The sequence below is a fragment of the Pinus tabuliformis genome, chromosome 9, assembly GCF_031772625.1.
Source record: "Pinus tabuliformis cultivar Carrire ecotype Pingquan chromosome 9, CPIR1, whole genome shotgun sequence".
Lineage (NCBI taxonomy): Eukaryota > Viridiplantae > Streptophyta > Pinopsida > Pinales > Pinaceae > Pinus > Pinus tabuliformis.
Window position 1 is genome coordinate 34,353,682 of NC_142307.1, and position 70,724 is coordinate 34,424,405.

A 70,724-nucleotide genomic window follows, 5' to 3' on the forward strand; every position below is an offset into this window, starting at 1 on the left:
TCTAATTTTATTTTGGAAAATTTAAAAATTTTAAATTATTTAAAAATTTCAAGCCAATTTTTATAGTTAAAATAAAAAATATATTTTTAAAGAATTATATAAATATATATATATATATATATATATATATGAAAATGCTTCTCCCACAAGTGCAATTTTATCAAAATGCTTCTCCCCTGGTCCCCTAGGGCTAGGGCCTAGGTAGCCTAGGGTTTCCTGCAAGTTGACACGACGGTACGGCAGGTGCGATGCTGGCAGGCACAGAGGAAGTCGGGAGCATATGCGGTCAAGCGGTCTGGGCACCGCGAGTCAAAGGAGCTTTCATGCAGGCGGGCCGGTTTTGGGTTTTTACAAAGGCGGTTTGAAGGAGTGGATAACGAAACCCCGTGAACTTACCTTGAAGCTGCTCCGACTTTAGTATGGTAGGCGTTTTTTTAGTTTGTGCAGGCGGTTTTTCAGCTGGCATTTTCGGGTGACGGTTGGCAGTTTTTACCATTTTACGGACTTCAAGAATTTTTACAATGGTTATTGCTAGCGAGACGGTGGAACTCGACCCTTCGCCAGAGGATGTGCTCACTGTGTGGGGAAAGGACTTAACCGAACAGAACATTGGATACCTGATCGATAAACTCGAAAGGAATGGAGCTGGAGCGGCTCTGACGGCTGGTTCTAGGGCTGCAGACTTCGCTAAGGGACTGCTGGAGGAAAGCTGGGACATATCGGGCATTCTGGGCGTCGAAGGCAGGAGAAGCGAGAAGGAACCCTCACTAATAGGGTCGAGAGACAAAGGGTTTGTAGCGCCGGCTGGTAAGTCATCATCTCCAGCCAAGAATTTTTGTCCATCAGGGGGATTGGAAGACATTATAAACTCTGTCCAAAACAGAGGGGTGTGGAGATCGGTTGAAGGCTTAAATGTTTCAGGGAAGGAGATCGGGAGGGGTTCCTTTTCCTCTGTTGTAAGAAAGGGGCTTTTCGCTGAAATCCCTCCTCTGGGATCTGAAGGGTCGGCGGGACTGCTCTCCCGAGCAGGCGGCCTAGCCACGCGAGGAAAGGATTCTTTTATTCCGGTGGACGGGACTACTCAGAGGAAGGTTTTTCCGGAGATTGACATATTAGGCAGTCCTGTCGAGGGCTTGGTCGAAACCACCTCATCGGATGGGGACGTGCATGGCACCAAGCAGGATGTGGGGACCCAAAGGGTTGAGGGATTTCATGATCCAGAGTCCGGGGATCAGAATGCCCACCCGGAAGTAACAAGGGTTGGGGAGAAACGAAAGAAAGCAAAACCGTTAAAGACTAAAACCCTTTCTGAACTTGTTCTTGGTATGGATTTGCAAGTGAATGGCATCCTTGAGCTCGCCGAAGTTACCTTGGTGGGCAGAATCAGGGGTCGGCCAGTTTCCGGGAAAGATCTCAGACAGTGGGCCTCGAGTCAGTGGGCAAATACCCCAGCGGCTTCATGCAAGATAAACTCTCTAGTCAAAGGCTGGTTCATGGCACGATTCAGTAATAAAGAAGCGATGGAATGGGTTGAAGGAAAAATATGGGAATATGGGAAGAGACCGGTGTTCTTTAAGCGATGGACGCTGCTTTTCGACGCTGCAAAAGAGAAGGTTGAAGAGTTTCCTGTCTGGGTAAGGGCTCCGAGTCTCCCTCCTTATCTTTGGGCGGATTCTGTTTTTAAGGCTATTGGGAACCATTTGGGAACATATTTGGACGCAGACAGATCTTACCTTGAAAACTTCGAGATGGGGGTGGCAAGGATTCTGGTGAGGTTAAATCCAAAGGAGGGTTTGGCGAAAACCATCCCGCTGCGTTATGGAGAGTATGTGGTTGAGCAGCCTTTGGACTATGAATTACTCCCATTCCGCTGTCATTGTTGCCATGAATATGGGCATCTGGCCCGTGATTGCCCATTGGGCAGGAGGAAGAGGAGGACCTTTAGAGATGATAAGGAATGGGAAAGGAGTCATAGGCGGGTCGGGAGCGAGAAGGAGGAGGTTCTTCCAGAAGGTAAGCCCGAGGATGAGCAATCGAAGCAGACATCGGAAGAAAGAGACAAGGATGCCGGAGACGCGAGGGACATGCTAGCGGACCAAACAATCCTGGATCCCTCTCCTAAACATACCTCTGTCTCTGATTATGAATCTGTAGAAGGGGGGGCCTCAATGAAAGAAAATGCTAAGTATGTCATGCAAAATATTGAATCTATTACGTCTGTTCTTCCCTCCTTAAATCTGAACTGTGAGGACTTTCCCCCGCTGATACCCGATGTTGGAACCTCCTCCGGTGGTTGCCAATATAACCTTAGATCTCATAGCAAAAAGCCGGGGTGCTCCAAGGAACTGCTGGATCCTGTTGGAGGTTTGGGTACTGAAACTCCAAAATCTTACCCAAAAAAGAGCAGAGGAAGAAAATCTAATTTGTCAAAAACACAAGCTAAAGCCGTATTTGATGTAGCAGATGGAAAACAAATGACAATTCCCGGGGCGCTTAGAGCAACAAAACCCCCAGATTCGGTTATAAAATGATTTGCCTTTCTTGGAACTGCAGGGGTTTAGCTAGTAAACCTAAAAAACTAGCCTTAAAAGACCTTATTGCTCGAAACAATCCTGACATAGTTTTCCTTCAAGAAACAATGGGGAAAAGTATGGATGTTGAATCCTCCTTGGCTTCTCTCCTCCCAGGATGGGTCTTCATAGCTGCAGACGCTAGTGGGCATTCAGGAGGTCTAGCCATGGGGTTTAAAAAGGGAAGATTGAAGGTTGTAAGCTCCTGGGGCCTCCCAAATGTGTTGGGATTGGAGGTGCTATCCCCGGATTTTGACATCCCTCTCCTATTTGTAAATGTCTACGGTCCGTGTCAAGGGCGGGCCTCTTTCTGGAACGACCTTCTCACAAAAGATTTATTAAAAGACAGAAATCTTATCATTGGGGGAGACCTAAATTTCTCGTTAGGAATGGCTGAAGCATGGGGGCCTCTTGCGAGGGAGGATCGATTGACTGATTTCTTCTCAAATATTTTGCTCTCGCATCATTTGATTGATGTTAATATCATAAAAGCCAAACCTACTTGGAGAAATAGAAGAACGGGGGAAGACAGAATAGCGAAAAGATTAGATCGTTTCCTTATAAATGAAAGATTGACTTCCAGTATTCCTCTGTTCCGTCAATGAGTGGGGGATGGAGGGAACTCAGATCATTTTCCAATTTTCCTGGAGTTTTCTAAACCCCCACCAAAGCCTGTGGCGCCCTTCAAATTCAATGCTTCCTGGCTTCAGGAGGAATCTTTCACAAAGCTCTTTAACGAGACCTGGAGACATCCAAGCCGGGAGGATTCGATGAATAAAGCTGGCCTTTTCTTGGAGAACCTTAAAAGACTGAAAAAAGCTACTATTGAATGGGCCGCAGATAGAAGGAAAAAGCAAGTGGAAGATTTAGTGAGAATTGATGAGGCATTAGGGTCTCTAGAAGATCCAGAAAATGATTCCTACTCATCTCAGGAGTCGAAAGAAAGTATTCTGGCTTTGGAAAAGAAAAGGGCAAAGATTCTGTTGGATAGAGAAGAGGAGTGGAGATTAAAAAGCAGGGCTATATGGTTGAAAGCAGGGGACGAAAATACCAAGTTTTTCCATAACTATGCAAAAGGAAGGAAGAATGCAAACACGATATGGAAGCTAAGAGATGCTGAAGGCAGAGAGGCTTCCTCATGTGAGGAACTGTCCTCTATGGGGAAATCACACTTCCACTCACTCTTCTCGGACCCAGGGGATATTACATTGCCCGAAATCATCAGAACTGCCCAGGCTTTCCCTAGGTTTGTGGAGGAGGAGGATGCGGACGATCTTTTCAGAGAAGTGACAAAAGAAGAAGTAGAAAATGTAATAAAGGCTATGCCAAGAGACAAAAGTCCAGGCCCCGATGGATGGACAATAGAACTTTTTACACACTTCTTTGAATCAATTGGGGCTGAGCTTACTGAAGTAGTCGAAGAATCAAGGGTTAAAGGGGAAATATATGGTCCTTTCAATGCAACGTTCATAGCTCTTATCCCAAAAACAGAAGATCCTGGTTCTTTTGAAGATTTCAAGCCTATCTCTCTGTGCAACACCATTTATAAGATTATTGCTAAGATCATTGCAGTTCGCCTGAAACCCTTCTTATCTGGCTGCATTTCTAAGGAACAATTTGGTTTCTTAGATGGGAGACAAATTCATGAAGCAATAGGGGTAGCCCAAGAAACTATCCACGGTTTAAGACAAGCAAACAAGAAAGGGGCAGTGCTAAAAATAGATCTATCAAAAGCTTATGACAGAGTCAGCTGGATGTATTTAAAGCTGCTGCTGACACATTTGGGTTTTCAGGTGGGGTTCATAAACTGGATCATGGGATGTGTCACAAATGTAAATTTTGTTGTCTTGATCAATGGAGCTACCTCTAAATTCTTTAGAAGTCAAAGAGGTTTGCGTCAAGGATGTCCACTTTCTCCCTTGCTCTTTCTACTAGCAGCGGAAGGATTGAGCAGGCTTATGACAAAGGCAAAACAAACAGGTTTGGTAAAAGGTTTGGAAGTTGCTGTCAACCTGTTTATTACTCATCTGCTCTTTGTTGATGATATACTACTTTTTACTAATGGGAGCATAAATGAAATTTTAGAAATAAAAAGCATTCTTGATCTGTTTCTAAAGGCAACAGGGCTTCAAATAAAAGAGAGGAAGTCTCAACTTATTTTTGAAGGGTTCAACAGACAGGAGGAGAATCTGATCGCAGGCCAGCTGCCTTTTGGCACCTGTAATATGGAGCAGCCCTTCAAATACCTGGGTTTTTGGTTAAAACCATCTTCTTACAGAAAGCAAGACTGGAATTGGCTTATAGCGAAGATTGAACAAAAAATAACTCATTGGAGTTATAAGTGGCTCTCAAGGGCTGGAAGGCTTACTTTGGTAAAAGCGGTCCTCCAGGCTATTCCGGTATTCTGGGCTGCTCTGACTTGGATTCCAAAAGGAACTCTTCACAAAATCAAGCAGATCTGCAGTAGGTTCTTATGGTCTGGATCAAAGGAAGACTCTGTACTTCCATGGGTGGCATGGGACAAAATAGCAAGACCAAAGGATTGGGGTGGTTGGGGATTGAAAAGCCTCACAGATTTCAGCTTGGCACTAGCTGCAAAATCAGGATGGCGGGTTATCACTATGGAAAACCTCTGGACAAAGGTGGTAAGGCGGAAGTACATCGACCCCACACCCCTGGAAGATTGGATCAGAAAGCCAAATAAAAAAGGAAGGAGCTGCTCAGTGATTTGGAAAGCCACTTCGGAAGCCTTCAAGATAATTGAACAAGGGTTAGCTTGGAGAGTGGGGAATGGAGAAAATGTTAGGATTGGAAGGGATCCTTGGGTTGGGTGTAACGAGGGATTTGCTCTCTCCCCTGGTTTACTAAATCATCTGGATGAGATAGGTATCAGGAACCTAAGGCAGATAGCATCCTTGGATCAGTACTCCATTTGGGGTCAGGTTTGGAGGACTGAGGTCGAGATTGGAATTGATCCTGTTTGGAGGGAGGAATGGCAGGCATTCATACAAGAACTTAGAAGATCAAATATAAGAATTTCGGACAGATCTGATACACTGGTTTGGGCACATGCAGAGACTGGCTCATATTCGCCAAAAGCCGGTTACAGTTTTCTGATGAAGAACAAAGGATGGAACCCGCCAGTTTGGTGGTCAAAACCTTTATTTAAGTTAAAATGCCCCAAAAAAGCAAGAATTTTTTTCTGGTGTGCTTTAAATCAGAAGATCCCTACATGGGAAGTTTTGCAAGCACGTTTCAAACAAGGTCCGGGGAGATGCCCTTTGTGTTTTGCAGAATCTGAATCCATCTCTCACCTGTTTATCTTTTGCCCTTTCACCAAACAGGTATGGACTGAAGTGGAAAGATTGATCAATATAAAAATCAGATGGGAAGGTGACTGTTTACTCACAGCATGGGAATCATGGTGGAATCGCTTTCAAGAGAAGAATTTAAGAAACTTACCACCCATTGTCTGCTGGGGTATCTGGATTACTAGAAACCGAAGCATTTTTCGTGAGCAGTTGACTCCGGGGACAGCCATAGCCATCCAAAGCAGTGCCATCCTTGACAGTATTCCTATCAAGGAGGCTCCCACAAACGCTGCCCCGCGGAAGGAACCAAGCATCAGAGAAGGGATCCCGTGGGCTTTCTTTGATGGGGCCGCTCAAAACGATTACACAGGGGCCGGATTGTGCATTCATCTCAGTAGCACTCATTCTCTCAAAGCCTCAGTGGGAATTGGAAGGGGGACAAATAACTTTGCTGAACTCACTGCCCTTAAACTTCTCCTATGTTGGCTTGTTCAAAAACATATCCTCACAGTTCAGATTTTCGGTGATTCGTTAAATGTCATAAACTGGGTATTGGGGAAGTATAGATGCCAGAATTACTTGTTATTGCCTTTACTTGAAGAGATCCAAACTTTAAAACAGCAGTTTAATGTTTTCACAATTGATCACATATACAGGGAATTCAATGAGGAAGCGGATAGATTTTCTAAAGAAGGCTTGCGGCAGTCTGTGGGTGTTTGGAGCATAACAGAACAGGAAAACGATGAGATCCGTGTGTCGGATCAAGCTCCAAATATTTAATATGACTATGAAGATGCTCCAGCATTTAACTGTTATTATCCCGCTAGCGAAAGAATGTGATATTCTCTCAAACAGACTTCACTCCTATGCTTTTTGTTTTGATTTCAAAAATATGCTCTGGTTTAAAGAGCGAACTATATGATGGACAAACTCCTTTATGGTTTTGATCCTGGGCTGTTTTCCATATGTATGGAAGCCCAGGAAGATCTTCGGTCTTTTATTTTTGCTGTGACTTACACTACAGGTATGGCTGAAAAAGCCGATCTCATTTTGAATTTTGTAGAGTCCTAAAGGGACGTAAAACGCATCAAACAGAGGAGCCTCGGCTCCCAAACAGACAGGTTAAGCAGAATGTTTAACTCAAACGTATTGTAACTTTTTTATATCTTATAAGAAAGTTCGTTTTTTCCTTGGAAAAAAAAAAAAAAAAATATATATATATATATATATATATATATATATATATATATATATAATTAATATTTTTAAAATATAAAATTATCTATTTATTTAAAATAATTTTTAATATTTGATTTTTTTTTTTAATAATTTAAATAAAAACTATCAACCTTCCTAGATAATATAGGCGGGGATGCTAGACTACAAGTAATACATATCCTTACTATTATAGGCCATAATACCCAATTAATTGAATCGTCGGTGTGACTCCTCAAATGTGGGCATTTCCTTAGAGAAGATTATATATATATATATATATATATATATATATATATATATATATATATATATATATATATATATATATATATATATATATATATATATATATAAGGGTTTGTGGTTCTTGGAGTTCACTGGTTTATTGCTGTGGAAGAAAACTTCCTTTCTTGAGGTTCACTGGTTTGTTGCGGCGGAAGGAGAATTTCTTTCTCAGAGTTCACTAGTTTGTTGCTGCCGAATTAGGAGAGTGTTGGAAATGGTAATTTCAAACTGCAGATCTTTTTTCTGCGATGCGATCGCATATCGCACTTTCCCTTGTCACCCTTCGCTACATGGTTGTATTGTCTGCGATGCGATATTTGCGATGCGATCGCAGATCGCATGATTTAAAGGTTATAGAGGCGGTGGCACATCTTTCTCTTCTTGCGATGCGATGGTGTGATAATCATGCATTAAATTCAAATAGGATATTTTGAGCCGTGTAATAAATGATATTTACTAGGGTTGGTAAATGTAGGTGAAATCTTAAATTTTACTATTTTTTTATTTTTACGGAAGTATGGGAAAAACAACACGTATTGAAAAGATATTTTGTGTTGTTCACCATATATAAAAGAAAATGCAAGAGCAGAGACGAGCAGTGTGGAGAGTATTAGCCAAGAAGTTCTTTTTCTTCTTGCAACGCACAGCAGTGCTGAACTATTTAGTTTTCTGAGATATTGGACTCAGGTTCTGGAACTGAAGTTCCTGTTGTAAATCCCTCTGAGTTGAGGAAGACAAATTCTGTAACAGTTTTAATTATTCTTTTATAATAAAGATCTTGTAGAAAACTAGAGCGTTGTTCTCTGTGTTTTTTTTTTTTTTGTGTGTGTTTGAAATGAACAGAAATTTCCATCATGGTATCAGAGCTAGTCTAGGCACTCGGTGATTCAAAAACAAGAGTTTGTTTTTTCACTATAGGAGCTGTAAGAAGCTTACTGAGCAGATTTTCTCCAGCAGAGAAAGTTTTTGCTTTTATTTATACAGTTCAGTATCTCTTCTTTATTTTTTCACAAGTTAAGATGGCAGATGCTGGAACTGGTTTGACGAATCCCCAACTACCACAGTTTAATGGGAAAAACTATAGTTATTGGTCCATAACCATGAAATCATTGTTTGCTTCTCAAGGAATATGGGAGCTGGTTGAAACTGGCTATGCTGAACTAGCAGATGCAACAGCGTTGGCTGCTTTGATAGCAACAGAAAGAGACCAGTTGAAGAGTGACAAGAAGAAGGATGCCAAAGCCCTCTTTTTCCTCTTCCAATCAATGCATGAAAGTGTTTTTCCGCGGATTGCAGCAGCAATAAAATCCAAAGAGGCATGGGATATTCTCCAAACTGCCTATCAAGGCATGGAGGAGGTGAAGACTGCAAAGTTGCAGATGTTGAGGAGAGACTTTGAAAATCTCAGCATGAAGGAATCTGAAACAATAGATTCATTCTTCACTCAGGTTATTGGCTTAATAACCCAGATAAGATCTCATGGTGATATTCTTGAAGAAAGAAGGATTGTAGAGAAAATCTTGAGATGCTTACCCTCAAGGTTTGAATCTATTGTGGTAGCAATAGAAGAAACAAAGGATCTCTCACAGTTCACGGTAGATGAGCTGAGTGCTTCTCTTTTGTCTCATGAACACAGACTGAGTAGAGGAACAGATTCCTCTTTTGAGCAAGCATTTAAGACTCAGATGTCTTTTGGCCAAGGAAAAGGTCGAGGCAGAGCAAATAACAGAGGTCGTGGAAGAAGCCAAAACAGAGGCAGAAATTATCCTGCAAGCACAAGCGGAAGGAGCTGCAATCAGAACCAAGATGAAGGTTCAAGCAAACAACAAGCTCATGGACAAAGGTATGACAAATCCCAAGTCCAATGTCATTATTGTAAGAAATATGGGCACTATGTCAATGAATGTAGGAAAAAGCAAAGTGACATGAATAATAGGCAAAATGCTAATTTTGCAAATGAAGAAGATAAGAATCCAAAGAACGTGCTGTTAACATGTAACATAGCACAAGACAAACAAGAAAATTTTTGGTTCTTAGACTCAGGTTGTAGTAATCACATGACTGGAAATATTGCAATGTTTGCCAATATGGATGAAAATGTGAAATCTGAGGTAACAACAGGGACTGATGATACGATATCTGTCAAGGGTAAGGGCAGAGTCAGTATCCGAGCAAAAAATGGAGAACAGATGATTGTGCCAGATGTATACTATGTACCTGGTCTGAAATGTAATCTTTTGAGCATTGGACAGCTCATAAACAAAGGTTACAACGTGTTCTTCAAAGATGACTTGTGTACTATCAGAGACATACCTCCAAGTAAGAAGATCATTGCACAAGTGCAGATGACCAGCAATAGAATGTTTCCTCTCAAACTCAGGGCAGATTTGAAGGAAGGCAGAACTATTGCGGCTGTAACACAAGAAGTCTTTCAGGAACAAGTGAATGATGTGAATTGGTTGTGGCATTTGAGATTTGGACATCTCAATTTCGGAGGCTTGAATCTGTTGCACAGAAAGGGAATGGTAAAGGGATTACCATTGATCGAAAAACCAGACAGCCTTTGTGAAGGCTGCATCTTGGGCAAGCAACACAGAGAAAGCTTTCCAGCAGGAAAGAGTATAAGGGCAAAAGCACCATTGGAAATTGTTCATTCTGATGTGTGTGGACCGATGCAAACACCATCATTTGCCGGAAATAAATATGTTTTAACCTTTATTGATGATTACACCAGAAAGACATGGGTGTATATGCTGAAACAGAAGAGTGAAGTGTTTGAGAAATTCCGCCACTTCAAAACTCTTGTTGAAAAACAATGTGGGCATTATATCAAAGTGCTCAGAACAGATAGAGGAGGAGAGTACATCTCCCAAGACTTTCTGCGTTTTTGCAGAGAGAATGGCATACGAAAACAGTTCACCGCAAGGTATACACCTCAGCAAAACGGAGTTGCTGAAAGAAAGAATAGGACCATTCTTGACATGGTCAGAAGTATGCTAAAGGCAAAGCACTTGCCGCATGAGTATTGGGCAGAAGCTTTCACTTGCGCAGTTTACATCTTGAATAGATGCCCAACTAAAGTTGTCATGAACAGAATACCAGAAGAGGCATGGAGTGGTCAAAAACAAACTGTCACTCACATGAGAGTATTCGGTTGTGTGGCATATGCACATGTACCGGATCAGCTAAGAAAGAAGCTTGACAGTAAGGGGGAGAAGTGTGTCTTTATTGGCTATTGTGATGAGTCAAAAGCATACAAACTCTATAATCCATCCACCAAGAAACTAATAGTAAGCAGAGATGTGCAGTTCATTGAAGATGAAGCTTGGGATGGAAGCTTAGAGAAGACAGTGAATGTGAAGACAACTGTGTCTCACGAAGAAGAAGAGGAAGGGACAGCAGCAAATAATCCTTCCTTAATGGCTCCTCCTACACCATAGCAAGTACAACAAACCACACCACAAACTGGAATCCGAACAGCCTTAAGAAGTCAAGGAAGTGCTTCTCCAAGCACACCACAGGGATCAGAAATACCCTCAAGTTCGGATGGAACTCCAAGCACACCAAGAAGACCAAGATTCAGAGATCTGAATGAGATTTATGAACAAGGAGAGGTAAGTAACAATACCGATCTGAATTCATTATTCGCTTTATATTGTCATGTTGATGACCCAGTCCATTTTGAAGATGCTTTAAATGAAGATAAATGGATTGAAGCAATGAATGAAGAAATTGGTGCAATTGAGAAAAGTAAAACATGGGAGTTAGTGGACCTCCCTGTAGGCAAAGATGCCATTGGAGTTAAGTGGGTCTACAAGACCAAAAGCAATGTTGAAGGCAAGATTGACAGGCACAAAGCAAGACTTGTTGTGAAAGGCTACAAGCAGCAACAAGGCAAAGACTATGATGAAACCTTTGCACCAGTAGCAAGGATGGAAACAGTCAGAACAGTGTTGTCTATTGCAGCACAACACAAGTGGAAGATTTATCAGATGGATGTTAAATCTGCATTCCTGAATGGAGTATTAAAAGAAGAGGTTTATGTTGAAAAACCTCCAGGCTATGAAGTTGAAGGCCAAGAGCATAAAGTCTGCAAACTGAAAAAGGCTCTTTATGGGCTGAAGCAAGCTCCAAGAGCATGGTACAGCAGAATAGACGCTTACCTGATTGAGAATGGGTTTGAAAAGTGTGATGGTGAACCCACACTCTACATAAAGGATAATGACGGTAAGATACTTATTGTTGTTTTATATGTAGATGATCTGATTTTTACTAGCAATGATGCTTCTCTCATTGCTGATTTTAAAGTAGTCATGAAAAGTGAATTTGAAATGACTGACTTGGGCTTCTTAAGATATTTTCTTGGAATTGAAGTAGACCAAAGTGAAAATGGTGTTTTCATTTCTCAAGATAAATATGTAGAAGCAGTGTTGAAGAGATTCAACATGCAGAACAGCAAGGCAGCTGTGACTCCAACTGTAGTGGGGCTGAAATTGACCAAAGAAGACAACAACAAATATTTTGATCCAAAATTGTACAAGAGCATAGTTGGCAGCCTTGTGTACTTGACTGCAACTAGGCCGGACATTATGCACGCTGTGAGTTTAATTTCCAGATTTATGGAAAGACCGAAAGAGACTCATTTGCAGGCAGCCAAGAGGATTCTAAGGTATGTGAATGGAACGAAGGGGTTTGGTATTTTATACTCCTCTTCTGAAAGTTTCATGTTGACAGGTTACACTGACTGTGATTGGGCTGGAAGTGTTGATGATAGGAAAAGCACATCGGGATATGTGTTTCATATGGGATCAGGAGCCATCTCATGGGCTTCCAAGAAGCAACCAGTTGTGGCTTTGTCAACAACAGAGGCAGAGTATGTGGCAGCAACAGCAACAGCATGCCAAGCAGTATGGCTGAGACGAGTTCTCAGAGATTTGTGTCATGAATAGGAAAATGGCACAACCATTTACTGCGACAATAGCTCGGCAATAGCATTGTCTAAAAATTCTGTTTTTCATAAAAGGACAAAGCACATTGACACCAAATTCCACTTCATACGTGAATTGGTTAACAATGGTGAGATTGTTTTGCAGCACTGCAGAACAGAGGAACAGTTAGCTGACATCCTGACAAAACCATTGGCAAAGAAAAGCTTTGATCATTTCAGGAAATGCCTGGGTATGCAGAAAAAACCCAGCAGTTAAAATTAAAGGGGAGTGTTGGAAATGGTAATTTCAAACTGCAGATCTTTTTTCTGCAATGCGATCGCATATCGCACTTTCCCTTGTCACCCTTCGCTGCATGGTTGTATTGTTTGCGATGCGATATTTGCGATGCGATCGCAGATCACAGATCGCATGATTTAAAGGTTATAGAGGCGGTGGCACATCTTTCTCTTCTTGCGATTCGATGGTGTGATAAGCATGAATTAAATTCAAATGGGATATTTTGAGCCGTGTAATAAATGATATTTACTAGGGTTGGTAAATGTAGGTGAAATCTTAAATTTTACTATTTTTTTATTTTTACGGAAGTATGGGAAAAACAACACGTATTGAAAAGATATTTTGTGTTGTTCACCATATATAAAAGAAAATGCAAGAGCAGAGACGAGCAGTGTGGAGAGTATTAGCCAAGAAGTTCTTTTTCTTCTTGCAACGCACAGCAGTTCTGAACTATTTAGTTTTCTGAGATATTGGACTCAGGTTCTGGAACTGAAGTTCCTGTTGTAAATCCCTCTGAGTTGAGGAAGACAAATTCTGTAACAGTTTTTATTATTGTTTTATAATAAAGATCCTGTAGAAAACCAGAGCATTGTTCTCTTTGTTATTTTTTATTTTTTTTGTGTTTGAAATGAACAGAAATTTCCATCAGAGAGCAGAAGCACTTGTTGCCGTTAACCCGAGGCTAGCTCTTTTCAAGGGGTAGAAGATGAATATGTGGAACTACATTGTAAGTGTCCATAAGCCCACTACTGTGACTCATTGTTGCGTGGGCAACTTTACTGGTCCTCGCGACATTAATCTCATCATTGCAAAAAGCACCTGGATTGAGATCCATTCTCTCTCCTCTCAGGGTTTACAAAAAGTTCTACAAGTACCAATCTATGGCCGAATCGCAGCGCTTGAACTGTTCCGACCTGCTGGGGAGCAGCAGGATTCTCTTGTTATTTCCACAGAAGAATACAAGTTGAGTGTTGTTCAGTGGAATAATAACGGGGGCCGTGAGCTTATTACCAGGGCTGTCGCAAATGTCTGGGATTTTGTCGCAAATGTCTGGGATTTTTATGCGATCCCTGTCAAGAGTGGACATGAGATTGGTATGGTTGATCCGGATTGTCGAGTCATTGGACTCCACCTCTATGATGGCGTATTTACAATTTTAGCATATGATGGTGTTGCAGGAGTTACACACGCTTTCGATATCATGCTAGACAGAACTGTTGAAGTTGTGGATATCAAGTTCTTATATGGTTGTTCAAAGCCCACAATTGCTGTGCTATACCAACAACAACTCAGTTGTATGAATGGAGATGAACTGCAAGTAAGAACATACGAGGTAGATGTAAAAGGCAGGGATTTTAAGGAGATGCCCTGGTCTGTGCCCAATTTAGACCATGGTGCCCGTATGTTAATACCTGTTCCCATGCCTTTTGGAGGTGTTATTATTATTGGTGAGAAGACCATTGCTTATTTCAGTCCCTCTCCCTCTGTAGTATTCAAAGTTGTTCCCACACCCAACTCAATGACTATCATTCAGGATTATGCCAAAGTCCATGATTCTCAATATCTGCTCGGTGACCACATGGGTCACCTTCACTTGCTTTCTCTCATTCATGAAAAGGGAACGGTTACTGGTCTCAATATAGATCTGCTAGGTGACACATCTGTTGCTTCAACAATCTGTTATTTAGAGAATGGATTTGTGTACATTGGGTGTGATGAAGTAGATTCACAACTTGTCAAACTGCATCTTCCCCCGGATTCTATATATGGATCAATGGGATTTTCAGTTGTGGAAACATATGTTAACCTTGGTCCAATCATGGAATTTTGTGTTGTTGATCATGGTGGACAAGAACACGTCGTGACTTGTTCTGGAGGATTCAACCATGGTTGCCTTCGCATTCTCAGGAGTGGCATACGAATCAACGAGCATGCAGCTGCAGAGTTTGCAGATGTAAAGGGAATGTGGCCATTACGAGCTTCTTCGACTCGTGACGATTTCGACACTTATTTGGTGCTGAGCTTTCTTGGTGAGACTCGTGTACTTGCCATTAACTCAAATGATGAGCTAGAAGAAACACATGAAATACAAGGATTTGTCCTTCATGCTCCTTCCTTATTCTGTCAAGATGCTATTCATGACCAGCTTGTTCAGGTAACAACAAGTTTTGTGAGATTAATGAGTGCGTCTTCTGGACAGCTATTGTCTGAATGGAGAGCCCCCACCGCCACAGGATTGTCTATAACAGTAGCCACAGGTAGTGCTACCCAGGTTTTGTTGGCCACTCGAGGGTGTAATATTGTCTACTTGGAAATTGGAGAGGGATCCCTAACACTGAAGGGACATAAAAAGATTGAGTATGATATATCTTGCATGGACATAACTCCTATTGGTCAGGATAGTAAACGGAGTGAATTGGCAGCTGTTGGACTATGGAAAGACCAAAGTATCAGAATTTATTCTCTTCCTGATCTGAAACTCATTCAAAGTCTCCAATTTACTGAGAATGTTGTTACCCGGTCTGTTTTATTTTGTAAATTTGAAGGGATTTCATACTTGCTGTGTGGGCTTGGGGATGGGCACTTATATAACCTAACATTGAATGTGAGCAGTGGGGAGCTTTCTGACGGGGAAAAGAAAAAGATTTCCTTGGGTAGCAAAGGAATAAATCTGAGGACTTTTCGTCATGAGAATGCAACGCATGTGTTAGCGTTAGGTGACAGGGCCACAGTTATTTGCAGTAGTAACCTGAGGTTGGCGTATAGTAATGTGAGTGTGGGAGAAGTTAATCATATGTGTTCTTTCCATTCAAAATCTTTCCCTAACAGCATTGTGGTTGTAAAGGAAGACATGCTTTCTTTTGGTTCAATCGATAATATTCAGAATATTTACATCTCATCAGTTCATCTCGAGGAACACCCATATCGTATTTTCTATCAAGACAAGTCTGGAACATTTGCCATCTGCAGCATGAAGTGTGGTTATGATGAAATGAAAAAACACTTCATTCGTCTCTTAAATGAAAAGACATTTGAAAATATTTCATCATATCCACTGGATATGTATGAAGAAGGTTGTTCAATCCTCAGTTGCTCATTTACAGATGATCATAACACTGTCTATTGTTTTGTTGGGACAGCTTATCGGTATCCTGATCAGGAAAATATATGTAAGAAGGGCCGAATTTCGGTCTTTTTGGTTGGAAACAGACAACTGCGTCTGGTTACAAAGAAGGAGACAAAGGGAGCTGTATACAATCTCAATGCTTTTAATGGAAAATTAGTTGCAGGAATCAACGAAAAGATTGACTTGTACAAATGGATGATCTGTGATGATGTTTCCAGGGAGCTGGAGTTTGAATGTGGACATACCGGGCATGTGCTTGCACTCTGTGTAACAACTCGTGGGGATTTTATCTTAGTTGGTGATTGTGTACAATCTATGTATTTGTTGGTATACAAGAATATTGATGAGAGGGGAGGCATATTAGAAGAGAAGGCTCACGATTATAGTGTAAACTACATGACTGTTGTAGAATTTCTGGATGTTGATACGTACGTTGGTATAGATCAGAACGATTTCAACTTTTTTGTGGTGAAGAAAAAGAACGATGCTGCAATTGATTGGGAAGAGGAAAGAAAATTGAAACATGAAGGTGAATACCATCTTGGAGCTCTTGTTAACCAGTTCAGGCGTGCATCTTTAGCTCAGCCCTTGCCCTTGTATGGAAATACCATTCCTATGGTATGATTGGTCTTATTGCATCACTTCCAGAGGAGCAATATCAAATTCTTCAAAAGCTGCAAATGCATCTTGTGAACGTAATAAGAGGAGTAGGAGGCTTAAACCATGAGCAGTGGAGGTCATTCAACACTGGTCACACAAGAAATGTGAAAAAGTTGCTGGATGGCAATTTGATTGAGTCTTTTCTGGATCTCAACAGCCAAAGGATGAGCGAAATTGCAACTGCCATGACCATTCCTATTGATGAGTTATGCAAAATGGTGGAATACCTTGCCAGGTTACATTGATATCTTTTATTCTATTTTTTAATCCAATGTACTTTTGAAATAGAAAAAATTATTTTGCTTGCGGTTTGTTTGTTGTAGTAATTGGTTAGGAGAACTGGTTTTGGGTTGCATATAATGAATATGTTTTTGGGTTATATTTCAATAATTGAAATATAGAATTACCATTTATTGAATATGTTTTTTGTGTTACATTTCAATTATTTTTATCTGTTGTTGTTATTTGTTGAGTCATCATTTGTCAATATAGGAATATTTTTTATGGGGTTATATTTCAATCATTTTTATCTGTATTTAAAAATCATCTATATTTATGGACGGGTTAAGTAATGGTTTATGGAAATCTTTCACAAAAATATAGAATTATCTTAGGAGAAATGATTTTGAGTTACCATATATTGAATATGTTTTTTAGGTTACCTTTCAATTATTTTTATCTGTTGTTTTAGTTATTTGTTTTGAGTTACCATTTGTCAATATAGGAATATGTTTTCTGGAGTTACATTTCAATTATTTTTATATGTATTTTCAGATCATCTATATTTATGGGCTGGTTAAGTAATGGTTTATGGAATTCTTTCACAAAAATAATTGAAATATAGAATTATGTTAGGAGAAATCTTTTTGAGTTGCCATATATTGAATATGTTTTTTGGGTTACATTTCAATTATTTTTATCTTTTGTTGTTTGTTTGTTGTAGTTATTTGTTTTGAGTTGCCATTTGTCAATATAGGAATATGTTTTTGAAGGAGTTACATTTCAATTATTTTTATATGTATTTTCAGATCATCTATATTTATGGACCGGTTAAGTAATGGTTTATGGAAAGCTTTCACAAAAATATAGAATTATCTTAGGAGAAATGATTTTGAGTTACCATATATTGAATATGTTTTTTGGGTTACCTTTCAATTATTTTTATCTGCTGTTGTTGGTTTGTTGTAGTTATTTGTTTTGAGTTACCAATTGTGAATATAGGAATCTATTTTTCTATTGAACACTCAATACATCTATGCCCCTGCCTTCTGCATTAATTCCAAGTATTTTCCCAAACCAGATAATTGGGCGTAAATAACAACCATATTTTCATTCAATTCCTTGACAATATCCTTTACTACTTGTTTATAGGAGCTCTCCACCAAATTATCAACACTTCCATGCCCCGCGCCATGACCAAACCCAAAGTTGCCAAGCCCTGAACCTCCCCCACTGCCATTTCGTGCATAGGACATATTTGCAGCTATACACCTTTGAACAATGAAAATATTTTGATTAACTGACTGAAGCCAACTAAAATATATAACAGCCTGATCAATCCCAACATTCCTCCCGATCTTGTCCTTCATAAATGCGTGACAATGCAGAGTCTTGTCAATGCCTATTCCTTCCATATTTTCCACCACCAGAACCCATGATCGTAATATGATGGTTCCTTCATCCCCAGGAGAAGTAGTTATATTACAAATTCCGACGAGTAACCGATGCTTCAACACCCACCTGTCAACGTACATGATTTGCCTTCCGACGACACCACACCCGTGCATTAACTCACCACCTACTGACCTTGCAACCAAGACACTGCGAAGGTACCTCAGAGAGTTGGCCTTCTTAACTACCATCTTGCATAGGCACCTCGGGGAGATGGCCTTCTTAACTACCGTCTTAATACTCTGACGACCCGTACCACCACAAAAAAACTTCGTCCCGATGCATCCATTCAAAGGATGTGACATGAAGAATTATGTTGGTTTTCGCAAATTTGACCTTGTTCTAGTAACACCCCCGCGTTGACCTAACCATCTTCCAGATGGTTTTGGCACACAACACGTGGAATAGATGAACTTTTTCAATTTTTTATAACAAATATGTAATCCTTACCATGATTGAGGAGGTTTCATCTTCTAGGAGAGTGACATTCTTGAGAAGCTTACTACATTTTTGGATGATCATCATGGAATCGCCAACTATATACAAAGTTTTGATACCAATATCCAAAATTATTTTCAATCATTGCTAGAGTGAAGAGATTTTGCTTGATTGTTGGTAGTAATTCCAATATCACATGCATACTTTACTTTTGGTTTTTCTTCAAGGTTGATGATTACCCCTCCTGCTTCAGCCTCCCAAAGTTACCTTTCGAAGCTCCATCAAAATAAAGTTGATTGTTCTTGACTTTCCTTTGCCATTTAGTAAATTCATCGTCTTTCAATCTAATACAAAATTTAGGTATTTCATAGGACCTTAAGCAAGGAGATTTGTGGATGGGGGAGGAGATCTCGAGCCAACGTTTTTCAGAACTATATATCTCTTTCATATCCGAAGCATCGAATCCCTGGGAGGATATGACCTCAAATAGAAGCGTCATTCCTTTTATTGTTGTAGTTTCAGAGCTATGTCGTTGATTTTTAAAGATAATCTGATTACGACACAAGCATATCGACCAACACATACATTTAGGGATTGCTATCCAAAATCACCTTAACAAAGAATTTGGAGAACAAGGGAATTTATGTTTCCAATGAATAAACATATCACTCCAATCATTTGCAACTTGGGAAATGGAGGCCAAAGGTGCTAGAGCATAGTTCCAGGCTTCCATCGTAAAGGGACAATAGAAAAATAAGTGCTTGATTGTTTCCTCCACATTTCCACACAAGATGCAATAGGAGGGACCGCTAATTTTCCTCTTCTTTAAATTTTCTGCCGTCAAGATTTTATCATGAACCAATTCCCAACAGAAAATGTTTACCTTAGGTAGACCATCGCCATTCTAGATTTTCCCCCATAATTTAGAAGGTGGAAGGGAGTTTTGGTTAAAAGAACATAGCTATCTTTAACACTATATTTTTTAGCTTTTCATCCCAACCAAACATGTCTGTCTAGTTTGCTAGTAATAATTGGAGCAAACCCATTAAGACTTTCGATCAGAGGATTCCAATGAATGAGAATGTGACCGGGCAATTCCAGAGGGAGCCACCCACACCACACACCCGGATGATCCCAGATGGATATATCAGGAAGATGGGAGAACCCATGCTCAACCAACCATCCCAAAAGAGCAAGATCATTACTATTAGCACAATTGGATCCAATGAGAATGCGTTTCCCATTACCAAGAAGAAAACCAAGATGGTTCAGAATGAGGGAGGATGAGGCTTTGCCAAACTCCAAATTTTTGATCCTTTCCTTTCCCAAGTTTCATCCTCCGACCTAATGAGGTGATTTTTGTGGAAATATTTTCTAATAAAGGATTTTTTCCACAACTCATTGGAATCAAGAGGAGCCTCCATACCAGTTTAGCCCCCAATGCCATATTCATTAGTTCAGGATCCTTTATTGCCAATCCTCCCAAATTCATAGGTTGCTTAACCAAATTCCAATTCACTAGGTGGAATTTACACTCGTTACCCTTTCCTCCTTGCCATAAGAATTTTCTGATGAGCTTGCTTATTTGTTGATTGATGTAGCCTAGTGCTAAGATGCCAACACCCAAATAAACTGGAAGGGAGGAAAGTATAGATTTAATTAGAGTAACTCTCCTAGCCAGATTAAGCCATCTAACTCCCCATGAGTGCACTATGTTCCTGATTTTTTGAAGTACATTTTCCCATTCTTCCACTGATGTTTGTTTTAGTGAGATAGGAATCCCAAGATATTTGAAGGAGGAACTACGAATATCCATAGGGATGCCCAAAAACTGACCTATTGCATTCAACGAATCCCCTTGGAAATTCCAGCCAATTAATTGACATTTCAAATTGTTGATCAATCCCCCAGAAAGAAACAAAAACCCATCTAGAATTTTTTTTGCATCTTGTTGTTATCACTAAAGAGGCTACTCCAATCAAAAGAGTATTTGCAAACTGGGAGTGATTAATTCCTCTAACATTTCTTGCAATATTAAGCCCGGGAGGGATCCATCCAACCGCCCAACCTCTATATTGCTACTTAGATATTCAACCATGATTATATAAAGAAGAGGTGAGAGGGGGCATCCTTGGCGTAACCCACTTGACGCAGTAAAGAAGGGGGCATGTCGCCCATTGATAAGAGGGGCGATCCAGGGAGAACCAATACAAGCTTTGATCCAAGAGATGGAATCATTACTAAAACCTAATTTTTCCATGCCAATGAAGAGGAAGGAGTGATTTACCCGATCAAACGCATTTTCCATATCCAATTTGATAATCATTCCAACTTCTCCCACTTCTTTTCTTGAGTGCATTGCTTATTGTACCAAGATGATATTATCTAGAATATTTCGATGTTGCATAAAATCTCCTTGGTTCTCAAAGATAATGGAAGGAAGCAAGGGTTTAATTCTATTGGCAATGATTTCCGTCAAGATTTTATAGGAGGAGTTGCAAAGCGAGATAGGATGAGATCTGGAAAAGGAGGTGGGATTAACTTCTTTTTGGATTAGGGTGAGAAAGGCAAAATTGGTGCTACCCCCCAATATCTTTTTAACTCTGCAATAGTTCAATATTTTAATGAGGTCTTTTTTATGACATTCCAAAATAAATGATAAAAATTGATAGAAAATCCATCTAGTCCTAGAGCCTTCTCAAGTTCCAAATGCCATATTGCACTTCGAACTTCATCTTCCGAAATTACACTAGAAAGAGACACGTTAGAGAGTGGAGAGACAACCTGGGGTAATGTCTGAAGGAATTTAGGAACACCATATAAAGAATTGCAATCTAGATTAAGGAGTGTTTTGAAGTGATTATATGCCTCCTTTTCAATTTTTGATGAGGTGCTGACTGTATTTCCTTGATTTTATTCCTGTTCTCTCGAGCCATTGCTTGTTTGTGGAAGTAGGAAGTATTAAAGTCCCCAGCTTTCAACCAAAGACTACGAGATTTGAGCCTCCACAATTTTTCCTCTTACCTACTTAGACTAAATATTTGAGTGGAGAGATCTTTTTCTTTTTGAATATGTGAATATTCGATATGACTTTCTCTATCATATTATAGTGTTCTTCTAATTCTTGGACTCTCTCTTTTCTTTTTTTCCCTAAAGGCTGATATTTTTCTTTGAGCGAGTTCCTGAAATCATTCTTGACATTTTTTTAACTTAGATTCCCAGAGAAAGTTGTGTGAGCCTTGAATTTGGTGAGTCTAGGTTTGCTTTATCATATTCCAAACTTTTTTACCTTGGCACCAATCTGCATTAAATTTAAATGGAAACGACCCAAGGTTTTCTACCTTTTCCATAGCGATCATGATGTGTGATGATCTGAATCTCCCTGAGATTCGATAGATGAGGTGCAGTCCAGCCCATTGAGGAGCCAATTACTATGCAACAAGAACTTATCTAAACGAGCAACAATGTAGTGATCAACGACCCTTCTATTAGACCAAGTGTATTTCTCGATCTTAGGTTTGATATCAATTAGATCACATTGTTCCATAATTTCCTCCATTCTATCTCTAAAGGGATCCTTGATCGCACACCCTCCTCTTTTTTCTGTCATATTTAGTACTGTGTTGAAGCCCCCTCCCATTATATTGTTAATGTGATAATTCTCTTCCTTTAACGTCTCTAATGAGGCCCAAAAGTTTTCCTTGTCACCATATAGCACTGGAACATAGATATTTATGAAGGGTAATCTTTCCCCTGTCTCCTTATCTTCCAAAAGAGACATTATCCAAGATTTTGTCTTAATTTCATAAACGAGAGTAAATTTCTTGTTCAACCAAAATATGCCTAGTCCTCCTAAGGCTCCTTTGAAGGATTGAGTTGACCCCGTGCTGTCTCTCCAGAATTTCCTAGCTGCTTTCATAATTTCCACTTCTTCTAACTTTGTTTCTTGAAGAAATACTATTGATGGGCATTCTTGTTTTATTATGTCTCTGACCGCTAGGATTTTAGAAGAGTTTCCTAGCCCCCTTATGTTCCAAGATATTACTTTCATAATTTGTGGGTGGAGGGGGAGCGACCATTGTCCTTTCCTTCTTTTTTCGATTTTTTTCCTTTCAGAATTTCTGAATGACTGTTTGATTCCCCAACTTTTTGTTTAGTTCTGCTTCGCTTTCTCTCTGTGTCCTTTTATTTGGTCTTCCAGCTTTCTTGTTGGAATCAGTTTCCTGGCTGCTGCACTCTTCAACCCAGGATAGAGTTTGGGATAAATTCTGAGTGAAAACACAATCCATACCTTTTTGCAGGCTACTTGGAGGTGCTTCAGTGACAGGTGCAAACTTTGGCAGGGTAACTTCATCCCCAACCCCCTTCAAACTATTTTCCGCTACAAGTTCTCCTTCTTCTCTTTCTCGTGTCTCCTCCATGATTGTCTGAAGTGGTGCCTGTAGAAATTTTGAATAATTTAACACATATTCAACAGAGATTATCCTGATCATGTACTATTGCGGAATACATACACAATACATAAGCTCCTCTACGTTGATCATCAATATAGCAGCATCAATAACCATAAAACATCAAGAGCATTCACACATTAACACAACATGTAACCCAGGGAAAGCATCTCACTAAAAACCCCACACTATCTGTATATTAATGATTGAGACCATGTAACATTACAAAGTACAATGCTTATCACAAGCAATCCAGTACCAGCTCCACCTGTTACACAATACAGCTAAGATCTGATCTCCAAATCTATTCCACTGCTTGCCTGCCTCCACTGCTCAATACCTGCTCAAGAATGAATGAGAATGGTCTACCAAACTCGTATTTCACCTCCAAAGAATCACTCACAATGTGTAAGATGTGAGCAGAAGCTACAAACTGGGCAAATACATGAGCAAACTCATTGGCATACTCAATCCCTTGATTGTGCAAGATCTGATGCACAACTATAGTCACAACTGATAGCAATCTGATTCTCTAACACCTGTCCCTGCTGAACTAAACATGCACTGACATGCAACTGAGTTAACTGATGTACTCTATAGTTGTATTATGAGTTAATAATTAGTTTAACAACTCATCATTAGTCTATTTGCAGTTAGACTAACTACAACTAGTTTAACCAAGTCAAACTGAACACAACTCCATCAACTCCACAATCAACTCCACCAAACTCAACTGATTGAGTTCCAACTGAAGTCATGCATGCAACAACTCAACTGACTCATAAGAAAAGCGTACTTCCTTCTGACAGCTGCATGGGCCACATCTGTAGCTCAAACTGAAGTGCTCCAAGAGAATAAGATCAAGTTTATAGTCCAAATATTATTATGAGACAATAATATTTGACTTTTCTGTTTTTGACAGCCAGTCTAAAAATAGACTTTGATCACCCACACTGTGGTCACCCACACTTTGGTCACCCACATTGTGATCACTCACACTGTGATCACTCACACTGTGATCACTCACACAGTGATCACTCACACTGTGATCAAAAATAGAACTTGTGCCATAATTTGCCTGCGGGCCCACTTAGTCAAGGCGACTCTTTTCACTAAGCTCCATCATCTTGTTGCAATCTCAACACTCCCTCTCGACAAGATATGGATTATCAACAACCCCTATCCTGCCTCAGTGGTACTCGAATTTGCTCCTGGTGAGAGCCTTCGTCAGAATATTAGCATCCTGATCCTTTGTTGGAATGTATGAAAGCAACATGATCCTTCGCTGCACACAATCTCTGATATGATGGTACCTGATGTCAATATGCTTAGATCTATCATGAAATACAGGATTAGCCCAGAGTTTAATGCAACTCTGGTTATCACAGTAAATCACAGTAGGATCCAAATGAGAACCGAACAAACCAACCAGGATATTCCTCATCCATATAGCCTCGCATGCAGCCAAACTTGCTGCCATATACTCAGCCTCCGCTGAACTGAGTGCCATGGATCTCTGCTTCCTGCTGTACCAAGAAACTGTTGTCGATCCAATACTGAAGACCCGTCCTGATGTGCTCTTTCTGTCTGTTGGGCTCCCTGCCCAATCTGCATCCGTGAAGCCACATAGCTTCACCTCATCCTCCTGTCTGTACCACAAACCATATCCCGATGTGCCTCTCAAGTAGCGCAATACATGCTTGCCCGCCTTCCAGAAGAGCTTGGTAGGCTTAACCATAGCTTGTGAAAGATGGTTAACTGCATAGCATATATCAGGTTTTGTATTGACCAAATACATCAGCGACCCCACCAACTGTCGATAAACAGTGGCATCCAATTCTTCTCCCGAAGTGGCATCCTCCTTCCTCCAACCTCCGGGAAGAGGAGTATCAACAGGCTTGCAGCCATGCATGTTGAACTTCTCCAGTATCTCCCGAGCATACTTGCCCTGAGAAACAAACAATCCACCACTGCGCTGCCATATTTCCAATCCTAGGAAATAGTGAAGGAGGCCCAAGTCCTTCATCTCAAACTCTGTAGCAAGATCCTTCTTGCATGACAATATCAACAACTCATCACACGTTAGAATCAAATCATCAACATACAATACAATGATAAGCAACTTACCCTCCACCACAATCTGGTATAGGTTAGGATCCGCCTCGCTCTTGGAGAATCCAAGTCCTATGAAATAGCTGTCTATCCATGTGTACCAAGCACGTGGTGCTTGCTTCAACCCATACAATGCTCTCTTGAGCCTGCACACATGCGACTCGCTGCTGAAGACCTCAAAGCCTTCGGGCTGCTCAATGTACACCTCCTCCTCAATCACTCCATTGAGGAACGCAGTCTTCACATCCATCTGATGAATGTGCCATCCCATCTGCGCTGAGAGAGCAAGAATCGTCCGTATGGAAGAATACCTTGCGACAGGTGCAAAGGTCTCCTCATAAAGGTGAAAAGCCACGGGCAACAAATTTTCCACATCTGACAGTGATTCTCCACATTCTTCACCAAAATGAAGAACATCAGTTTATATTAATCCTCTTTACAATGATGGAGATTTTACAGAAGCGCAAACAAGTGAGCACCAACTACCGAAATGGGCAGTTCAACTTTTTAAAGATGTAAAGCATGATGAGCAAAATAAAATAGGCACCAGAAGGGAACATAGAAGTGAAGGCAATTTTTCCTTGATAGCAAATGATTTTACTGAACCTTCCATATACAAAGAAGTAGTAAAACATAAATAATGGCAACAGGCTATGGTTGAAGAATATCAAGCAGTAATTGATAACAACACTTGGAAACTTGTTGATTGTCCATCAAATGTTAAACCCATAGGATGCAAATGGGTTTACAGAATTAAGTATAATCAAAAGGGAGAACTTGAAAAGTATAAAGCACGACTTGTCGCAAAAGGTTTTGCGTAGCAGAAAGGCATTGATTATGAGGAGACATTTGCTCCTACAGCTAAATGGAACACCATCCGATTAACACTTTCATTGGCCGCTTAGAAAGGATGGAAATTTCATCAAATGGATGTGAAAAGTGATTTTCTCAACGGAGATTTACAGGAGGAAGTATATATGACCCAACCGCTAGGTTTTGAAATTGAAGGACAAGAACATAAAGTCTGCAAATTGATCAAGGCTTTATATGGGTTAAAACAAGCTCCCCGAGCTTGGTATGCAAAGATGGATGAATACCTTAAGAAAGTTGGTTTTCAACGAAGTGAATCTGATGATACTTTGTATGTGCGACAACTGAGAAAATATCTGGTAATTCTTGTTATGTATGTAGATGATTTGATCATTACTGGAAACCATGATGATCATATTGCACAGGTGAAAAAGGAGTTACATGCAGGTTTTAAGATGACAGATTTGGGATTACTTCACTATTATCTTGGAGTTGAAGTCTTCCAACGTCCACATCATATTTTTATTTCTCAGAGTAAGTATGCAGCAGAGGTTCTTCAATGATTTGGCATGCAAGATTGCAAGCCTGTTCTCACCCCCATGGAGCAAACTTGAAACTTTCAAAATTTGAAGGGGGGGAAAGGTGGATAGTACAACTTACAGACAATTGATTGGCAACTTGATTTATTTGACAAATACTCGTCCTGATCTATCTTATGCAATCAATATTCTTTCACATTTTATGCAGGAACCACGAGACAACCACTGGAATGTAGCCAAAAGAGTTCTTTGATATATCCAAGGAACAAAAGATTTTGGTCTTCTTTACACAAAGACTAAAAATTTTGTACTTGGTGGATATTCCAATGCCGACTTTGCTAGGAGTATTGATGATTGAGCATCAACATCAGGTTATTTAATGAACATGGGGTCAACAACAGTATCTTGGAGTTGTAAGAAACAAGCTACAGTGGCCACCTGTTCAGCAGAAGTAGAGTAAATTTCAGCATGGGAAGCAGCGTGTGAAATTGTTTGGTTGCACATAATTTTGCAGGACTTGGGCATTTCTCAGGCAGAAACTACATCATTATTCATTGACAGCCAGTCAACCATCAAACTTGCCAAGAACCCAGTTTTTCATTCAAAGACAAAGCATGTGGACACCAAGTATCATCATATCAGATCTCTCATTGCCAAAGATGTCCTCAAGCCAATTTATTCTCCTTCCGAAGATTAGATCTCCGACATTTTCACGAAACCGCTTGGCAGAATAAAAATTACTAAGTTCAGGGATGAACTTGGTATCTGTTGTAATGTATCTTTGGATCATAGGGGGCAATGTTAGATGATCCAAAAATATTATCTCATCATAGGTTATAAAATTAGAATAAAATAATTTAAGATATTAAATTAATAATTATTATTCTAGAATGTTTAATTATTTAGAATTAGTATATTGTTGTAACTAGATATGACTCTCCAAATGTGTTGTATCTTAGGCTCTATTTTAGGAGATTTGTTAGCTAGTTGGTTTGAATAGCATTTATTGTAAATGGACACTTGTTATTTAATAAGTGATCCATAATTATGGGTAGTTACGACATGGAGCTTATAAATAGCTCATTGCAAGAGTGTTTTGATGTTCGGGTGTAAACTATTGAAAAATCAATTATGTAATTATTTTTTCTGATTAATAAATTACGTGTCTGAGGACACTTCTGCCATTACAATTTAATAAATATATTACTCATTTATGAGAGAGAAGATTATCACTTAATCCACATTCTAATATGCACCCAATTTTATAATTATCTTATGGAGTGACTTAAAAGGTGGACAAAATCAACCTTTAAGATACATGTTTTTTTAGTAGGGGTGAAGTTTTAATTAACAAAATTCAACTTAGAAATATATCACTGGTTAATGGGAGTGGAGATTATAACTCAATTCATATTCTAATATGCACCTACATTTATAATTATCTGATGGAGTGACTTAATAAGTGGAAAAACTCAACCTTTAAGGTGAACGATTTTTTTTTTAATGAGAGCAAAGTTTTAGTTAACATACTTCAACTTGGAAATATGTTTATGGGATAGGAGATTATCCCTCAATTCACATTCTAATATGTACCTAAATCTATAATTAATTTTTGGAGTGATTTAATAAGTGGACAAAGTCAACCTTTAAGGTGAAAGGTTTTTTTAATAGAGGAAATGTTTTGATTAATGAACTTACTCCACTTTTAAGATGAAAGCCTTTTTTTAATGGAGAAAATGTTTTGATTAACAAACTTATCAATTTTTAACAAATTTAATTTAATTATCAAGTAATTATTATTATTATTATTATTTAACAGAAACGGATATGATCTTTCATTGACTGGGCGGCCAGAAGCCATGAAATCGGTTACAATAGGCTGATGGATTTTCTACTTGACTTTTCAGCCAGCGAACCATGCCCTCTACTCTAAACAATCTCTTCTTTTTACATTTAGCAAAGTGTGTTTCTGCTGCTAATTTCCCCAGATGGAAGATACAAACAAATTGGTATAGAAGGAGACAGAAAACATTTCACTTTAGGGAATTGGGTCCCAAAGGACTTTATTATCTCTGAGAAGGGAGCCAATGTCTAGTTGGGATGCCTTATTTGCCTCACTGTCTGCTTCTCTATTGTTTGTTCTCAAGACATGGAAGAAATTCAGTTTCATAGTCTTTGTCAAGCCTTTGATCCTTGAGATTATTCTTGCAAGTTGTAGGCCCGTTGAGATGGAATTGTTTGCCAATGCGTGGATAATTACCTCGGAATCTCCAAAAACATTTGCCTCCTTATAGCCCAGTTCTTTGAGAAATTTGGATCCTTGGTAGAGGGCCATCACTTCTGCTTGGATGCTTGTAGAGTGGCCTAATCCCCAAGAAAATCTGTGGACAGCTGCTCCGTCTGGTTTTATTATGATACCTCCCGCTCCCGCAATACCTGGGTTCCCTTTAGCAGTCCCATCAAAGAAGAGCGATGGTAGAATTTGGTTGGACAACCAGGTTTGAAATTCTTGTTCATTTTTCCTGATTTGCCAATCTTTGGAAGGAGGGGGAGAACTGTTTACTTTTGGGAATTTGAAGTTAAGAGCCAAACCAAGCTCTATGTCCTGTTGGCTTAGATTGGCATCATCCCCTTTGTCTTCCAGCCACTCAGCTAGCTGGCATTTTGCTGTATTGGCCATTAATCTGAAATCCTGCTCTTTATTTCTAAAGATCCTTCGGTTCCTCTCCAGCCATACTTGCCAACTGATAAACTTTGGTAAAGCGCTCCATGCTTATCTGACTGTTTTATTTTTTGGAAGATGGCCGGGGTATTTGGTCATCCAATTTGCAAATAATTCAGGGACTGAAGGAGGAAAGGTGAACTTATGGTTCCAAGGGACTAGGAGCTCCTGCCAGATAGAGGATACGAATCTGCATTTGATCATAATATGAAGGGCAGTTTTAGGATTTTCCTTAGATAAGGAGCATCTAGACGGCCCATGGAAGCCCCTTATCTACAGCCTATCTTCAGTCAATATTTTCTGGTGGAAAAGGAGCCAACAGAAGTGGTCAACCTTGGGGATTAAAGGAATTCTCCAGATACCTGTCCAGGGTGCAGGGTTGGGTGGCACATGAGGCCTCTCTAGGCATTTGGCATAGCCCTGAGGTACAGAATAGCGTGAACGATTTACTCCCCAGCCTCTCACATCGTGCTTGTTTTTTAGAGTGGCAGCAAGCCCATGCAAATGCGAGTATAGAGAATTCAGATCAGAGCGAAGTTGAGTAGGAACAATGAGTTGTTTCCAACCAACCCATGCGTTTTCCTCCCAATTCGAAAGATCCTACAGCGTAATTATATTGGCTTCTTTCATCCAACACTGTAATACAGGCTTGCGCAAAACTTCAGCCAGCGGGGGTTTGTTAAGAATGCTATCGTTCCATATTTGAGTACGCTTTCTGTTGCCTGGAACCCAGAACGCATGATCTCGAATCAAAGAGCTGGTTTTGTTGATGAATTTGCTGAAAGGGGTGTTAAAATTGTTCTTGGGCTGGTCTAAGCATCGAGTTCTTGGTCCTTTGTAATATTTTCTCCATAGTGCAATTTGTACCTAGCCAGGATTTGGAGCTTTGATCCTCCATATTACTTTGGCTCCCATGGCTATGTTTTGTGCATTGAGATCTTTTAGATTCAAGCCTCCCTCCTAGAATGGTCTGGAGAAAGTATCCTAATTTATCAGTGAAAATCTTTTCTCGTTTTGTTTACCTCCCTTCCATAGAAAAGTTTTTATTAAGTCCTCCATCTTTTTTATGATTCCTACGGGTGCCAATAGGACTGAAAAATTGAAAAGAGGGAGACTGCTAAGGACGAATTTTATGAGAACCGTTTTCCCTGCTAAATTTAGCCAGGAGGACCCCCAAGCCTACAATTTTTGTTTAAATTTGTCTAACAGTGGTAGCTAGTCTTTTCCCAACGCCCTTGAGTGAAAGATGGGTAGGCCCAGGTACTTGAACGAGGACCACGAAACAAAGATTGTAAATCCCAGGCAACGAGCAATATAATTTGTAGTAGAGGCGGGAATGTTCCAGCTGTATATGTGACATTTGGAGTCATTTAGAACACTTCCTGAAATCTTACATTATTCATCCAGGACTTCTTTGAACTTGGACACTGAATGCATTGATGCAGCCCCCAGTAAAATGGTGTCATTCGCGAAGAGCGCATGGTTGATGCTTTTGGCCCCTCTAGCTATGCATAGGCCAGCTAATTCATGGTCCTATTGTTTGCGCTGAAGATAGAAGCTGAAAACAGAGGCTTGAAGAACAAAAAGGAGAGGGGACAGGGGCACCCCTGCCTCAACCCTCTAGAGGCTTTGAAGAAGTCAGCTGCCCTTCCATTTACCAGTGGAGCAATCCATGGCTCCGATATGCAGGCTCTAATCCATTTGATAAAGTTTGGGCCGAACCCTATTTTTTGCATAACATCAAACAAAAAACTATGTCTAACTCGGTCAAAAGCATTTGCAAGATCTAGTTTGACAACCATACCTTTCTCCTTATGGTGGAGGTTGGAGTGAATCGCCTCTTGGACCAGCACAAAGTTGTCCACCAATTGCCTGCCATGGATAAAACCACCTTGATTATCAGGGATGATTTTGGGGAGGATCCTTTTCAACCTATTGGCTATCACTTTAGTTATGACTTTATACCCAATATTACAAAGGGAAATTGGGCGTAATCTACTGAATGTATTTGCTCCTTTCTCTTTGGGGATTAGAGCGAGAAAGGCTGAGTTTGTACTGCCACCTATCTTTTGACAATCCTGAGATTTCTGTATCATTTTGTACAAATCTTTTTCTACTATCTGCCAAAAAACTTGGAGGAACCTGGGCGTGAAACCATCAGGACCTGGGGCTTTGTCCGGGTCCATTGAGAGCAGGGCTTCCTTAACTCCCTTTAGAGTGATTTTTTCTTCTAGAGACTGGTTCATTTTAGAGGAGATCATGAGAGGGACAACGTCCAACCAGGCAACGTTGACATCAACTCCAGCTTCTTCTCTGTACAACTGTTCAAAGTGGGTTGTAGCTGCCTTTTTTATGCTGATAAAGTCCTTCAGTACGTGGTTGGCTTCCTTTATCTCGCTGATGGAGTTGCGGCCTTTCCTGGCTTGGAATTGTTTATGGAAGAATGAGGAATTTCTATCTCCAGATTTGAGCCAGAGGCTCCTAGACTTGAGCCTCCAGAATTCTTCCTCTGCCAGATAGGCCTTGTGGAAACTTTGTTGAAGTTTGGCCTCCTTTTCCAATTCAGCCTTAGTAATTTCCGCTGTTTCAAAGTGTAGATGTTGTCTTTCTAGCTCACTTTGGATTTTTTTCCTTTTTGCTGCCGGGTTAGGCAGGGTTTTGGCCCAAGCATTTAGCATGATTTTAACTCTTCTGAGTTTTTCCTCCCATACAAAAAACGCTGATCCATTGACTAGCTTCTTCCAGCACTCTTTGATTTTATCCATAAAGTCTTTTTCCTTGATCCATAGGGAGCTGAATTTGAAGGGAATAGGTCCCAAGTCCTTAGTGGTCATTAGTTCAAGGCTGATGGGTTTATGATTTGATATGCTGCTGTGGAGAATATGTGATCTGGCTTCTAGACCAAGGAGAAGAAAGGAGCTTTGCACTAGAAATATGTCTAGTCTTGCTGCTATATGTCCCGGGCCAACCCTCTTGTTTGTCCACGTGTATTTGCTAACAGTTGGCTTGATATCTATCAGATCCCAATTTTGCATGAGGTCTTCTACTGTTTCTCTTGCCGGGTCTTTGACTATACTGCCTCCTCTTTTTTCTGACGAAAGGAGGGTAAGGTTGAGGTCCCCGGCTATGATGACATTTTCCAAATTTTCCTGATCTTCCAAGCCTTTGATGGAATCCCAGCATGTTTGCTTTTCACCTGCATTGTTAGGGGCATATACATTGACCAGACTAATAATTTCCTTAGTTTCTAAATGCTGCAGCTTTAAAAAAATCCAATGAGTATTCAGGGACTCAGAGATAAGGGAGAACTTATTTGAGTTCCAGAGCAACCCAAGTCCTCCAGATGCTCCACGGGCAGAGGTTGCATGCGCTCCATCTTTTTTCCAAAACTTTCTGCTTGCTTGGAGGAAGGTTGTATCCTCCAGCTTTGTCTCCTGGATGAGAAGAATGTCCGGGGCTTCCAGCCTTATTAGGCTATTCATTGCTTCTTCTTTGGCTTTGGAACCCATTCCCCTGCAATTCCAGGAGACTATCTTCATAATTTACTTTTGCTGTGTTGAGCTCCTTTGGAGCTCTGGATATGAATCTTCTTTGTCTTCGGGGTTTTTGCTAGAAGTTTCTCTAGCGTTGGTTGGCTGCCTGGAGCTTTTCCTTGTATGTTTCTTGCTCCCTTTTTTCTTTGGATGACATTCAACCTCTTGTAGATCTTCTGGGGGTGGATTGAGACTCTCCTATTTCCCCTTCTTCCTCTGAGTCCTCGGACTCTTGGGTTTCCTCCTCATCTTCCGCTATCTTCCCTTTACTCCTCTCTGGTTCGCATTTATATTTGGGTAGGGAGACTTCTTTCGCAGTTTCGGTCTCCTGGGTGGTCATGTTTTCAGATCCCAGTATCTCAAATTTATTTCCTTGGCTCTCTATGGGTGGGAGCTGAGCAGGGCCCGATTGGGTGGCTCTGGCATTAGTATTTGCAGTCTTCCTAAATGCCGTTTTGGATCTTTTAGCCTGATTCCATCCTTCTTCTTTCCCTTTTTCCTCTCTACCCCTTTGGACAGGAAATCTCTAGCGAAGTGTCCATATACTTGACACTTCTGACATTTGAACGACAGCTATTCATAGTCCGATTTTTGTACATGCGTTCAGGGACCAACCCTTATTTTGATGGTTTATGGTAGTCCGACCTCCAGATCAACCTCCACACAGATTCTAGCGCAGTCGTACTGATCCTTGCTATTGGCCTTGTCTATGAACTTCCAAAGGGTGTTTCCGATGTGTTTCAAAGAATCCCAGTTCCAGCAATGAACCGGGAGGTTGGGGAGCCTTACCCAAACCGGGACTGCTGAAGGCACGTCCATCGCTGGATCGAAATCCGGTGTCCATTTATTCAGGTACAGCCCTTGAGGCCCCATGAAGTAAGGGCCATTTCTGAAGATTAGGTCCTTGTCCTCTTTATCTAAGAATTCGAATAGGAAGTATCCTCTTCAGAGGAAGTAAGACGTTACCTTATTCTTGATCAAGGGAGCCCAGTTTCTAGCAACCCAACTCTCTGTTGATTTTGGGGAGGGCCAGAGACCTGTAAACTGCCCGACCAGAGCACGATCTGCCAGAGACAAGGCTACTTGAATCGGCCCTTTAGGAGGTAGAGCAATCTCGGGAATGTCTTCCAGTATTTTCACGAACTTGGTAGCTTCCACAACTTTCTTCTTGGGCAGAGAGGCCAGCAAGGATCTGAAGGCCTCAACAACAGATGGAGGGGGAGGGGAGGAAGGCCCATGAGGGGGATCCGGTTCCTCCATGATGAACCAGATCAAAACCTAGCTGAATGCAACCAGATACTAAGCGATAAACCCCGCAGCCTGAGGAAGAATACTCTGCGATCCAGCCCGCAGGAGACGGAGGGATGCAACAGCGGGTCTGTCTGCAGGGAGCAGAGGGGAGTAGAGGCAGGCACGAGCGCAGGGATCAAGATCCGCCGGATGCGGATCTCTCAGAGGGAGGGCCGAGACGCGCAGCAGCCAACTCGTGCAGCATTCTAGCGAAAAATGTATCAAGTAATTATTAGGTGGATAATATCCATGAAATATGTTAGAATATTCTTAGTAATAATCACTAATTAAAAGATAAGATTTCTCTCAAATTTAGTCATATATATATATTGGGCACGTGGTATTGATAACCCATAGTATTAGTGCATGGTCTTGTAGCAAAGACTATTTACAAGTTACGAATTTCTCTCATAAAGTGGAGGTGAATCTCCATGGTTAATAATATTGTTACATATTTTTTGAAATGTATATATTAATTATTTTATGGTTTGATATCTCTCATCATTTACTGACCATTTAATTTATATGGTTGTATTGATTACCTTATGGAGTGACTTAACAAGTGAATCAAATCAGATTTTAAAATGAATGTTTCTTTTTTTTTTAATAGAGACAAAATTTTAATTAGCAAAATTCAACTTAAAAATGTATTACTCATTTATAAAAAGGATATTATCACTCAATCCACATTCTAATACACTTAGATTAAAAATTATCCTATGTAGTGACTTACTAAGTAGACAAAGTCAATCCTTAATGAACCAAAACCCAAAGGAAAAGCTCCAAAAGTAATCATAAAAAATGAGAAACTATAACCCTAAGACCCATTTGAAAGAGAATCTTAAGTAAAATGTAGTTGAATTTGTCCACTGATTAACCAACTTTTATATTTAAATTCATTTAAGGCAAAAATAGTTAAAGTGGACCATCCCACTTTTATATTTAAATTCATTTAGGCAAAGATAGTTAAAGTGGACCACCTCAACCTACCTATAATTTTATTTTGGAAAATTTAAAAATTTTAAATTATTTAAAAATTTCAATCCAATTTTTATAGTTAAAATAAAAAATATATTTTTAAAGAATTAATAAAAATTAAAAATATATATTTATTTAATTAATATTTTTAAAAATTCAAATTATCTATTTATTTAAAATAATTTTTAATATTTGATTTTTTTTTAAATAATTTAAATAAAAACTATCAACCTTCCCAGATAATTTAGGCGGGGATACTAGACTCCAAGAAATACATATCCTTACTATTATAGGCCATAACACCCAATTAATTGAATGTCGGTGGGACTACTCAAATGTGGGCATTTCCTTATGAGAAGATTGTATATATATATATATATATATATATCTGAAGGGTTTGTGGTTCTTGGAGTTCACTGGTTTATTGTCGTGGAAGAAAACTTCCTTTCTTGAGGTTCACTGGTTTGTTGCGGCGGAAGGAGAATTTTCTTTCTCAGAGTTCACTAGTTTGTTGCTGCCTCAGGAAAATTTTCTTGAGGTTCAGTCGTTTGTTGCTGCCGAATTAGGAGAGCAGAAGCACTTGTTGCCGTTAACCCGAGGCTAGCTCTTTTCAAGGGGTAGAAGATGAATATGTGGAACTACGTTGTAAGTGTCCATAAGCCCACTGCTGTGACTCATTGTTGCGTGGGCAACTTTACTGGTCCTCGCGACATTAATCTCATCATTGCAAAAAGCACCTGGATTGAGATCCATTCTCTCTCCTCTCAGGGTTTACAAAAAGTTCTACAAGTACCAATCTATGGCCGAATCGCAGTGCTTGAACTGTTCCGACCTGCTGGGGAGCAGCAGGATTCTCTTGTTATTTCCACAGAAGAATACAAGTTGAGTGTTGTTCAGTGGAATAATAACGGGGGCCGTGAGCTTATTACCAGGGCTGTCGCAAATGTCTGGGATCTTGATGCGATCCCTGTCAAGAGTGGACATGAGATTGGTATGGTTGATCCGGATTGTCGAGTCATTGGACTCCACCTCTATGATGGCGTATTTAGAATTATAGCATATGATGGTGTTGCAGGAGTTACACACGCTGTCAATATCATGTTGGACAGAACTGTTGAAGTTGTGGATATCAAGTTCTTGTATGGTTGTTCAAAGCCCACAATTGCTGTGATATACCAACAACAACTCAGTTGTATGAATGGTGATGAACTGCAAGTAAGAACATATGAGGTGGATGTAAAAGGCAGGGATTTTAAGGAGATGCCCTGGTCTGTGCCCAATTTAGACCATGGTGCCCGTATGTTAATACCTGTTCCCATGCCTTTTGGAGGTGTTATTATTATTGGTGAGAAGACCATTGCTTATTTCAGTCCCTCTCCCTCTGTAGTATTCAAAGCTGTTCCCACACCCAACTCAATGACTATCATTCAGGCTTATGCCAAAGTCCATGATTCTCAATATCTGCTCGGTGACCACATGGGTCACCTTCACTTGCTTTCTCTCATTCATGAAAAGGGAACAGTTACTGGTCTCAATATAGATCTGCTAGGTGACACATCTGTTGCTTCAACAATCTGTTATTTAGAGAATGGATTTGTGTACATTGGGTCTGATGAAGGAGATTCACAACTTGTCAAACTGCATCTTCCCCCGGATTCTATATATGGATCAGTGGGATTTTCAGTTGTGGAAACATATGTTAACCTTGGTCCAATCGTGGACTTTTGTGTTGTTGATCATGGTGGACAAGAACACGTCGTGACTTGTTCTGGAGGATTCAACCATGGCTGCCTTCGCATTCTCAGGAGTGGCATACGAATCAACGAGCATGCAGCTGCAGAGTTTGCAGATGTAAAGGGAATGTGGCCATTACGAGCTTCTTCGACTCGTGACGATTTCGACACTTATTTGGTGCTGAGCTTTCTTGGTGAGACTCGTGTACTTGCCATTAACTCAAATGATGAGCTAGAAGAAACACATGAAATACAAGGATTTGTCCTTCATGCTCCTTCCTTATTCTGTCAAGATGCTATTCATGACCAGCTTGTTCAGGTAACAGCAAGTTCTGTGAGATTAATGAGTGCGTCTTCTGGACAGCTATTGTCTGAATGGAGAGCCCCCACCGCCACAGGATTGTCTATAACAGTAGCCACAGGTAGTGCTACCCAGGTTTTGTTGGCCACTCGAGGGTGTAATATTGTCTACTTGGAAATTGGAGAGGGATCCCTAACACTGAAGGGACATAAAAAGATTGAGTATGATGTATCTTGCATGGACATAACTCCTATTGGTCAGGATAGTAAACGGAGTGAATTGGCAGCTGTTGGACTATGGAAAGACCAAAGTATCAGAATTTATTCTCTTCCTGATCTGAAACTCATTCAAAGTCTCCAATTTGCCGAGAATGTTGTTACCCGGTCTGTTTTATTTTGTAAATTTGAAGGGATTTCATACTTGCTGTGTGGGCTTGGGGATGGGCACTTATATAACCTAACATTGAATGTGAGCAGTGGGGAGCTTTCTGACGGGGAAACGAAAAAGATTTCCTTGGGTACCAAAGGAATAAATCTGAGGACTTTTCGTCATGAGAATGCAACGCATGTGTTAGCGTTAGGTGACAGGGCCACAGTTATTTGCAGTAGTAACCTGAGGTTGGCGTATAGTAATGTGAGTGTGGGAGAAGTTAATCATATGTGTTCTTTCCATTCAAAATCTTTCCCTAACAGCATTGTGGTTGTAAAGGAAGACATGCTTTCTTTTGGTTCAATCGATAATATTCAGAATATTTACATCTCATCAGTTCATCTCGAGGAACACCCATATCGTATTTGCTATCAAGACAAGTCTGGAACATTTGCCATCTGCAGCATGAAGTATGGTTATGATGAAATGCAAAAACACTTCATTCGTCTCTTAGATGAAAAGACATTTGAAAATATTTCATCATATCCACTGGATATGTATGAAGAAGGTTGTTCAATCCTCAGTTGCTCATTTACAGATGATCATAACACTGTCTATTGTTGTGTTGGGACAGCTTATCGGTATCCTGATCAGGAAAATATATGTAAGAAGGGCCGAATTTTGGTCTTTTTGGTTGGAAACAGACAACTGCATCTGGTTACAGAGAAGGAGACAAAGGGAGCTGTATACAATCTCAATGCTTTTAATGGAAAATTAGTTGCAGGAATCAACGAAAAGATTGACTTGTACAAATGGATGATCTGTGATGATGTTTCCAGGGAGCTGGAGTTTGAATGTGGACATACCGGGCACGTGCTTGCACTCTGTGTAAAAACTCGTGGGGATTTTATCTTAGTTGGTGATTGTGTACAATCTATGTATTTGTTGGTATACAAGAATATTGATGAGAGGGGAGGCATATTAGAAGAGAAGGCTCACGATGTATTTGTAAACTCCATGACTGTTGTAGAATTTCTGGATGTTGATACGTACGTTGGTATAGATCAGAACGATTTCAACTTTTTTATGGTGAAGAAAAAGAACGATGCTGCAATTGATTGGGAAGAGGAAAGAAAATTGAAACTTGAAGGTGAATACCATCTTGGAGCTCTTGTTAACCAGTTCAGGCGTGCATCTTTAGCTCAGCCCTTGCCCTTGTATGGCAATACCATTCCTAGAGTAATATTTGGAACAACTAATGGTATGATTGGTCTTATCGCATCACTTCCAGAGGAGCAATATCAAATTCTTCAAAAGCTGCAAATGCATCTTGTGAACGTAATAAGAGGAGTAGGAGGCTTAAACCATGAGCAGTGGAGGTCATTCAACACTGGTCACACAAGAAATGTGAAACAGTTGCTGGATGGCGATTTGATTGAGTCTTTTCTGGATCTCAACAGCCAAAGGATGAGCGAAATTGCAACTGCCATGACCATTCCTATTGATGAGTTATGCAAAATGGTGGAATACCTTGCCAGGTTACATTGATATCTTTTATTCTATTTTTTAATCCAATGTACTTTTGAAATAGAAAAAATTATTTTGCTTGCGGTTTGTTTGTTGTAGTAATTGGTTAGGAGAACTGGTTTTGAGTTGCATATAATGAATATGTTTTTGGGTTATATTTCAATAATTGAAATATAGAATTATGTGAGGAGAACTGGATTTGAGTTACCATTTATTGAATATGTTTTTTGTGTTACATTTCAATTATTTATCTGTTGTTGTTATTTGTTGAGTCATCATTTGTCAATATAGGAATATTTTTTATGGGGTTATATTTCAATCATTTTTATTTGTATTTTCAAATCATCTATAGTTATGGATGGGTTAAGTAATGGTTTATGGAAATCTTTCACAAAAATATAGAATTATCTTAGGAGAAATGATTTTGAGTTACCATATATTGAATATGCTTTTTAGGTTACCTTTCAATTATTTTTATCTTGTTTTAGTTATTTGTTTTGAGTTACCATTTGTCAATATAGGAATATGTTTTCTGGAGTTACATTTCAATTATTTTTATATGTATTTTCAGATCATCTATATTTATGCGCTGGTTAAGTAATGGTTTATGGAATTCTTTCACAAAAATAATTGAAATATAGAATTATGTTAGGAGAAATCTTTTTGAGTTGCCATATATTGAATATGTTTTTTGGGTTACATTTCAATTATTTTTATCTTTTGTTGTTTGTATGTTGTAGTTATTTGTTTTGAGTTGCCATTTGTCAATATAGGAATATGTTTTTGAAGGAGTTACATTTCAATTATTTTTATATGTATTTTCAGATCATCTATATTTATGGACCGGTTAAGTAATGGTTTATGGAAAGCTTTCACAAAAATATAGAATTATCTTAGGAGAAATGATTTTGAGTTACCATATATTGAATATGTTTTTTGGGTTACCTTTCAATTATTTTTATCTGCTGTTGTTGGTTTGTTGTAGTTATTTGTTTTGAGTTACCAATTGTGAATATAGGAATCTATTTTTCTATTGAACACTCAATACATCTATGCCCATGCCTTCTGCATTAATTCCAAGTATTTTCCCAAACCAGATAATTGGGCGTAAATAACAACCATATTTTCATTCAATTCCTTGACAATATCCTTTACTACTTGTTTATAGGAGCTCTCGGCCAAATTATCAACACTTCCATGCCCCGCGCCATGACCAAACCCCAAGTTGCCAAGCCCTGAACCTCCCCCACTGCCATTTCGTGCATAGGAAATATTTGCAGCTATACACCTTTGAACAATGAAAATATTTTGATTAACTGACTGAAGCCAACTAAAATATATAACAGCCTGATCAATCCCAACATTCCTCCCGATCTTGTCCTTCATAAATGCGTGCCAATGTAGAGTCTTGTCAATGCCTATTCCTTCCATATTTTCCACCACCAGAACCCATGATCGTAATATGATGGTTCCTTCATCCCCAGGAGAAGTAGTTATATTACAAATTCCGACGAGTAACCGATGCTTCAACACCCACCTGTCAACGTACATGATTTTCCTTCCGACGACACCACACCCGTGCATTAACTCACCACCTACTGACCTTGCAACCAAGACACTGCGAAGGTACCTCAGAGAGTTGGCCTTCTTAACTACCATCTTGCATAGGCACCTCGGGGAGATGGCCTTCTTAACTACCGTCTTAATACTCTGACAACCCGTACCACCACAAAAAAACTTCGTCCCGATGCATCCATTCAAAGGATGTGACATGAAGAATTATTTTGGTTTTTGCAAATTTGACCTTGTTCTAGTAACACCCCCGCGTTGGCCTAACCATCTTCCAGATGGTTTTGGCACACAACACGTGGAATAGATGAACTTTTTCAATTTTTTATAACAAATATGTAATCCTTACCATGATTGAGGAGGTTTCATCTTCTAGGAGAGTGACATTCTTGAGAAGCTTAATACATTTTTGGATGATCATCATGGAATCGCCAACTATATACAAAGTTTTGATACCAATATCCAAAATTATTTTCAATCATTGCTAGAGTGAAGAGATTCTGCTTGATTGTTGGTCGTAATGCCAATATCACATGCATACTTTACTTTTGGTTTTTCTTCAAGGTTGATGATTACCCCTCCTGCTTCAGCCTCCCAGAGTTACCTTTCAAAGCTCCATCAAAATACAGTTGATTGTTCTTGACTTTCCTTTGCCATTTAGTAAATTCATCGTCTTTCAATCTAATACAAAATTTCGGTATTTCATCCTTAAGCAAGGAGATTTGTGGATGGGGGAGGAGATCTCGAGCCAACGTTTTTCAGAACTATATATCTCTTTCATATCCGAAGCATCGAATCCCTGGGAGGATATGACCTCAAATAGAAGCGTCATTCCTTTTATTGTTGTAGTTTCAGAGCTATGTCGTTGATTTTGAAAGATAATCTGATTACGACACAAGCATATCGACCAACACATACATTTAGGGATTGCCATCCAAAATCGACTTAACAAAGAATTTGGAGAACAAGGGAATTTATGTTTCCAATGAATAAACATATCACTCCAATCATCTGCAACTTGGGAAATGGAGGCCAAAGGTGCTAGAGCATAGTTCCAGGCTTCCATCGTAAAGGGACAATAGAAAAATAAGTGCTTGATTGTTTCCTCCACATTGCCACACAAGATGCAATAGGAGGGACCGCTAATTTTCCTCCTCTTTAAATTTTCTGCCGTCAAGATTTTATCATGAACCAATTCCCAACAGAAAATGTTTACCTTAGGTAGACCATCGCCATTCTAGATTTTCCCCCATAATTTAGAAGGTGGAAGGGAGTTTTGGTTAAAATAACATAGCTATCTTTAACACTATATTTTTTAGCTTTTCATCCCAACCAAACATGTCTGTCTAGTTTGCTAGTAATAATTGGAGCAAACCCATTAAGACTTTCGATCAGAGGATTCCAATGAATGAGAATGTGACCGGGCAATTCCAGAGGGAGCCACCCACACCACACACCCGGATGATCCCAGATGGATATATCAGGAAGATGGGAGAACCCATGCTCAACCAACCATCCCAAAAGAGCAAGATCATTACTATTAGCACAATTGGATCCAATGAGAATGCGTTTCCCATTACCAAGAAGCAAACCAAGATGGTTTAGAATGAGGGAGGATGAGGCTTTGCCAACCTCCAAATTTTTGATCCTTTCCTTTCCCAAGTTTCATCCTCTGACCTAATGAGGTGATTTTTGTGGAAATATTTTCTAATAAAGGCTTTTTTCCACAACTCATTGGAATCAAGAGGAGCCTCCATACCAGTTTAGCCCCCAATGCCATATTCATTAGTTCAGGATCCTTTATTGCCAATCCTCCCAAATTCTTAGGTTGCTTAACCAAATTCCAATTCACTAGGTGGAATTTACACTCGTTACCCTTTCCTCCTTGCCATAAGAATTTTCTGATGAGCTTGCTTATTTGTTGATTGATGTAGCATGGTGCTAAGATGCCAACACCCAAATAAACCGGAAGGGAGGAAAGTATAGATTTAATTAGAGTAACTCTCCTAGCCAGATTAAGCCATCTAACTCCCCATGAGTGCACTATGTTCTTGATTTTTTGAAGTACATTTTCCCATTCTTCCACTGATGTTTGTTTTAGTGAGATAGGAATCCCAAGATATTTGAAGGAGGAACTACGAATATCCATAGGGATGCCCAAAAAATGACCTATTGCATTCAACGAATCCCCTTGGAAATTCCAACCAATTAATTGACATTTCAAATTGTTGATCAATCCCCCAGAAAGAAACAAAAACCCATCTAGAATTTTTTTTGCATCTTGTTGCTATCACTAAAGAGGCTACTCCAATCAAAAGAGTATCTGCAAACTGGGAGTGATTAATTCCTCTAACATTTCTTGCAATATTAAGCCCGGGAGGGATCCATCCAACCGTCCAACCTCTATATTGCTACTTAGATATTCAACCATGATTATATAAAGAAGAGGTGAGAGGGGGCATCCTTGGCGTAACCCACTTGACGCAGTAAAGAAGGGGGCATGTCGCCCATTGATAAGAGGGGCGATCCAGGGAGAACCAATACAAGCTTTGATCCAAGAGATGGAATCATTACTAAAACCTAATTTTTCCATGCCAATGAAGAGGAAGGAGTGATTTACCCGATCAAACGCATTTTCCATATCCAATTTGATAATCATTCCAGCTTCTCCCACTTCTTTTCTTGAGTGCATTGCTTCTTGTACCAAGATGATATTATCTAGAATATTTCGATGTTGCATAAAACCTCTTTGGTTCTCAAAGATAATGGAAGGAAGCAAGGGTTTAATTCTATTGGCAATGATTTCCGTCAAGATTTTATAGGAGGAGTTGCAAAGCGAGATAGGATGAGATCTGGAAAAGGAGGTGGGATTAACTTCTTTTGGGATTAGGGTGAGAAAGGAAAAATTGGTGCTACCCCCCAGTTTCTTTTTAACTCTGCAAAAGTTCAATATTTTAATGAGGTATTTTTTATGACATTCCAAAATAAATGATAAAAATTGATAGAAAATCCATCTAGTCCTAGAGCCTTCTCAAGTTCCAAATGCCATATCGCACTTCGAACTTCATCTTCTGAAATTACACTAGAAAGAGACACGTTAGAGAGTGGAGAGACAACCTGGGGTAATGTCTGAAGGAATTTAGGAACACCATATAAAGAATTGCAATCTAGATTAAGGAGTGTTTTGAAGTGATTATATGCCTCCTTTTCAATTTTTGATGAGGTGCTGACTGTATTTCCTTGATTCTATTCCTGTTCTCTCGAGCCATTGCTTGTTTGTGGAAGTAGGAAGTATTAAAGTCCCCAGCTTTCAACCAAAGACTACGAGATTTGAGCCTCCACAATTTTTCCTCTTACCTACTTAGACTAAATATTTGAGTGCAGAGATCTTTTTCTTTTTGAATATGTGAATCTTCGATATGACTTTTCTCTATCATATTATAGTGTTCTTCTAATTCTTGGACTCTCTCTTTTCTTTTTTGCCCTAAAGGCTGATATTTTTCTTTGAGCCAGTTCCTAAAATCATTCTTCACATTTTTTTAACTTAGATTCCCAGAGAAAGTTGGGTGAGCCTTGAATTTGGTGAGTCTAGGTTTGCTTTATCATATTCCAAACTTTTTTACCTTGGCACCAATCTGCATTAAATTTAAATGGAAACGACCCAAGGTTTTCTACCTTTTCCATAGTGATCATGATGTGTGATGATCTGAATCTCCCTGAGATTCGATAGATGAGGTGCAGTCCAGCCCATTGAGGAGCCAATTACTATGCAACAAGAACTTGTCTAAACGAGAAACAATGTAGTGATCAGCGACCCTTCTATTAGACCAAGTGTATTTCTCGATCTTAGGTTTGATATCAATTAGATCACATTGTTCCATAATTTCCTCCATTCTATCTCTAAAGGGATCCTTGATCGCACACCCTCCTCTTTTTTCTGTCATATTTAGTACTGTGTTGAAGCCCCCTCCCATTATATTGTTAATGTGATAATTCTCTTCCTTTAACGTCTCTAATGAGGCCCAAAAGTTTTCCTTGTCACCATGTAGCACTGGAACATAGATATTTATAAAGGGTAATCTTTCCCCTGTCTCCTTATCTTCCAAAAGAGACATTATCCAAGATTTTGTCTTAATTTCATAAACGAGAGTAAATTTCTTGTTCAACCAAAATATGCCTAGTCCTCCTAAGGCTCCTTTGAAGGATTGAGTTGACCCCGTGCTGTCTCTCCAGAATTTCCTAGCTGCTTTCATAATTTCCACTTCTTCTAACTTTGTTTCTTGAAGAAATACTATTGATGGGCATTCTTGTTTTATTATGTCTCTGACCGCTAGGATTTTAGAAGAGTTTCCTAGCCCCCTTATGTTCCAAGATATTACTTTCATAATTTGTGGGTGGAGGGGGAGCGACCATTGTCCTTTCCTTCTTTTTTCGATTTTTTTCCTTTCAGAATTTCTGAATGACTGTTTGATTCCCCAACTTTTTGTTTAGTTCTGCTTCGCTTTCTCTCTGTGTCCTTTTATTTGGTCTTCCAGCTTTCTTGTTGGAATCAGTTTCCTGGCTGTTGCACTCTTCAACCCAGGATAGAGTTTGGGATAAATTCTGAGTGAAAACACAATCCATACCTTTTTGCAGGCTACTTGGAGGTGCTTCAGTGACAGGTGCAAACTTTGGCAGGGTAACTTCATCCCCAACCCCCTTCAAACTATTTTCCGCTACAAGTTCTCCTTCTTCTCTTTCTCGTGTCTCCTCCATGATTTTCTGAAGTGGTGCCTGTAGAAATTTTGAATAATTTAACACATATTCAACAGATATTATCCTGATCATGTACTATTTCGGAATACATACACAATACATCAGCTCCTCTACGTTGATCATCAATATAGCAGCATCAATAACAATAAAACATCAAGAGCATTCACACATTAACACAGCATGTAACCCAGGGAAAGCATCTCGCTAAAAACCCCACACTATATGTATATTAATGATTGAGACCATGTAACATTACAAAGTACAATGCTTATCACAAGCAATCTAGTACCAGCTCCACCTGTTACACAATACAGCTAATATCTGATCTCCAAATCTATTCCACTGCTTGCCTACCTCCACTGCTCAATACCTGCTCAAGAATGAATGAGAATGGTCTACCAAACTCGTATTTCACCTCCAAAGAATCACTCACAATGTGTAAGATGTGAGCAGAAGCTACAAACTCGGCAAATACATGAGCAAAATCATTGGCATACTCAATCCCTTGATTGTGCAAGATCTGATGCACAACTATAGTCACAACTGATAGCAATCTGATTCTCTAACACCTGTCCCTGCTGAACTGAACATGCACTGACATGCAACTGAGTTAACTGATGTACTCTATAGTTGTATTATGAGTTAATAATTAGTTTAACAACTCATCATTAGTCTATTTGCAGTTAGACTAACTACAACTAGTTTAACCAAGTCAAACTGAACACAACTCCATCAACTCCACAATCAACTCCACCAAACTCAACTGATTGAGTTCCAACTGAAGTCATGCACGCAACAACTCAACTGACTCATAAGAAAAGTGTACTTCCTTCTGACAGCTGCATGGGCCACATCTGTAGCTCAAACTGAAGTGCTCCAAGAGAATAAGATCAAGTTTATAGTCCAAATATTATTATGAGACAATAATATTTGACTTTTCTCTTTTTGACAGCCAGTCTAAAAATAGACTTTGATCACCCACACTGTGGTCACCCACACTTTGGTCACCCACATTGTGATCACTCACACTGTGATCACTCACACTGTGATCACTCACACTGTGATAAAAAATAGAACTTGCGCCATAATTTGCCTGCGAGCCCACTTAGTCAAGGCGACTCTTTTCACTAAGCTCCATCATCTTGTTGCAATCTCAACACTCCCTCTCGACAAGATATGGATTATCAGCAACCCCTATCCTACCTCGGTGGTACTCGAATTTGCTCCTGGTGAGAGCCTTCGTCAGAATATTAGCATCCTGATCCTCTGTTGGAATGTATGAAAACAACATGATCCTCCGCTGCACACAATCTCTGATATGATAGTACCTGATGTCAATATGCTTAGATCTATCATGAAATACAGGATTAGCCGAGAGTTTAATGCAACTCTGGTTATCACAGTAAGTCATAGTAGGATCCAAATGAGAACCGAACAAACCAACCAGGATCTTCCTCATCCATATAGCCTCGCATGCAGCCAAACTTGCTGCCATATACTCAGCCTCCGCTGAACTGAGTGCCACGGATCTCTGCTTCCTGCTGTACCAAGAAACTGTTGTCGATCCAATACTGAAGACCCGTCCTGATGTGCTCTTTCTATCTGTTGGGCTCCCTGCCCAATCTGAATCCGTGAAGCCACATAGCTTCACCTCATCCTCCTGTATGTACCACAAACCATATCCCGATGTGCCTCTCAAGTAGCGCAATACATGCTTGCCCGCCTTCCAGAAGAGTTTGGTAGGCTTAACCATAGCTTGTGAAAGATGGTTAACTGCATAGCATATATCAGGTCGTGTATTGACCAAATACATCAGCGACCCCACCAACTGTCGATAAACAGTGGCATCCAATTCTTCTCCCGAAGTGGCATCCTCCTTCCTCCAACCTCCAGGAAGAGGAGTATCAACAGGCTTGCATCCATGCATGTTGAACTTCTCCAGTATCTCCCGAGCATACTTGCCCTGAGAAACAAACAGTCCACCACTGCGCTGCCATATTTCCAATCCTAGGAAATATTGAAGGAGGCTCAAGTCCTTCATCTCAAACTCTGTAGCAAGATCCTTCTTGCATGACAGTATCAACAACTCATCACTCGTTAGAATCAAATCATCAACATACAATACAATGATAAGCAACTTACCCTCCACCACAATCTGGTATAGGTTAGGATCCGCCTCGCTCTTGGAGAATCCAAGTCCTGTGAAATAGCTGTCTATCCGTGTGTACCAAGCACGTGGTGCTTGCTTCAACCCATACAATGCTCTCTTGAGCCTGCACACATGCGACTCGCTACTGAAGACCTCAAAGCCTTCGAGCTGCTCAATGTACACCTCCTCCTCAATGACTCCATTGAGGAATGTAGTCTTCACATCCATCTGATTAATGTGCCATCCCATCTGCGCTGAGAGAGCAAGAATCATCCGTATGGAAGAATACCTTGCGACAGGTGCACATAAGGTGAAAAGCCACGGACAACAAATTTTGCCTTGTACTTCTCCACACTCCCGTCAGCTGCCTGCTTGACCTTGTAGATCCATCTCGAACCCACCACTGATTTCCCTTCCAGTCTAGGAACAATCTCCCATGCACTGTTTCTGACAATAGAATCATACTCTTCCACCATGGCGTCCACCCATGCGGGATCCTCCACAGCTTCCTCGAAAGAGGATGGCTCAGTCACAACACACTTGCTCATCAAAGCCATGTATCTAATGTATCTGTGGCTCTGCGGCTCATCTTCGTCTAGATCTGCGGTGAAACTATATTATTTTCCATCTGCGGCTCACGATGAAACTATATTATTCTCCATCTGCGGCTCACGGTGAAACTATATTATTTTCCATCTGCGGCTCACGGTGAAACTATATTATTTTTCCATCTGCGGCCCAGAATTTCTTCGGCTCTGCAGTTTGAGCAGATATCTTCGGCTCTGCGGCTCGTCTAGATATGACATCTGCGGCAAAGACTCTAGATCTGCGGCTCACTCTCGCTTTTTTGACAGTGTATTGAAGGCTAGGATCTGCGGCCCTTAACAGAATCGATTCGCCAGAAGCTCGGAGATTCAGAACGTCCGCAGATTAAGAACTTTCGTGTATGCTTCAACCCTACGGCAAACCCTAATTCTGTAGAGTCAAAGTTACTTCCTTTGATAAGGAGAACATTTTCTAGATGGCTCCCAGCTTCGCGAAAATAGCTGCTGGCTCTCTGTCTGCCTCGGGGCAAGCTCCTGCCCATATTGTCAGTGAAGCCCCAGCTCCCACTGTCGAGCTGGTCCAGGCTTCACTCGATGAGGCTTTGAAGTTCTCTGAAAGTGCCCTAGTATGCCAATTCAATGGTTTTTGGCCGCAGCTGACAGCTCTCGACAGTTGGATCTCAGAGGTATGGAAGCCTCTAATTCCTGATGCAATTAATATCTACCCCTGTGCTAGGGGTTTCTTTATAGTAGATTTTGAAAACCGTGAAAGCAGACAATGTATTCTAGATTCTGGCCCTTGGTTTTGGGATAAATCAGGCCTATTCTTGAGGCCATGGTACCCATCATTCGATCCCTCAACAACAGTCATAACCTCAGCACCAGTTTGGGTGAGATTGCCAAACCTACCCTTGCATCTCTGGAATCTCTCTTTGCTAGAAGCCATTGGAAATGCAATTGGGAAATTTTACTGCAGGTGCCCAGAAATAGAGGAATATGTCAGAACCACATATGCACGCATATGTGTGGAAATGGACTTCAGCGCCGGATTCCTAGCTGAAATACACCTAACAAGTAAAGACTATGTGTGGAACCAGAAACTCGATTATGAAAGTGTCCTCTTCAGATGTCGATCTTGCTTTGAGACAGGCCACCTTGCCAAAAATTGCCCAAAAGCTTCCCAGAAAAATTCTGCTAGAAAAAATCACCACAGATCTACATGGTGGGAAGGAGCACAAAAAGAACACTACACTGTCATCCAAGAAGAATACTCTCGAGAAAACTCTGAATCACAAGCAATCGGGCAAGATAGAAACAATTCTCAAGACGAGCAGGGGGAAAGCCCCGCCCAACAACAAAAAGGTGAACTTAACAACCCCTCAAGCATCGACAGTTATGCGGTTTCGAATAACGCGGAAAATAAATCTTCATTTAACAGCAAAACAGATCTCCTAGACCAAACTTCTTCTCCGACTATCTCCAAAAGGACGAACACAATAGATCGCGAAGCTAAGACACCAATGTCCCAAGAACCAGAAGAGATGAAGGAGATGCAAGATAAAGAAAGTTGGAAGACTGTAGAGAAGAAAAAGAAAGCTACATCACCAATCTCGCCAAGAAAGACAAGGAGCCAGACAATTAGAAATTAGAAATTAAGAAAGTATAGGTCTGATAAACCAATTTGGTCTCAGTGGACGTTAACCATCATCATCATCATCATCGATCAGGTGACTGTCTCTACCTGCGTTGGGTTGTAGGTGGTCCTACAACTTTCTCTGCATCTTGAGCCAGTCGCTTAGCTTCTGTCAAGCGCTTTCGCCCTCTGATGGTTGGCGCTGCATGAGTGGTCTCTTCCACTCCATGAACCTCGTCCTGTGGCTGATCCACGTCCTGAAGCTCATCCTTAGGAACTAATAGCTCCTCATCTGCATGCAAGTGTAGCTCCCTCTCAAGCGAACACTTCATGGCTTTCTCCTCCTAAAATTTTATATCCCGTCGCACAACAGTTTTACCACTGTCTGTCAAATACACACAATAGTTGTGGGGCGTATCAGTGTACCCACAAATATCCCAACCTCTGCGGTCGGCTCCAACTTCTTCCTGGCATCCTTCGTCACATGCATGTAAATGTTAGCACCAAAAATCCTCGAATGAGAAAGATCAGGCTTCTTACCGGAATAAGTCTCCTCAGGTGTACTCATGCCAAGTATCCTATGAGGACAACGGTTCTGCACAGAAACTATTGTATTGCATGCTTCTGCCCACAAGTGAAGGGGAAGGCCCTAATCATGCAACATTTCCTGTGCAACACCCACAATCGTTCTGTTCTTCCGCTCAACTACCTCGTTCTGCTGTGGGTTATGGGGAGCTATGAGCTCTCTACGAATCCCTTCTGCCTTGCAGAAATCCTTGAACTCATCCGAGATGTATTCACCACCATTATCGCTCCTAAGAGCCTTCACCTTCTTCCTCGACTCCTTCTCGACCAACGCTTTGAATTCACAGAACTTTGAATATGGCTCGCTCTTCTTCTGCATGAAGAAGATCCAACACTTACGAGAGAAATCATCAACAAAAATCACATAATACCTGTGTTTTGCTGTCGAAGCAACTGAGAAAGGTCCACACACGTCTGTGTGAATTCTCTCAAGGATCGTCGTGGCGCGACTATCCTTCTCGTGAAAGGTGGCTTTCACAAACTTCCCCAAAGTACACCCCTTGCACTGATCTGACTGCGCAAGTGTGCCTTTAGGAAGCCCTGTAGTGATCCGCTGCAGTATCTTCAAGACTCCATGGTGAAGGTGACCCAATCTCCTGTGCCACAACTCACCATCATCCCGTCTCACCAATCCTTCTGCCTTGCACGCCATTGTTGCGCATCCATCTACATGCAACTGATAAAGGTTCCTCATTCGAACCCCTATCTTTCGAGTCTCACCAGTTGTCTTGCTACACAGGAAAGCCTTTCCCTCGCTGAAAACAACATCATACCCCTTGTCTTCTAACATCGCCACTGAGATGAGATTCTTCGTCAATCCTGGAACATGCATGACTTCCTTCAATACGAAGGGTTTACTAGACTCCCTCTCAAAGGAAATGGTACCAATACCGGTCGCACTGTATCTACCATCATCGCCCATCTCGATGTACACTCCAAGATCTTTGTCCTCCAGATCAGAGAACAAATCTCTATCTCCCGTCATGTGAAAAGACGCACCACTATCCAAGAACCACACTGATCCCATCACACTTGAAACCAAGCATGCGATCAATGAAAAATCAAGCTCAAACTATGAGGCTAGAGCCTCTCCTGCTGAAGATCCAGCAGCCTGCTTGTTCTTCTTCTTCTGCGGACAATTAGTGGCATAGTGTCCGTGCTGGTGATAGTGAAAACACTTCACCTTGGACATATCCTGCTTCTTGCCTTTCGCACTAGACTGAGAAGCTTTCTTGCTCTTCCCTTTCTTTGCTTCGGCAGCCAAAGCAAAATTCGCTTCATCAGCTCCCTTTGACGAAGTTTCATCCCTGGTACTCCGCCTAATCTTCTCCTGCACAAGATCTAACCATAGTCTTTCCCATCCTGGCAATTTCTACCGACCATTGATAGAGTCCTGATAGGAATGCCAACTCTTTGGAAGACCAAGGAGAGCCAAGCTCACCAAGTCCTCATCATCGATAGTAACCCCCACACTTCCCAGCTCATCTCGACACTGAGTGAACTTCATGAGATACTTGGGAATACTGTCACCCTTCTCGCATTTGATGTTTTTGAGTTTATCTTTGAGCGCCAGCTTCCTCTAATCGCTCTTGCTTTGGAATAATTCTGTTAATGATTTCCACATCAAATATGGAGTAGCCTTTCCATGGAGGCTAGACACAATGTGATCCTTCACGCCCTCCAACAAAATCCTTCGACATTTTGCGGTCTTCTTTTGCCAAACTTCCGCCTCAGCAGCATCAGTAGGCTTTGGGATATCCGTATCTATGAACTCCTTCAGCCCGTTATCATCCAATACTGCCTCCATCCTGTCCTTCCATGCAATATAGTTTGAGCTGCCATCAAGAGCATACTCCAATCGCAATACGTTGAAAGACATTGCTGCGTTGTCACCAAGAAAACACTGCTGCAAACTCGAATTCCACCAGCAACCAACTCAACCGCCTCAGATCTAAGATTCGTGAGAACATAATATTTCTCGTACAAAGATTGACTGTATGGGCATTCACCAGATATCTCACCTTCCAAAGGAAGGATGAATCCAGAGGCTACCTGGCCCGATTACAGACTCTGCCTGAAGAAATAGAATGTAAACACTTCCTGAATAGTAGATCTGATGATCAACAGCTCTGATACCATGTAGAAATTTTGAATAATTTAACACATATTCAACAGAGATTATCCTGATCATGTACTATTTCGGAATACATACACAATACATAAGCTCCTCTACGTTGATCATCAATATAGCAGCATCAATAACAATAAAACATCAAGAGCATTCACACATTAACACAGTATGTAACCTGGGGAAAGCATCTCGCTAAAATCCCCACACTATCTGTATATTAATGATTGAGACCATGTAACATTACAAAGTACAATGCTTATCACAAGAAATCCAGTACCAGCTCCACCTGTTACACACAATACAGCTAAGATCTGATCTCCAAATCTATTCCACTGTTTGCCTGCCTCCACTGCTCAATACCTACTCAAGAATGAATGAGAATGGTCTACCAAACTTGTATTTCACCTCCAAAGAATCACTCACAATGTGTAAGATGTGAGCAGAAGCTACAAACTGGGCAAATACATGAGCAAACTCATTGGCATACTCAATCCCTTGATTGTTCAAGATCTGATACACAACTATAGTCACAACTGATAGCAATTTGATTCTCTAACACCTGTCCCTGCTGAACTGAACATGCACTGACATGCAACTGAGTTAACTGATGTATTCTATAGTTGTATTATGAGTTAATAATTAGCTTAACAACTCATCATTAGTCTATTTGCAGTTAGACTAACTACAACTAGTTTAACCAAGTCAAACTGAACACAACTCCATAAACTCCACAATCAACTCCACCAAACTCAACTGGTTGAGTTCTAACTGAAGTCATGCATGCAACAACTCAACTGACTCATAAGAAAATCGTACTTCGTTCTGAAAGCTGCATGGGCCACATCTGTAGCTCAAAGTGAAGTGCTCCAAGAGAATAAGATCAAGTTTATAGTCCAAATATTATTATGAGACAATAATATTTGACTTTTCTATTTTTGACAGCCAGTCTAAAAATAGACTTTGATCACCCACACTGTGGTCACCCACACTTTGGTCACCCACATTGTGATCACTCACACTGTGATCACTCACACTGTGATAAAAAATAGAACTTGCGCCATAATTTTCCTACTGGCCCACTTAGTGAAGGCGACTCTTTTCACTAAGCTCCATCATCTTGTTGCAATCTCAATAGTGCCTCCATCTCCATATCTCCATCACTTAGCACTTTGAATGGGTTCGAAGAGGATGGAACCATATTGGTGACCGACGTGCTACGAGGTTTTAACATCGAACCTTTACCTTTCGGGGCTTTATTAGGTTTTTTCCACTGCTCCTCTTGTGCAACTAGAACATCCAGACTTTTATCATTCCCAATTTTGGTGCAGTCCCTAGCAAAGTGGCCATAGTCATGACAATGTCTGCATTTGAATGGAATTTATTCATAGTATAAGACTTTTTTGTGCTTCCATTCTCCCAAGTTTAGATTGATTTCAGATGGAATTTCCTTTTCCAAGTCAAATTCCACACAAATTTTAGCACAGGAAACTTGGGATCCTTTTGGCTCATACTTATCCAAGTATTTCCCTGCTCCATTACCAATAGCCTGAAGGCAATCGCCGCTCCAACAGAAGATAGGGAGACGAAGGAGCTTGACCCAGACTCGAATGGGAGTAGGGATGTCCTCATTAGGATTAAAATCCAGGGTCCAAATATTTAAATACATCCCTTTGGAGCCAAAGAAATATGGTCCATTACGAAAATGACCTCCTTATATTCTTTGTTTTCAAATAAAAGGGTGAAGAAGCCATTACCAAAAAAAAAAGTGCAAGTTCACCTTTCATCGTGGGAGTCCAAGTTTTCTTAATCTAGGCCTCCATAGATCTAGGTGAGGGCCACATACTTGTAAATTTCATAATTAACGCTATCTCTGAATTCACCAGGGAGGTGCGATTGGCTCCGTCCAGTAGGGAGATGTCCTTAAACTCTATGTTTCTCTTGACGAACTTGGAAGTCGCAGCTGAAACTGGATGTAGATGCTTCGGAAGGGAGACCACCAATAAGTGGAAAGAAGATTCGACATCCAGAGGGGGAGGGGGAGATCCCCTCCATAGTAGCCATTTGGAGAGTTTACAGGGATTCGAACCAGGTTCCCGCTAGAAACACCAGAGCTCTGTAGTCTCCTAGATCCCTACAATTTAACCATATTTTTTTCTAGATCATCTATATTTATGGACCGATTAAGTAATGGTTTATGAAAAGCTTTCACAAAAATGATTGAAAGATAGAATTATGTTAGGAGAACTGGTTTTTAGTTACCATATATTGAATATGTTTTTTGGGCTACATTTCAATTATTTTTATGATGTTTGTTTGTTGTAGTTATTTGTGTTTTTTTTTGTAAGCTTGGTAGGACTACATCTTCATCATGTCCAACTTCTCACCCCAATCAGGTGGGGGGATAGCACAATTTGAACCCAAGACTTCGTGTTCAACAAGAGTTCATTTCCTCAACCATTGCCAATTGAGCTACCCCAAGTGGACTTGTTTTGAGTTACCATTTGTCAACATAGGAATATGTTTTTCTCGGGTTGCATTTCAATTATTTTTATATGTATTTTCAGATCATCTATATTTATGTACTGGTTAAGTAATGGTTTATGGAAATTTGTCACAAAAATAATTGAAATATGAATTATGTTAGGAGAACTAGTTTTGAATTACCATTTATTGAATATGTTTTTTGGGATACATTTCAATTATTTTCATCCATTTTTTTGTTTGTTGTAGTTATTTATTTTGAGTTTCCATTTATCAATATAGAAATATGTTTTTTCTGAAGTTACATTTTAATTATTTTTATCTACATTTTCAGATTATCTATATTTATGAACCGGTAAAATAATTATTTATAGAAAGCCTTCACAAAAATAATTAGAATATAGAATTATTATGATTTTATTATTAAATTTTTCATGTTAAGTGATATATTTATTTTAATGATAAATTTTATTTATTACTTATTTATTTATTTTTCCCATGGAAAATTTATAATTTTCATTAAATTAGAAAATTACATGCTAAAGATGCTTGATAGCATATGAAGTATCAGTGGTCTGGCCACTATTTGTGCTATTTTGTCTCAAAAAATGTGTCAATCCCATCGAAGGGAGACAACTATAAATATTTACATATGACAAGTTTAGTAATATATAGACATAGGTTCTTTTGTTGGGTGCTGCCTCTGTGTACTTTTCCTCCAGATTCAGAAAAGTGTTGGAAGATTTCTGTGGGACTTCCGGCAGCAAACTAAATAAAGGAAAATGCCATTTTTATGGCTGGAATATCTCCAATAGCAAGCTCTCCTCAATTTCCAGATTTATTGGTTTCGCTGGCTCTGCTTCTTGGAACTCCTTCATCTATTTGGGCCTTCCTATCTTCCAAAGGAGGCACTCCAGTAAAGATTGGTTCCCAATGGTCGAGAAATTTAAGAAAAAAATTCAGTCTTGGGGCTTCTCATGGTTGAACCTTGCAGGGAAAACAATGCTTATTAAGTTTGTCCTATCTAGCCTACTCATCTTCCAATTCTCGGCCATGTTGGATCCCTCCAGCATCCTTAAAAATATGGAGGAATGGATTCGAAGGTTCTTTTGGAAAGGAGGCAAACAAAATGACAGGAAGATCCCACTTATCAGTTGGGACAAAGTTGCCAAACCTCTGCTAGAAGGAGGTCTGAATTTCAAGGATTCGAGGACTCAAAATATTGCTATGGGGGCTAAGATTCTGTGGAGACAAATAGCTTTGAAACTGGGCTGGGCCCAAAAGGCGTTATGGAAGAAATATTTCAGGGGTCAGAAGCTACGAAGCTTGGATAACCTCACCCACACCAACAAAGGCTCTCAAATCCACAGGCTTTGCATGCAGGCCTTACCTCTGATACAAAAGCATTCCTATTAGATCCCGAGTAATGGCAAGCTCATTAATATTTGCACTGATAAAATCATGAGCGAAGAACCTTTGGGTGAACTCCAAGAGCTCTCTGAGCTTCGAAGCTGGACATTAAATAGTGGCATCAAAACTTTGTGGGATATTTCTAGCTAGAAGGATAATTCGTGGGTAGGCTGGAAGAAGCCTCAAATGTCGGATGCTCTAGATCAGGCGATTCCTCTTGACCAAGCTGAAGGGAATGAGCTCGATGAGCATCAGGAAACAAGACAACAGAGGCTGGGGCTCTCTATCTGGTTCTTACACTGTTGCACAAGGCTATGCACAGCTCAGAAAAATTCCCCACTTCCCTTGCTACCCAACGACTTGGCGAGGACTCTGGAGGCAGAAATGTGTGCCAAAAATCAGTTTTTTCAGCTGGCTATTGTGCCACAACAACATTTTAACTAAGGATAGACTGAAAAAGAAAGGCTTCCTGGGCCCTTCCAGATGTAATCTTTGTCTGGAAAATGAGGAAAATGCCACTCATTTATTGATTGAATGCAGGTTCACCAAGAGCATTTGGGCTGATGTGTTTTCCTCATGGGATCCTCCGTTTGCCTGCCAAAATCGATTGTTGGATACTTTGTTGATTGGGCTCATCTCTATCCTGGAAAAATCCCTAATAACAATTGGTTCAAGGTAGCTTGGATGGTTTATCCAAAATTCATTTTCTGGCAAATAAGGATTGAGCACAACCACATAATTTTTCAAGAAAAAGCATAGAAGGGTAACCTTGTTTTGTCAAAAGCCAATGGCCCGCTCAAGGAATTTCTCGGTGAGAAATTTGAGAAGCTGGGAAAAAATAATTTAAATCCTCAAGAACTGGTGTGTGGGAGCAAGCTTGGCCTTCAGTTTTCTGAGGATGAGAGACAGTTCCAAACTACGAAAAACTGGCATATCAGGCTTGCTGAGGGAAATTTCTGCATTTGGCTCAATAATGGTGACAACTCTTCCTTGTTTTTTGATGGGGCCGCCAAAGGCAATCTGGGAATTGCTGGGGCTGGGGGTGTCATCAGGAATGTGAATGGCTACATAGAGAACAGGTATGCCCGGGGCTTGGGCCATAGTACAAACATGCAAGCTGAGCCCATCGCTTTATTGCAGGGCCTTAAGCATTTAAAGGTTCTTGGTATTGAGAAAGCCAATGTTCTTGGTGAGTCCCAATCATTGATTCAAATTCTTGTGGATAACACGTCCCCGAGGGACTTTCGGCTAGCAAGAGTGGTTGCCAGAATAAGGAAGCTAGTTGGTTCCTTTCTTTAGGTGAATTTTTTCCACATTCTTCGGCAGAATAATAAGGAAGCGGATGCGGAAGCCAACAAAGCAGTCCTCCTTCCTGTAGGCACCTGGATAAGAGACGGGGTCGAAGATTGGGATCCAATCCCTTAATTCTGTTTCTCATGTATTATTGTCTTTTACTTCAGCAGTTTGTCTGTATTCACAAGCATGGGAAATTAGGGAAATAGGCTTGACTAACGGAGCTAAGAAGATTCAGAATATTAAGGTTAGGAAGTCAGTTTTTCTATATGTTGAGGATAGCCGGTTCATGGGCTTCCTAAATGTAACCAGCCAGCAGGCTTTGGATTTCTTTTAATACAAACTATATCCATTTTTGTTAATATATATATATATATATATATATATATATATATATAGACATAAGTATATGCTTCTTGTACTACGAAACAACCCCCCGATTTATAACAAACAATAGCTAGGCTTAGAATTGTAAATGGGGACCCTTTTAAATTTTTAGGCTTAGGATAATAAAACCCTAACTCTAAGAAAATTCCTAGCGAAACCTTGCAAAACTAACTAAGGATTAAATCCATATCGCAGATCGAAAATCACACTTTTCCACATGACCATGTTAAAAAAACTTTACAAAAGTGTGGTATGCGATTAGGTCTCCCGCTGCGATAACATCACCTTGTCATTTCGCAATCGCATTTCACACTTCGCATAGTTCACGAGAAACTTGAACAAGCCGTTAGAACAACCACAAACGATTTGCAAAATGCGATATTGTGTGCAATCACATTTCGCTTAATACATCCAGTAATGCTATACTGTATCCCTTTTAAGACCGTCATGCGTGATTAAGTCTGGCAAAATGTGTGAAATAATTATGCTTTAAATGCTAAAACGAATGAGTTGACTTGTTATTAAATATTTAGCGGCACGAGGAAGGATAATCATTTTCTTGGTTATGGGTAGTTATAATCGAGTATCTCATTCAAACCTTTCTCACGATCCAAAGTCATTTCACAGAAGCTTTCAATATTAATTACTAGATATCGTCTGTGCTGATATATATTGTCTATCTTAGGAAAGAGACAAAAGACATGTCCCTAAGAAAGGTGATGCAGAAACAGAGCAAACAGACCATTGTTGAAGCTGAGTTTACAGAGATGGCTCCTATCTTTGCCAATATAGTTTGTGATGTTGCTGGAGGCGCAACAACTTGGGAAGTAATTTACAATAGGCTGGAGGATGAGCATCCTAAAATCACTGTTAAAAGAGCAACAATTGATTCAAAATGACCTTCAGAACTTCAATGTAGAGATGCTTCCTGTTCATTCCTTCATAGTATAGGAGCAAGGGATAAAATCCTACCCTATACAGGCATGATCAGGTGGGTGATTGAAAACCTTATCATTGAAGATAGGCAGTTCAAGAATTCAAAGATGGATCTTATAGGGTTATTCATAGTAGAGGATCTGAAGAAGATGTATCACATACCTGATCCCCAAGATATCTACGACAACACATTTGTGAGTAACTTTGCAAAGAAGAATCCAGACCCCTTCAAGCTAATTCAGGGTTGGAGGGTGTTAGAAAACAAATTCAAGTATGACAAATTAGGTATGTATGTTATAGCCTCATTGGAAAACCCCTACAACTATGCAACAACCATGTTATGTAGATTGTATGGGCTACCCAATAATACTAAGTTTTCAATAGAATGGATTCCTCTGATTGATTCCTGTGTTAACTCCCATATCATGAATTGGAATTCCATCATCTGACATCTTAGCCATGACCATTACCGAATATGGACAAAAGAAAGCCTCCTTTGCAGATAACCTCCCTCCCTTCTATTTTAGTGCCTACATTATGGATGCTATCTGTTTTTGCACAACATTTCCAACCATGGGTTGGAAATGGACCTTACAATATCCTTACCCAATCCATCTCAGTCATAAACAAATATGGGAGTCACATTACATACCTCACTTCTATAAGATATTCCATGCTGTTGTGTTGCCCCTACATCAAATGATTTTCAATAAGAAAGCCCCTAGGTTCTCCCAAGAAGCTGCAGTAGGCCTGCTTACTGTTGGCAAGTATTTTATTGAAGAGTGGTTCACCTATATTAGGGTTTTTGGTAGCACAACTGATCCACATGTCCTTCCTTTATATGTTTCGATAAGTTATTAGCAAGAGAGATTGCCTACCAGACTGTGGGAAAGGGCTTGACTAAAGTTCTCAAAGACGACAAGAAGTCATTATGGCCCATTTTCCCTGTCAAATGCGGTTCTTTTGCTTTAGCCAATTTTGTTTATGCCACTAAGGAATCAACACATATGGAAGCCCTTAGGCTTCATACATTGCCTAAGAGGCAATCTGATTCAAACAAAGTGGCATACAATGTCACTACTGGAGTTAAACTCATGCCATACAATCATGATGATAATCATTTTGAGGATTTGTTACAGTCAGCGGTATCCTTCGAACAAGCATTCGAATGGGAAAAAACGAATCTAAAACCAAAAGATTTTCAAAGATTTCAGGAATTCAAAGATGATAGGCTCCGAGTGATCCCAATGCATCTATTAAAACCTGAGGATAAGTCTACTCCAAGCATCACTGTTGATAGTGGAGGCCCTAGCTCTCAAATAGACTCTCAGGTAAACATTGAGAAGACACCAGACACAGGGAAGCCCCAAGATGCTGAAAACATAGCTGAGTCCAGCAGGAAGTCAGCTGAGAAGCAAGTGATGAGCACCCCGGCTACAGAAATCGGTTCAAAGACCAAAGGTGGTAGTTTGGAGCAGGAGTGGGATTAGTTTAATCAGAAATTGCAAGGCACTCCCAAAGCCTCAAATGCCCAAGAAATAGAGGAATTCAAAACTCCTCCACATGTTCATAAAGATATAGAGCCCAAGTTTATCGACGGACAATCTACACCTATGGAGGAACAAGCAACAACATCCCAACATACTGAAATTATCCCTGCTCTGCCCACATCGGAGATTGTTCTCAAAGTAACTGAAATACCTCCACTTGATGTGTTCTATAGCCCTCTCCACAAGGCTGAATTTAGAAGGCAGAGAAAAAGGAGAAGGGTAGATGCACCTGAATTCCCACCGGGAAACGAGCCCATGGACATTGTCTAGAAGGACATTCCTTTCAATTCGACCGAGAACTTGACCAGACTATCACAGTTCACGGGAGCATACACATCGGCCACTATGGACAAGGTTACTGAGGTCTCTACTCTGCTAAGGGAGAAAGAGGAGAGAATTGCACAACTCGAACAAGAGCTCGAGGTAGAGAAAGAAAGCGTAAACAAGAAAGTGGTGGAGCAACTCAAGCAATTACAACAAGACATGGAGGTCCTGAAAATAAGCCACGAGGCCGATATATCGGCCAAAAACATGCAACTCCAGGAAATGAAACAATCCATGGATAGATACACGGACGTTCCCACTACTGAAGAGTTCATCAAAGAGGCCTTGGAATTAAATTCCCTTCTGGTGAGACAACAAGAGTATTTATGCCAAAAGATGTCACATATTACGCCCTATCTGACTACTAGTGACTAGCTAACAGACAAGGCAATCGACCAGAGAATGGAGTTTAATGATTTAAACACTAGAATCTGTGAGTTCATTGAGTGGCAGGAAACAGAAGATGGAAAGAAGGCCAATGTACTCGAGATTGAAGAAACTCATAAAGACATTCTCTTTACAGATTGGGATGCTAGAATCAAATAGGCTGAGCTAGCAGTCACACGGGCAGTTGGAGTATCAAAGAACATCGTCAAAGTAGTGAACCACATCCTGTTCACCACCAATATCATTAAGGAAGGCAATAGGAAAGAAATGCATGATTTAATTGCTCTATATAAAGACTGGCAAGAAAAGGCGGGGATTCAGAGAGAGGCAATTGCGAAAATAACCACGACCAACTGGGAGTCATATTGGCAGTATCTGGTTAAGCCACATAGCCAGATTATGACTCTCAACTGTTCCCTTCACACGACTCAAAGGATGCTTCCACCACTCACCGATGCGATCTTCATCGAACAACTCAAGATTTCGGACCACCTCCTCAAATTCAACCGATGACCGATATTTATGATTTAAAGGACAAGCTGGTAGACAGCAAGTCATCCTCTTAGTTTTGTTTATTTAGCCTCTATTTATTTTTGGAGTTAGTTACCTAGTTAGGAGGAAGGTTGTTTGAAACCTCCTCAAATTTTGTATAATCTTGTTTTGCACATTTAGTTAGAGTAGTATTTATACCCTTCTCATGCATTTAGAGAAGGGTCCAGAATTTTATCAAAAACATTTGCAAAGAATGCACTATTGTAAGTTCGTTAATGCTTTGGTGAAATGATGGAACATGATCGTTTCTTTTAGATATCAAACTACTTTCCTTTGTTGATGCACTTTTGTATTCTTCGGAGACAATTTGATTTGAAGAAAGAAGTTGGTCTATGTCATTTGTCAAATGAGCAGGGCTTCACACATATGGTACTATTATCATGTATGATTGATTCTGTTTACATTTAATTAGTGTCAAAACTTTACTTTCATGGATTATATGTGATATTTATTATTTATGTTAAGCGTTAATTGCACTTTTGTATGATGCCTAGTTGAGGTTGTGATTTTCATATATAACTCATCATATATGCGATATATTTTATAAATTCCTTTGACTAACTATTTAGTCAAAAGAATTATCTTTTACGTTATCATCTCTATTTAGTTGTGTTCAATCTTTATTATCACATGCTAAATAGATATCCTTGTAGATCACATATCACACAAGAACACCCTGGTTTATTTTAGAATAAGTTAGTTAGAGAAATTGCATTGTAGAATAGGTCACTTAGATTATCATTATTCTATTGCAAAGCACTCATAAACCACCCAGTCTCATCTTAAAACCCACACTGGGAAACTGTTCCCATTATCCCCAGTTGGAGCCACCACTTTAAATGGAAAAGGAGTTGTCTTAAGGTCCGGACTGGGTGGTTATCCCCCATGTTTCGACAAAAGAATTCTGAGGCCACAACATTTTGGAACTAGAAGGAGGGAATTCAACTGTGAATGGTAGATGAAGCTAAAAATCATTCGAAAAACATTCATAAGAGTCAAAACCCCTCCACCATTTCTACCCCTTCTCAAACTCGTTCAGAATCTCCTGATCAGAAGTCTGAAGTAGTAGAAACATCTCCCTCGTCTCCTGAAGTAGTAAGGCGACCACCTTCCCCAAATTACACTCTTGAGTCTCTCGAAGTTCATTCTTTGATACAACAATTGGAACAGATATCCATTTCTGCAGAGAAACCATAGAGACCCGAAGTATCTGAAGAGAGTGTTACCTCCTTATTACAACAAACTGGTGTATTGACTAGACTACAAAGTGAGAGACTTGGGGTTACCCCTTTCGAGTTCCCCATTCCTCCACGACATAAGAAAGTCACTTCATCAACATCTGAATCAGATACTAGCGAGATCACATCACCTTTCCATCCATTTACTCCTCCATCCACTTCTATCCAATCCACGACTTCTCAAACATCCACTTCTCCAATTAGTACTACAATTATTAGTACTAATCCAGTAGTAAGTTCTTCGCCATCTATACCTACTTCTGGACTGACCTTCCCATTTTCCCAGTCCCCAACTCAAGTTATGGCCAATCAACCTTGGACAAATCCTGGTGCTGTCCTAGTTGCAAATCCAAATGCACTCCCAACAAACCCAGAAAAATGGTTGCCTAAGTATAATCCTGATGATGCTCTCCCGGTCGAAGAACATCTAAATAATTTTATGTTAGCCATGAATCTCAATGGGGTTGCACATGAAGATGTTGTAATCAGACCGTTTCCTTATACTTTCCAAGGATCTGCTGGGTCTTTGTATTTTTCCCTCCCAGCAGGTTCAATTAGAGACTAGGATACTTTTCAAGAAGTGTTTCTTGCAAAATTTGTGATGATAGAACCATAGCATCCTTGATCATTGATCTTTCTAATTTGAAAGCTAATCCAGATGAAAAGATCAAAGATTTCAACTCCAGATTTAAAAAATTGCTAAACAAAATCCCAGCTGCCTCTAAACCTGCTGTAGATGTACAAATAGAACGATATATATCATCTCTGCCTTCTAATATTGCAATTTATGTAGATAGAGCCAATAAGGCTACCCTTATAGAAAACATGAAAGAAGCCCTGTCTGTAGAAAGAAGAATCATAGCTTTGGAAAAAAGATCACAAACAGACGAAAGGAAGACCAAAAAAGTGACATTTAAGGATGAATCTAAGAAGAAGGCTTCAAAAGACCCTTTTGATCTTGAAGGCCTTCAGAAAGTGTTAAAGACAATGTCCAATGAAATGGTCGAAATTAAAAAACAAGTTGCAAAATCCTCTGCTCCTAAGAAACCTTTTCGATCATTCAAAAGGAGCCCTTCTTCTACCTCACAACCCCCAAACACCATTTCAAATGCTGAATCTGACCAAGAAGTAGAATAAGATTCGCCAAATGAAGAGGAAGCTGAAACGGATGAAGAAATTGAACTAAACGGGATGTGGGATTTTATTCTCCCAACTAAAGAAGAGGCACAAGCAATGCTAGTGACTACAAGAAGTAAAAATTATCCTGACATGTCTATCACAAATCACAAGCAGAAAGTTGCTACTCCTGCAAAGGAGAAAACAATAGCTAAAAAGTCTAAGACTATCCAAACTGATCCTATCCCTCCAGATTCTCCAAATGCCTCAAAAACATTGGTAATCTTAGACACGGTCGAATACAGTATAGTGGAAGACATGAAGAAGACTAGAGATAACATCTCGTTGCATGAGCTCACTAAAATCAAATAGTAGCAGAAGATTTTATTAAGGGAATTGAAAGCAGTTCCAGTATCCCCTCTGCCATCTGCTATAGTTACTCAAGCTGCCTACAATATGGGAAAACCTCCCTCATCCTCAAACAAGGTAGATCCCTCAGATCTAGTTCTGATTGGTGACAGGTCTATTTCTCATGTTCCTTCGTTTCTACTCACTTATGAAATTTTCAACAGGAAAGTTCACAACTGTCTTGTTGATTCAAGAGCCTCCTCAAATATAATGCCAAGGGTTGTGTGTACCAAATTGAACATTACACCTCAAAAATCTGCAGTGCACATAGTTCAGCTAGATAGGACAAAAGTTGAGGTGCTTGGAGAAATAACATCAGTTTAAATTAGGATTTCTTCTAATCCAAAAGTTTCCAAAATAATTGATATTCTGGTAGCCGATATCCCTGAATTTTATGGTTTAATTCTCAATAGGGACTGGTTTGAAAATATGCACGGTTATTTCACAACTGATTGGTCTCACATGTGGTTGCCACACAATGGTAAACCTAACCAAATCAGGGTAGATCGAGAGAAATTCATGACATATACGGTCATTGACCTCGAGGGAAGCAACGAACTTGTTGCTTTCACTAATAATATCATTGCAAATTACTCATCCGAGTCCTCTTTAGGATCCTTTAATGCTCAAAGGTCTCCCTTTTTAGATAACACTGTAGTCTCTCAAATCGAAATTTTTTCACAAACGGATCCTTCCAAATGTCTAAATTTAGTAGATAAAGTTTACAATAACTCTCTGTTTTGGACTCTCTATTTTGACAGTTCTAAATCAAAGGATGGCGCAGGTGCATGATGCATTTTGATCAATCCGCAAGGGGAGAAAACCATGTTGGCCCGCAGACTTGAATTCCAGTGCACTAACAATGTCGCTGAATATGAAGCACTAATCCAAAAAATGTATAAAGCCATCGGTCTTAATGTCAAGTACCTGCAAGTCTACAGTGATTCAGAGATAATTGTGAAACATGTGAGAAATATAATTCATTGTGTCTTTGGGCACCTTAAACACTATCAATCTTTAGCTCAGAAATTGACTTCTCATTTTTATGCTTTCAACATATCTTCAGTCCCTAGATTACAAAACGCAAGTGCTGAATTACTTGCTAATGTGGCATCTAGGCTTATACCCTCAGAATATTTTAGTCCAGACAGATTTTCAATAGAATTAATATTTAGGCCATCAATTCCCGACAATGTAACAAATTGGAGTGTATTCAAGAACGATGCAGATATAGTTAATTTCCTTACATCAGAGGGATCGTATGAAGAACAGATCATAGATGGACATGACCATGATCTAGAAATCAAACTTAATCATGATCATAACCCAATCCCAAAGTCTGTGGTTAAAATGGAAGATCTTTATGATCTAAAGGATAGATTTAAGAAAATTACTAACTCCAAAACTCAAAGTTCTACTTTGAGATTTGAAGTAGTAAACCTAGGGTCAAATGAAAAACCTCAAAATGTCAACCTAGGTCTAGGCCTATCATATGAAGAAAGAATATCATTCATTAGGTTGTTGAAGACATATAAAGGTGTTTTTTCTTGGGATTATGCAGATCTCAAAACTTATGATGCCTCTATAATTCAACATACCATACCCATGACTTCAAATGAAAAGCCAGTTCAACAGAAGCTTTGCAAAATTCACCCAAACCTTGAAAGTCAAATCAAATCGGAATTGAACAAGCTTCTGAAAGCCAAAATAATCTTCCTTGTTAGACATTCTAAGTGGGTATCAAATATGGTACCCGTAAGGAAAAAGAACAGAGATATCAGGATTTGTATTGATTTTAGAAACCTGAATCAAGCTTGCCAAAAAGATAATTTTCCCTTGCCCTCCATGGAACAAATATTGCAATCAGTTGCAGGTTTTGTATTAATGTCCTTTCTAGATGGATTCTCAGGATATAATCAAATAATTGTCCATCCAGATGACAGATTAAAGACAACATTCAGGACCAAGTGGGGAACATATGCTTATCAGAAGATGCCTTTCAGACTCATTAATGCGGGTGCCACATTTCAATGTGCTATGGACATTGCTTTCAGAGGTCTAATCAATAAATGGGTGATTATTTACTTGGATTACATCACAGTCTATTCCAAGGATAGGAACAATCATTTAGCTAACCTGAAACACATTTTCGAAAGATGCAATAGATACGACATTTCCTTAAATCCCAAAAAATCCTATTTTTCTTTACCAGAAGGCAAACTCCTTGGGTTTATTGTATCCAAGAAAGGAATTTACATTGATCCTGATAGAGTCCAAGAGATTGAAAAAATTCCCCTCCCTCACAACAAGAAAAACATGCAATCATTCCTAGGCCAAATAAATTTTGTAAAAATATTTTTCCCATATTTTTCACAAATTGTTCTACCTCTTCAAGCGATGATAAGAAAAAATGCAGTTTTCAGATGGAACAAGGATGAAAGAGAGTCATTCGAGTTGATTAAAAAATCTATTATTAATGCTCCCTCATTGACAACCCCAGACTTTCTCAAACCTTTTGTATTATATACTTTCTCATCTGATACATCATATGCAACAGTTTTGACACAGCTGAACGATGAAAATGTTGAGGCACCTATCTCCTTTTTCAGTTCTAACTTACAAGGCACCGAATTAAATTATTCAACTATAGAGAAACAAGCATTTTCTGTTTTTAAAACTTTGAAACATTTCAGACCTTTTCTTCTTAAAACCCATACAAAGATAATTGTACCCTACCCTGCAGTAAGACAACTATTGATCCAAAGAGAAGTAGGGGAGAAAAGAGCTAATTGGGTAACTGCACTCCAAGAATATGATGTAGAAATCGGCCAGCTAAAATTGTCATGGGCCAAGGTTTTTGCAGGATGTTAACAGGAGCTTCCCAGTTACCACAAGAATAATATCAAGGTAATGAAGTAAAAATATCAGAGGTAAGCCTCAATGAGATGCAATCACAATATGTTGATTTGAAATTTTATCTAAAAAATGGATATGCTCCTATGCATCTTAATTATAAAACAAAGCGAGCTTTAAGATTGAAATCAAATTAGTATGAACTAGTCAATGATGTATTGTTTAGGAAGAATTATGATTCAGTATTGCTGAGATGCCTAGAGAAACCTAAAGTCGAAAAGGTCATGCAAGAATTACATGATGGACCAACTGGAGGACATTTTGGAGGAAATACCACAGCTAACAAAATCCTACATGCAGGGTATTATTGGCCAATGGTATTTGAAGATTCACATGAATATGCAAGGAAGTGCAAAACTTGTCAAATCACCGCTGGAAGAGAAAGAAAGCCAACATTCACTTTACAACTAGTTAACATCCAACACCATTTGAACAATGGAGATTAGACATAATTGGTGAGATTGTTCCTAACTCTTCCAAACAACATAGGTACATCCTTACAACTACTGATTACTTTACTAAGTGGGTAGAAGCTGTCCGATTAAAGATAGCTAATACAAAAAATATTATAGACTCCATTGATCGGTACATAATTACTAGATTTGGCTTACCCTCAGCTTTAATGTTTGACAATGCATCTTACTTTTTTGGAAATACAATGGTAGAATTTTCTCTTAAGCGAGGTTTCAATTTGAAATATTCAGCCAATTATTATCCACAAGGTAATGGATTAGCAGAATCAACAAACAAGAACCTCATTAGAATGATCAAAAGGATGATTGATCAAAATCACAAGAATTGGCACAAAGCATTAACATTTTCTCTATAGGCAGACAACATTACTCAGAAAGCCTTTATTGGTTCTTCTCCTTTTTCTTTAGTTTATGGAAAATAAGTTGTTCTTCCCACAAAAGTAGCAATCCCATCTCTTACCCTAGTGCAATTTATTGATGAAAACCCTTATTCTTCTCTCCAGGCTAGACAATTTCAAATTCTCAAGCTTGAAGAAGAAAGAGAAAAGGCTAAAGCAACCCACTTCCATCATCAACAATTAGTCAAAGCTTCTTTTGATACAAATTTTGCCAGTCATAAAAATCTCGAAGTAGGTGACTTGGTTCTAAAATGGGATAAAGCACACGAGGAAAAGGGTAGACATACCAAATTCCAAAGACTATGGCTTGGCCCTTTTCAGATCATTGAAAAAATTGGACAATCAATGTTTCTTTTATAAGACTTATCAGGTAAGAAGGATTCTTTGCCTGTCAATGGGAAAATTTTGAAAAATTACTTCTCCTAGGAGATAAACTCTTCCAATTTTGTAACATATTGCTTTCTAGGAAAATAATGGTCAAATAATATTTACTTTTGGCTTTTCAAAATAAAATCTTTGATAACATTTATGTTTTTTCACTTTTATAAGAAAGTAAGAGTTAAAAGGAATAATTAGGACATTTGAGTACTAAAGTAAACTTGATTTCCTTCGAAAAACTTGACCTTGCTTAAAACATTTATTTTACGAACAAACTCTTATCCTTATAGAATATGAGGGTTTTATTATTAGTCCAGAAAATAATCTTTATCCTAGTAAGGATTTTTGCAGATCAACATCTTAAAAACTCTATCATTATCACCCAAAACTCTCAAAAGAGCCAATGATCCACCCATCTGTTAAACGTTTCCTTTTTCATAGTGTAATTCTAAAATATAAAAAAAAAACTTAAAAGATAAAAAGTCTCATTACAAGCTTATTTTCCATGTTCATAGGGAAGTGATTAAACTGATATTACCAATACTGCATACCAAACAGGGTATTAGCTAATGGTCCCCTCGATCAGAAGACAAGGGGTCTCATCAAGAGCCAGCTTGTTTAGTTTAGTTACAACCAGTGAATGGCATTGTCATTAGTAGGTTACCACGCCTAGACAATGTCTTTTAAGAAACCAAAAAGAGAAAAATTACATTCAAAAAAGGAAAAAGAGGACAAGGTCCAAGTGAATATCATTTTGAAATTTGAAAATTCATACAGATGGGACAATGAATCATTGTTGGTTAAAAGATAACCCTGTCGAGGCTATGAACGCCTGCTGGCAACAGAGGCTCTATCTGTGATAAATGAGTAAACTACAAAAAACTAATCTGCAAAAGACACCTACTATATTTCTTTAAACTTTATTGGCTGATGCAAATGTTTATACTTCTATCATTACAAGAGTAAAGTAATTAAGTAAATAAGTTGAGCAAGTAATGATGATTCCAGAGACATGTTGTTTACTTTATAACTCATGTAATCATTATTCTTATAACCCTAATTACTTTGAAAGTTTTTAGAAATTTCAGAAAACTACTCAGAGATAACTGGTTCTCCCAAGTGAATCACCAATTGTTGTACTACGAAACAACCCCCCCATTTATAACAAACAATAGCTAGGCTTAGAATTGTAAATGGGGACCCTTTTAAATTTTTAGGCTTAGGATAATAAAACCCTAACTCTAAGAAAATTCCTAGCAAAACCTTGCAAAACTAACTAAGGATGAAATCCATATCGCAGATCGCAAATCACACTTTTCCACATGACCATGTTAAAAAACCTTTACAAAAGTGCGATATGCGATTAGGTCTCTGCTGTGCGATAACATCACCTTGTCATTTCACACTTCGCATAGTTCGCGAGAAACTTGACCATGCCATTAGAACAACCACAAACGATTTGCGAAATGCGATATTGCAATCTCCGCAATCACATTTCGCTTAATACATCTGGTAACACTATATGTTGTTGGAATAATATCTGAGAGGGGGGGGGGGGTGTGAATCATTATCAAATCAATTATTTTTCATTTCATAATCATATTTGTATATGCTACTTCAGTTAGTTAAAAACTCCATATATACGCAACTGTAGTAAGGAAACTCGCGCATAAACTGTAGACTTATAATTTAATTTATTCTTCAGATGTTGTTCATTAATCTGTGTGTCAGAACCATATAAATAGTAACCAGGAACAGAAAAACAGAGCAGATAGTCACACACAAGAACACAAGATATAAGGTGGAAACCCAATGTGGGTGAAAACCACCTGATGCAATTCGTCTCTATCTTCTTTCAATTAGAAACTTTTTTTTACAATGTTTCTGTACTGGTGCAGTTTATACCAGTACACAGGCTTCTACTGCAAAAGGCTACAACCTTCTCTCGTTCTCCAGCTCTCCTGGAAGGGAGCTACAACCCCCTTAGCTCTTGTACTAGTTGAGGTGTTAGTACGTAGGTGTGACTTACAGAAGGCTACAACCTTCTCTTTTCTTCCAGGGACCACGTTTCATAAATTTTCAAAAAGGATACATGAATAACATCAATCAAACATCAAATATATCTGCATCAACCAATCTCCTTTGCTCCAATCAAAACTGAATTCAAACAATTACTTCTCTGAAAAGCGTTAACCAGAAATACGGTAACAGTAACCAAAAACAATCCTGAAACCAGAACACTG

The 70,724-nt window shown here is 39.6% G+C and overlaps 1 protein-coding gene and 1 pseudogene across 1 annotated transcript; both read left to right on the forward strand.

Moving 5' to 3' along the window:
• Positions 1 to 13,315: 13,315 nt before the first annotated feature.
• Positions 13,316 to 16,641, forward strand: LOC149146993 (DNA damage-binding protein 1-like). Its single transcript, XM_089441627.1, is given in 4 exon segments — positions 13,316 to 13,627; positions 13,788 to 13,789; positions 13,822 to 16,345; positions 16,348 to 16,641. Coding segments are annotated over 4 exon segments (3,132 nt in total).
• Positions 16,642 to 35,564: 18,923 nt separating this feature from the next.
• Positions 35,565 to 38,891, forward strand: LOC149146994 (DNA damage-binding protein 1 pseudogene; annotated as a pseudogene).
• Positions 38,892 to 70,724: the final 31,833 nt, after the last annotated feature.